This window comes from Ambystoma mexicanum, chromosome 3p (genome assembly GCF_040938575.1).
Source record: "Ambystoma mexicanum isolate Mex_15411 chromosome 3p, UKY_AmexF1_1, whole genome shotgun sequence".
In the NCBI taxonomy this organism is placed as follows: domain Eukaryota; kingdom Metazoa; phylum Chordata; class Amphibia; order Caudata; family Ambystomatidae; genus Ambystoma; species Ambystoma mexicanum.
Genome location: NC_090925.1, coordinates 344,583,777 through 344,655,865, shown reverse-complemented (window position 1 = coordinate 344,655,865; position 72,089 = coordinate 344,583,777). Strand labels below are relative to the sequence as shown.

General features: G+C 49.1%; 1 protein-coding gene across 4 annotated transcripts; it reads left to right on the top strand.

Moving 5' to 3' along the window:
* Nucleotides 1–19,482: 19,482 nt before the first annotated feature.
* On the top strand, nucleotides 19,483–49,975 carry TRIB3 (tribbles pseudokinase 3). Of its 4 annotated transcripts, none has more exons than XM_069650955.1 (4): nucleotides 19,483–20,307; nucleotides 37,534–37,809; nucleotides 44,613–44,905; nucleotides 46,706–49,975. In XM_069650955.1, the coding sequence occupies exons 2-4, from the start codon at nucleotides 37,534–37,536 to the stop codon at nucleotides 47,196–47,198; spliced, it is 1,062 nt and encodes a 353-aa protein (XP_069507056.1). In that variant the 5' UTR covers nucleotides 19,483–20,307; the 3' UTR covers nucleotides 47,199–49,975. The 4 variants fall into 4 exon arrangements, with proteins under 4 accessions (XP_069507056.1, XP_069507054.1, XP_069507057.1 ...); XM_069650953.1 differs by having other exon boundaries at nucleotides 19,485–20,750; XM_069650956.1 differs by lacking the exon at nucleotides 19,483–20,307 and adding an exon at nucleotides 28,380–28,446.
* Nucleotides 49,976–72,089: the final 22,114 nt, after the last annotated feature.

The following is a 72,089-nucleotide window of genomic DNA, read 5'->3' as shown; positions in this document are numbered from 1 at the left end:
TTATTGTGGCAAAACAGTGGCCAGGGCAGAACCAGTAGATGGAGACATCTTCCAATATGGAACAGCCATGGCAATAGCATGGCTACCAGGAATTGAAGGAAAAATTTGGAGGAGGCCAACAGCTTACCTTTTCAGACCCGAAACACCAGCCAGTGAAAAGGAAGGGGCCATGATGCCAGTGAGCATTGACAGTATTGTGGCAACAGCAGACTACATTGCAGTGCACACCCAGGACAGGGAAGGGAAAGCATGGAGAGCAGTAATAGCACTAGCTGAGGGATGCCGACTAACACAGGTATCAGATGAGGAGCAGTTCTCTGATGATAATGGAGAGGGGGAGATGGTGTTTGAGATGAGCAATAACATTTGGTTGAGAGTGACATACAAAGAAGTAGCACAAAAGATGGCAATGGCACTAGAGGCACCTGCCACTACAGCACTGCCATTTTACGAGGATGACCTAGCAGCAGTACCAGCATCTCTATGCACCACCAGTCCATACGAAGTAGGATCCATAAAAAGCATTGGAGGAGTAAAAATAAAATTGAAAAAAGGAGCAATGCTGCCAAGAGTAAAGCAATACCCACTATAAAAGGAAACAGATGAGGGCATATATGAAACAATAACAGCACTAATAGATAGAGGTATACTAGTACCATCAGAATCCCCCCTCAAAAGAACTATGGGTCAAAAGAGGATGCACCATGTCTCCCACAGACGCATTATGGCGACAGAATAATACAGGCAAAATAGTGATGCCCCTAGCCTTATTGAAAACCGCTTTGGCACAACTACACCACGCCGGACACACAGGAAAAGAGGTGATTGCAGCACGAATAAAAGAGGCGTGGTTCTGTCCCGAGCTAAATTCACACGTTGCAAACTTTATTAGCAATTGTCTCATTTGTCAAGAATTTACGGCCGGTCACACGCTGCAAGTGATCAAAGGTACTATACCCCAGCCAGAAGGGCCCTTTCTGCACCTACATATTGACTACGTTGACATGTCTCGACGCTACAGCTAGACGCTTCTGCTCCGGTAACCAATCGCTGTCACCATTGATTGACACTACCGCCATCTGTAGACCCCAGTTCCAGATACGGTTCTTTGGACTAATTCCATCAACAACAGTGGCCACTGGGCCACCGCCTTCACCTGACTTCCCTCATGGTCAAAGAACCTCAGAAGCTCTTACCGACGCACCACTTGTCGGTTAACGATACCCCCCGGACAATGTTTCATCCCTTCACCTCCATCCTGAAGAAGGCCATCCCAGTCACCTACGTCCAGTCTTCGTACCCTGTGGCCGAAACACTACAGTGTCGATCTATGACACAGCTTCACCCCTTGCATACTTGTACACACCTGTTGTTGTGTTTTTTCCCTATGACAATACCCATGGACCAACTGAGGTCCTGGGCTGCATTCACTCTTGTGTTGTAAACCCTTGTTAACTGTGTAAACAAGAGATCTTGCACCATCAGAAGGCTTGCACCCTCCACACTCTTGAGGGTGGTACCTAGTGGTACACCTACATATCAAAAGTACAACTGTCCGTCTGTATAATGTGAACAATTGATATATTATATGTATCATCACCAAAATTCAAAGATTAAACAAAAATGATCCTGAATCTCAAAAGTGTGGGTCTCCCATCCTGATTTTTTGTTTGAATCTACGTTGACATGATCAATGTATGTCAAGGATACAGATACATGATTGTAGTAGTATGCCCATTTTCAAGGTGGATCAAGGCCGGTCCATGCTCCCATGCAGACACCTTCAGAGCAGTGACGTTCCTGGTAAGGGAGGTGTTCCCGAGGTGGGGGGTATGCGAAGTGTTGCGATCTGACAACGGCCCACACTTTGCCAATGAAATGTTCCAACATGTAACTGCCCTCCTTGGTATAAAGCATAAGTTTGCATGCGAGTACCACCCACAAGCAAACGGCGTCTGTGAACGCCTCAACGGCCTCCTAAAAGAAGAGATAGCAAAGATTCAGCAAACAACCAAAAAGAGTTGGCTTTACTGCCTCCCCTTGGCTCTGTTTGAATTAAGGAATAGACCAGGGTCAGACCACCAGCTCACACCCCACGAGGTGGTGACCGGATGCCAAATGCACCTTCCACTCACACCACCATCAAAAGCTATAACAGATTGCCATGCCTCGCAAAATGTTTTTGGTGAAGAAATGTACGACTACGTCTCTTCCTTGGTTACTAGTGCCGCCTACTAGTGCCGCCTTTATCTCTCAACAGATTGAACGGATGCGGGGAGGGTCGAAGAACACCCAACAAGAAGGAAAAGCAAACAAAGAACAGGAACAAGCCGCACAGTGGACAGTAAAAGAGGGGGAAACGTTCTTTTGAGGAACTTTAACCATCGGTGGTACAGCCCCCGGTTCACTGGGCCCCACCAAGTGGAAAAAACAGCTCCTAGAAATGTAAAGCTGAGGGACAAGAACGTCTGGTCCCCTTGCATGACATCAAGCCCTACAAAGCACAGACCCCCCCTTGCATCAACGGAAGGGCCAGCGCACCAGCAACGACAACCAACGACAACAGCGGCACAGCCCAGACACCAAACCCCCCTAAAGACATAAGTGAAAAATCACCCATACCCCACCCCATGGTCACAAGATCCCAGACTAAGGCAAACACCACCCCAGCAAATCCCTAATAAAGAAATTGTCCAATAATACGCAAATTTACACCACACTGTGTAGATACGTGCATGTTCTTTTCTCACTTTTGTCTCGCACATGCAGGTACCGCACAGTACGGTTATATATAGAAAGAAGTGAATTAAAGTTACTAACGCATATGTCAGTGCCCAGAGGTAAATGCTGCCCACGGATGACAACACCCCAGAAGCATTGTCACACCAATTTGTGTACATTATAAAAAGACCAACATACTTAAAGAAAAGAAGATTACGTGTGTATTACAACACATTCATTTTGATAATAGAGCAATCCTTCCCACATCTCCACAAGCATTTCCCAGCCTTCAAGGATAGGACTCTAAGGAAAGCGTGGGAACAGCTTTCCGCCTGGGCTTTGAACGATTATATGATAGGGAGAGCTTAAAAAAAACACTAACAAAATAACGCATATTTTGAGAAATTTTCAGGCGGGTATCTATATCATCAAAAGTAAAGCAGCTGCAGGACCGCAGCAAAGGTAAGAGAACTATGCCAGTGATATTAGCAATTGTAATAAAGATGACAGCAACATTTTTCATCACTGGTCTACTCGCTGCCACTGTCTGGCAGGCACACTATGCTTCCTATGTGATGGCATCACCTTCTACTAACAGACCCCCCCACCACGGCTGCAACAGGTACGGTGTCAGGTGGTATAAATATCCCAAGAGGAAACAGGAAGAGGGATAAACGTAGTGCTTCTATTGATAACAACGGGGTAGACACAAACCTTACAGAGTCCGCACATGTCTCAAATAACATGTAGTACCAGCACATGTCCAAAATTGGTAAGGGGACAACTAAGGACAACTGCTATGTGTGCTCATTGATCCCATACGCCATGAGCGCATCCAGAACATTTGTGGCGACTGAGGTACCTGCAACATCAGTGGAGTGCCTGCTATACCTGGCCCTGTTCCAAACAAGAGGACGATTCCAAGGGAGACTAGCAACGCTGAAATGGAAATCAAGGGACACGTACCCGTATGAAAAAAACTTATTCAAAACACTACCCATGTATGACAACTACTGGCAGCATACACAATGGCTCCAATATGTGACGGATGGACCTGATAAAGGAGAAAAAATGAAGGTAACATTGAACTACCTACCATGTGAATGGCGTGCAAGAGAGGTGCTTGGGATACCAGGGTGCTGGGAAAGACCACTGATATTAATATATGGAAAGGTATACACGAAAGAAGGATGGGTAGATGGGGTTGTGGGAAGCAATATGGTAACATTGACAAAGGCAACAGTAGTAACAGTAACTGAAGAGAACAATAAATGTTACAACGGATGGACAAGGAGCACAGCACTAGTAACATGGCTAGAGAAGGACGAGGAACCAATAACAATACTTCCACTAACTGCACCTACACTATGTTGTCAACACGTTGGGAATGTCGATGTTGGAAGAAACAGCAACTGCAAAAGAACAATAATGATAGCTGAGGGGGGTGCCGGTACAGCAGTTCTGATGGACCAGTATTGGGCCTGCAGAGAAAAAGCATACCACAGCTTGCCGCCATGACGGAATGGAATATGCACTATGGTACACATCAACGTACCATCCCTGGTAGTAAAGCAGAAACATGTCAACCTGGGGAACTTCCCTAAGATGGACGAGAAGAACAAAAGGAAGAAAAGGTCAGTGAAGATAGGAGGAGGAAGGGAAAGGAACAACACGGCAAGCCTGTCGAGAGTAAAGAGGCAAGGAGAACCACTGATGGGCAACTACCTTTGGGGAAGATCAGAAACGGCTCTTAGTGACATCCCACCAGAACACAGACTATTCAGCAGAGCATCAATGTTCTTCTCCTCCATAATACATCCAGGGATGCAGGTATATGCAAATGCGAAGTGGGTCCAGATTACCAGATGGGAACTAATGATGACAATCAGCTCCACCGTCAATGGATTCAAAACAATAAAGGAAGAACTGAGGGCAGTACGAATGGTGGCACTCCAGAACAGATATGTGCTGGATCTCCTAACAGCAATGGAAGGAGGAGTTTGTGTGAAAATTGGTAGCTCGTGTTGCACATTCACCCCGGCCAACGACGCAGACAATGGCACGCTTTCTGAGGCAGTATCACAACTTGCCAAGATGCACGCCAAGATGGAAGAAGAAACAAAGGGAGTGAAGAAAGATGGTAGCTAGTTTTCATACTTGTGGTCATGGATGCCATCGTGGCTGTCAGATGACCTTAAAATTATAGCAGGATGCATAATATTGGGAATGGCTGCCCTGTTAGGAATGAGGTTATGGAAAGCAAGGTCAACGCGCATTACTGATGAAATGATGGAACTGATCGGTATGCACGCCCTAATGCCGGCTGAAGACGACAAACACACAGACATCATCATAAAGGAACGAGAACGGTTACGCCAGCAGATAATGGAAGCAGACTTATATCCACCATCAGTGAAGGTAGAGAACCCAAGGAACCCGAAGAATTATGTTGGAAAGTGGGTCTATTGCAAGCCTGGCGGTGGATGCGTATACATGTACTGGTCATTTGAAGATCACGTGAACCAGTACGGACACCTGGCGGAAATAACGAAAGTATGGAGAGTACACGGAGACAAGAGAGGGGGGACTGAAGTGGGAAAATGGGAAAACACCCTCCCCCCATTCTCATCCAAACCATGGCCCAGGGCATCAAGACCCTAGCACCCCCCACAAGAGGAGTTCGACCCCTTCACTTCATCACCAGACGGACAGGTCCCCTGTGTCCATGGCCCACACGCCCGGGGAGCCTGCCCACTACCACGTCCAGAAACTGCCGACATCAGCCTCATGGACCAACTCGATTAGATAACAGCCACAAACGCCATCATCGTTAGAGATGCCATGATGACATAGCCAACAGACAAGAACACACGTGCCACCATGCACACTGGTCACTCACATACCAACCCACACGAAGAACCTACCCAGTGCTATGACACAGAGGACCGATACACCCACAGACACGCATCATTGTTATTTTTCACATAGGCCTCCCACAGCACCGCAGAAATGCAAGACGCCTGAAGAGCTTGTGTATATATGCTTGCAGATGCTTTCTCGCTACCTATCCCTGTGAAGACATCACCCTATATATCTACTGCTGCTTGTGACGCTCTGTCGCCCCTCACGACCCCCATATTATGGATTATGTACAGCCACCCAGAAACTAGGCCAAGATAGGCTGCAAAGCAAGAGTCTCCAGGCAGTAGCCGCTTAGATGAGACGAAAATCCTCTCAGACGAAAATGCAAAGCACTGATCACGCAGAACGAGCCCCAACGAGAGCTCACAGCCAAGGCCGCAATGTTGCCATTCACATGCCGCGCTCCCCCCACCAAGGTTACACCTGCCAACGTTGAATGCCCCTCAGAGCCGAAATACAAATCAAATGCTCATAATTCTGCTCCAGTCACAGTCTCTCCACACGTGACCAAGCTGAGCTGACAAGATGCCAAACTTACGAGACAGAAAGTGGCTGGGGTCCCACGTCTTGGGACACAATCTGTAACAACGAAGTAACAAGTTGGACACCTACAGCGATGGGAAAGACACGCACACCAGTCACTAGTCAGACCTGTCCATTGTCCGCCACTAACACATAGTTGCACATTGTTGCCAGCACCAGGTACACCGCGAGCTGGGAACAGCGTTGGTCCCAGACTTGGGGGCTCGCGGGTGAACCAATCAGAATACGAGGGGTTCATCACTGATGCCATTTTAGCTAGCCAATCACCAAGTGTCTCCTTGTAACCAATTTGGTGTAGCAACTGTTAGGGACAACCCAAGTGTACCACCTGACCTGTCCTTATCCAATAATCCTTTCTTCTACAGGTAACTATACTGACCCTACCACTCGGGGAGCCAACCCAAAGTAGCGTTAGGTTTTGGGACAGTTTTCCCAGGTGACCCAAGCAGCGTGTCATACTACAGTAAAAAGGGCCTGCGAGCCCCACGAATGCTGAGAGTCTCTCCGGATGCATACGGGCTGAGAATAATCCCTGCCGTTACTATAATAAACAGCAGTAACTACCTTGCTCTTGTGTGTGCCTCATACTCCTTTTGGGACGCGGGAGGAGTTGGGGCCTCCCCAGCCCCGGAGGCCCGCGGCCGGCTCTGCCGGCCCCCGGGAGATCACCCTGACAGGCGACTTTTCAGTCTCACAATCCTTTGCATTTTGGGACAAGTAGTTTTCCATTCAGGGTGTAGAAAATAAAGTGTCCATGATACTTGGTTTACTGTGTTTCTAAAAGGATTTATATCTTGTCTGGTTGGCTTAGTGTGTGATTTATTTACGTTGCAAGGAAACTCCTATATTATGGCATTATTGTAGCTCTTAAAAGCCAAAACGTATATATTTGTAACAACTAATGCTCAGAAAGTATGCTGGCAAGTGCCTAAATTACAGAGTGGATTAACAAACCAGCTTTACTGATTAGTCAAAATGTGTGATCCTGGGCCCATATTTTATTCTCGCTATCCAAAAGTCCTTTGAAGTAATACACTTCACACTGTGAAAAAAAGCCCCCCTTACAATGAGGCCTGTCTAATGTTTGTGGCCCCAAAATGGTGCCTCCTCATGCTTCTCTGCTGATCGCCCACAAGGCTGTCGCCTAGAATTGTGTCATTACAGCACCCACCCAGCCTCACTCCCATGTCACTTGATTTGATAGGACGATTTATATTCTCACCAGCTATTCAGGGCACCAGAGAGTCGTGTCAAGAACACTCAACGTAGCAGAACCAACGTCCAGCCCCTCCCCTGCAGCTCCCGTCGCAGGAATGAGCAAAACTTGTGCGCTGCCTTGTTGAGTTGCTTCGTTACTTGGTTTGCACATCACACTCTTTGCCCTGTGCATAGTCTCTTGGGGCTCCAGGCTTTGTGGGAGTTTGGCTGTGCAACATACATGAGAGTAAAGGGAGCAGGGCACAGTTCTTTGTTGAAATAGTGGTGCGTCTGTGTGGTGTGTAGGTTGTAGATATGTTTCGAGTTGTGTGGAGCAGTGGTTAAAGTGCGTGTCACGTTAGAAATTTATATTGTCTGTGTGCTTGTCGGTTGGGTCTGTGTTTGATGAGGGTGTGGAGAGAGTTGTTTTGGCGTATCTGTGGTGGTGCGGCATGGCGGCTAGGGAAATGCCTTGGAGTAGTGTGTGTTCCACTGTGTTAACCTCGGGATGTGTTATCTGTTAGGGTGGGGGGCAGAACGATTAAGAGGCGGATACTGTTGCCATAGTGTGGACAACCTTTTCTACTTGAAGCTTTCCCGGGAGGTCACGTTTCTTTATAGACAGTATTTCTCCCGCGTGTAGGCCTCGTCATGCTATGCTCGTGTGATGCGAGGCTAAGCCATGCTCTGCCGAGTCACGTTATACCAGGGCACACATGCAGGGCCACTATTTGCAGTCAGTTGCCCAGGACCCCCCTCGGACTGGCCACTGACACATCAAAGACACTCTAGGCCAGTGCTATGCAAACCTTCTCATGCCTAGCCCCCCTCCCTCCTTTAGTACAGGTAAAGTTGCTGACCCCCTCTAAATGTCACATGTTCCTATATGTTCTATTAAAAGCAGTCACCATGCTCACTTTTTGAAGGGACTCGCTCTCCTGCCCTTCCTATAGCCCCCCCAAGGGGGGCCAGACTCATAGTTTTAAGACCACTGCGAGTCTAAATGAAGTGTCACTCAGGCTTACACCGGATTATTGTACAGTGCAGGTGAACTGGCAACTGGGAAAGCCAACCACACACCACAATGCAGGTGAACTCACACACCACAATGCAGGTGAACTGCAACTGAGAAAGTCAACCACACACCCCAATGCAGGTGAACTGGCAACTGAGAAAGCCAACAACACACCACAATGCAGGTGAACTCACACACCACAGTGCAGGTGAACTGGCAACTGAGAACTGGCAACTGAGAAAGTCAACCACACACCCCAGTGCAGGTGAACTGGTAACTGGGAAAGTCAACCACACACCTCAATGCAGGTGAACTGGCAACTGAGAACTGGCAACTGAGAAAGTCAACCACACACCCCAGTGCAGGTGAACTGGCAACTGAGAAAGTCAACCACACACCCCAATGCAGGTGAACTGGTAACTGGGAAAGTCAATCACACACCACAATGCAGGTGAACTGCAACTGAGAAAGTCAACCACACACCTCAATGCAGGTGAACTGGCAACTGAGAAAGCCAACCACACACCACAATGCAGGTGAACTCACACACCACAGTGCAGGTGAACTGGCAACTGAGAAAGTCAACCACACACCTCAATGCAGGTGAACTGGCAACTGAGAACTGGCAACTGAGAAAGTCAACCACACACCCCAGTGCAGGTGAACTGGCAACTGAGAAAGTCAACCACACACCCCAATGCAGGTGAACTGGCAACTGAGAAAGCCAACCACACACCACAATGCAGGTGAACTCACACATCACAATGTAGGTGAACTGGCAACTGAGAAAGTCAACCACACACCTCAATGCAGGTGAACTGGCAACTGAGAACTGGCAACTGAGAAAGTCAACCACACATCAGAATGCAGGTGAACTGGCAACTGAGAAAGCCAACCACACACCACAGTGCAGGTGAACTGGCAACTAAGAAAGCCAACCACAATGCAGGTGAACTGGCAACTGAGAAAGCCAACCACACACAATGCAGGTAAACTGGCAACTGAGAAAGCCAACCACACACCACAATGCAGGTGAACTGGCAACTGAGAAAGCCAACCACACACCACAATGCAGGCGAATTGGCAACTGAGAAAGCCAAACACACACCACAATGCAGGTGAACTGGCAACCGAGAATGCCAACCACACACCACAATGCAGGTGAACTGGCAAATGAGAAAGCCACACACCACAATGCAGGGAACTGGCAACTGCGAGAGCCACACACCACAATGCAGGTAAACTGGCAAGTGAGAAAGCCACACACCACAATGCAGGTGAACTGGCAACTGAGAGAGCCACACACCACAATGCAGGTAAACTGGCAAGTGAGAAAGCCAACCACACACCACAATGCAGGTGAACTGGCAACTGAGAAAGCCACACACCACAATGCAGGTGAACTGGCAACTGAGAGAGCCAACTACACACCCCATCACAACCTCAGAATTGCCATTCTGGCAGGTACCAATGAAAATGTTAATTTTCTCTTTAAATCCTATCATGTTTTTAGTTTGGATTGTTGGGCGGTCTTTGGGCCACCTATAAGCCAAAACGATTGCATTACAGTTCAATGGGGAGAAAATGCATACGAGTGTTACACAGCTTGTAGGCAATATTTGGTTATCTGCCCACCCATTGACTGCTCATGGCTATACTAATCTGGCCATTCCTACCCAGTTCCTGCTCCACGAGTCGCCGCCCAAAACACCTCCACATGGAAACTCCTTAAACTAGATTTAATCAAGCATTTCCATCAAACTGGACTGAAATGCCTGCCAGTGTTTTTTCAAAGGAGTCTTCTGAGAGTTAACTACTTAATTCGGGCTGTAAACGCGTGAATGGTGTAATAAAATGCCTTAACCAGGTCTGCCACCAGGTCTGCCTTCAGCCACTCGATTTATAAGCACTATGTGTGCCCTTCACTGAGTCCTTTTAAAACAAGCATTGGCAAAGCCAACAGTTTTAGGTTGTGCTTAAGTATTAGGCATTTGCCAGGCCCTGCTATTACAAGCCCAGGTACTCCCACCATTTTTCACCTTCTACCATCAGTTTCCAGTTAACACCATTAGGGCAGTGCCTGGCAAGTGGCTCTCCGATGCCTACACAAAAGCCCAAACGGTTGGCATTGCCAATGCTTTTTTGTGAATGCCACTGGCCTAATATATTTTACATTGCACCATTTGCTGTTTATTTGACACTAACCTCCACCAACGTTCCTTAAAGGGGCCCCGCGTGTTTCCCATGCCCACACAAAGTTTCAAAGTCCCACCATTCGCAGCATTAGCCACCTCCGGCTTTTCGGTCTGGCTGTGCCACTGGCGTGCCAGGATACTGTGCCACCAGCAGTGTGCTTGTTTGTTGTATTGGTCTGGCCGTGCTGCTCCAACAGCACTGTGCTTGAGTGCTGCGCCAAAAGCAGAATGCTCAAATGCTGGTCAAGTATTATTCTGAGGCGACCGCCCTCCCTACCCACAGATGTCTGTAAAGTACTTGGATGCATTTGGGTCGGTAGTGCTATGCAACTACACCTGTCTTAACTTTACATATGCGTGCACAGGATGGGACCAGGACAGGGACCGGAAAAGGGGCCAATGCACGACTTATCTCTACAAACTGAGTGATAACAAGAGGCACAATTTTGAAAACGTTTGTGGCAAAAAGAGCAGTTTAAAGCACTTTAGTACCAGGCGAGGGACAATCCAATTGTTACAGTCCGTCTGGTTGGCACTTGCTAGGTCATTACCCGTCCGGCTAAGACTTATCTTTGTGAGGGATGCATGATACATCCCTCGCTGTTACTTTCCTTTCTCTGTCTGGCCATCATGGAAAGGGAGAAGGGACTGTGTGTAGTCCCTTCATCCCAATCCATGGCGGCCATTTTCTTTATTTTACATTTTTTTCCAATGTTTGTAACGGCTGCCATGGAAAGGGAGAAGGGACAACGTGTAGTCCCCTCTCCCCGATCAGTGGCACACATCATTTTTTGTTTGTTTTGCTCCAATTGAGAAACGGTTGCAATGCTGTGTCTCAAATCAAGAAAAATTGCTATTAGTACCCCGGTACAATGTGCTGGGGTACTAATAGCAATAGAACCCTCGGAGGAGGGGCATTACTGGGCGGGTAATGCCCCCTACTGGTAATGCCCACAGTCCTCGGGTTCTAGTGCTTCATTGGATTACTAACATTAGACACAGCACCCATCCATGAGCCAGCTCTTCATGGGTTGCTAGCAAGACATAGCCACCCCTTCCTATCTTCGTATGGGTTAAAATGTACACACGCATTCTAAATTCCTCTGACCAATCTCTCATACCGAAGACCAAGGGCGTTCAACCAACAGTGCTTTGAGGCCATACCAATGGGAATAGGCGCTATACAAATGCCATATTACATTACATTAATCCTACCCGCTCAATAATGCAAATAACCTGTTTGGCCGGCTCTTCAGGCTTTACCAGAGTCAGAGTGATGCACCTGTGCCATGGCGCTGCCCAATTGTCATAGTGATGAGCCAGAGCCAGAGCGCTGCATCAGTGTCACTGTGCTGGACCAATGCCAGAGTGAAGTATTAGGAGCAGGACAATGCATAGTGCTAGGGTCCTGGGCAGTGTCAGGGTGATGCATCAGTCTCAGAGTGTAGTAATAGCGCTGGAATGCTATATTAGTGCCAGAGTCCTGCATCAATGCCACATTGATGACCAGTGTTAAGGTGATACACCTGTGCCAGCACACTGCATCAGTGTCAGAATGCATTATCAGTACTGGAATGCTATATAAGTGCCAGGGTCCTGCATCAGTTTCAGAATGCATTATCAGTATGGAATGCTTTATAAGTGCCAGGGTCCTGCATCAGTGTCATAATGCATTATCGGTACTGGAATGCTCTATAAGTGCCAGGGTCCTGCATCAATGCCACAGTGAGGACCAGTGCTAGGGTGATGCACCTGTGCCAGCACACTGCATCAGTGTCAGAATGCATTATAAGTACTGGAATGTTATATAAGTGCCAGGGTCCTGCATCAGTGTCATAATGCCTTATCAGTACTGGAATGCTATAGAAGTGCCAGGGCCCTGCATCAGTGTCAGAATGCATTATCAGTATGGAATGCTCTATAAGTGCCAGGGTCCTGTATCAATGCCACAGTGAGAACTAGTGATAGAGGGATGCACCTGTGCCAGGGTCCTGCATCAGTGACATAATGCATTATCGGTACTGGAATGCTCTATATGTGCCAGTGTCCTGCATCAATGCCACAGTGATGACCAGTGGTAGAGAGATGCACCTATACCAGCGCACTGCATCAGTGTCAGAATGCATTATCAGTACGGGAATGCTATATAAGTGCCAGGGTACTGCATCAGTGACATAATGCATTATCGGTACTGGAATGCTATATAAGTGCCAGGGTCCTGCATCAGTCTCAGAGTGCAGTAATAGTGCTGGAATGCTATATTAGTGCCAGAGTCCTGCATCAATGCCACAGTAATGACCAGTGCTAAGGTGATATGCCAGCACACTGCATCAGTGTCAGAATGCATTATCAGTACTGGAATGCTATATAAGTGCCAGGGTCCTGCATCAGTTTCAGAATGCATTATCAGTATGGAATGCTTTATAAGTGCCAGGGTCCTGCATCAGTGTCATAATGCATTATCGGTACTGGAATGCTCTATAAGTGCCAGGGTCCTGCATCAATGCCACAGTGAGGACCAGTGCTAGGGTGATGCACCTGTGCCAGCACACTGCATCAGTGTCAGAATGCATTATCAGTACTAGAATGTTATATAAGTGCCAGGGTCCTGCATCAGTGTCAGAATGCATTATCAGTACTAGAATGTTATATAAGTGCCAGGGTCCTGCATCAGTGTCATAATGCATTATCAGTATGGAATGCTCTATAAGTGCCAGGGTCCTGTATCAATGCCACAGTGAGAACTAGTGATAGAGGGATGCACCTGTGCCAGGGTCCTGCATCAGTGACATAATGCATTATCGGTACTGGAATGCTCTATATGTGCCAGTGTCCTGCATCAATGCCACAGTGATGACCAGTGGTAGAGAGATGCACCTATACCAGCGCACTGCATCAGTGTCAGAATGCATTATCAGTACGGGAATGCTATATAAGTGCCGGGGTACTGCATCAGTGACATAATGCATTATCGGTACTGGAATGCTATATAAGTGCCAGGGTCCTGCATCAGTCTCAGAGTGCAGTAATAGTGCTGGAATGCTATATTAGTGCCAGAGTCCTGCATCAATGCCACAGTAATGACCAGTGCTAAGGTGATACACCTATGCCAGCACACTGCATCAGTGTCAGAATGCATTATCAGTAATGGAATGCTATATAAGTGCCAGGGTCCTAAGGCAGTACTAGAGCCAGTGTGATGCATCAGTGTCAGAGTGCAGTATCAGTGCAGGATTAGTACTATATTCCCTTCTCTGTCTCCTACTCTTTCTATTCAGAAAACCTACTCCAACCCTCACTTCCATTACACTTCTTCTTAATCTACCCCCAGCGCCTCTCTATTACTAAGACTCAACATCGCTATGGTGCTACATCTCACTCTTTCCGTTGCTCTGCAATAAAACCTCCCTCGACCCGACTTATCCCTTTCTCAATATCCTTCTCTTGACCCCATTATCCCTACTAAAGCCTTTATCTCTCCCTCTTCTCTTATTCTGCAACCCTTGCTGCCCTTCATGGCATTGCCTATATCTTCACCCACTCTCCACGCACCACTGGCGGGGGTGCTGGTGTAGGACTGTTTTCATCCTCCAAACGTTCCATATCTCCTACTCCCCTATCTCCCGCTAATTCGCCCTCAATGGAAAACACTATCTCCACAATCACTGTCCCCTATGGCATGCATATTTCTCTACGGGCCACCTGGTCCAGTGGGCCAATCCTTTGACCACTTCATCGGCCACATCTCCCAACTCATTGATTCTCTCGTTCCCGATCACCACCTACCTCATTGCTATTGCTGACTTTAACCTACCCTTTCTCTGCTGCTCTACCCACGGTATTTAACTCTCTTCTACTCTTCTACTTAACCACTCACTCTCTTCTGTCCACTCTCTCCTTACCCATTCAAATGGAAACTCCCTTGACCTTATTCTCATCTCCTCTCAACCTCTAATATCTCCACGGCAGCTTCTCCCTCTGATCACTCTATCGTGTTTGCCTCAATCTGCACTCCTGCGTCTTCCTCACTCTCTCCATCTACTACAACTATTACTAAGCGCAAGTTTCCCTCCTCCAAACTCCCTGACTACCTCTCTGACCAACGCCACTCTCTCTCCTCCTCACCTTTCCACCCACTGAAGAAGCCGTCCCTGACTTTAACACTGTTCTTTATGCTCCCTTTTCCCATCACTACCGTCTTAATACACCCACTTCTAAATCCTCCCCACCACAGCCCTGGGTTACACCTCTCATCCGTGCCCTGAGAACAATAATATGCCAAATACTTTGCACTAGGCAAAGGGCAAGACACTCCTTTGATCTCCATCTCTATCTCACGGCGCTTCAAAACTATTCCTCTACTCTTGACTATACCAAACGTGACTTCCATCTTTTCCATTTCGTCTTAATCCTCCCAACCCAGGCGCCTCCTAAAATCTCTCATCTCAATCCTCCCAACCCAGGCACCTCCTAAAATCTCTCATCTCAATCCTCCCAAGGCTTCTCCTACCAACTCTTCACTGACGACACCCAGATCATCTTCTCCTTTCACTCCTTATCCAACGAGCTGTTATCAAAAATGTCAAACTATCTCTCTGCCATGAAATAATGGAAGGCGTCGTACTCGATCATACTCAACTCCACTAAGACGGAAGTTCTCCACTTCAGAGCCAAACAAGCTATCTCTTCCTCCCTCCTCTTCACTCCTGACTACCTTCCCTACTCTGCTAGGCAAAGGGCAAGACACTCCTTTGATCTCCATCTCTATCTCACGGCGCTTCAAAACTATTCCTCTACTCTTGACTATACCAAACGTGACTTCCATCTTTTCCATTTCGTCTTAATCCTCCCAACCCAGGCGCCTCCTAAAATCTCTCATCTCAATTCTCCCAACCCAGGCACCTCCTAAAATCTCTCATCTCAATCCTCCCAAGCCAGGCACCTCCAACAATCTCTCATCTCAATCCTCCCAACCCAGGCACCTCCAAAAATCTCTCAACTAATTTCTCTCACCTTCAAAACCAACCTCCATCTCCTCTACTCTTTCTGCAAATTATCTTGCTCACTACTTTGCTTCTAAAACATCTACCATTCACTGTACCCTCGCTAATTACCTTCTATGCCCTCCTCCTGCTCACTTTTCTCCACCACTCCTAGCCTCTTCTCCTGCTACTAAATCTTCCTTTGCCCCCACCAAGCCTGATGAGATTATTGCCATCCTCCTGAAGGCTAACCCTTCCTGCGCCCCCACTGTCCCCGCACATTGTGAAGCGCATAGCTACCAGTGTGGCTCCACGTTTTACTTTCCACTTCAACTCTTCTCTTGACAATGCCACTTTTCCCACATCATAAAGTCGGCCTCTTCTTAAGAATCCTGGTCTAGATCCTAGCTGTCTTGCCAACACTCGCCCTGTCTCTCCTCTACCACACTGTTCCGCAATCCTAAAGCAAGTAGTATTCAACCGACTGAGTTCCTTCAACCTCCGGAAACCTCTTCAATCTGGCTTCCGACCTCTGCATTCTATCGAGACAGCGCTCCTCAATGTCAGCAACTTCATCTCTCTCGCTTGACATGCAAACCTTTCATCTATTCATATTCTTCTCGACCTCTCTGCTGACTTCGATACTGTCGATCATTCGGACCTTCTCTCTTCATTATCTCTCCTTGGCATCAGAGCTAAGGCCCTCGCTTTGTTTGCTTCATACCTTGCCCCCAGACACTTTCAGGTGTCCTGGAACAGCCTTACCTCCCCACTCATCCTCCCCCTTAATGTTAGAGTCCCCCAAGGGTCTGTCCTTGGTCCACTTCTCTTCACTCTCTATACTTCAGCTCTTGGTGTCCTGATCTCCTCTTACGGCTTCTCCTACCAACTCTTCACTGACGACACCCAGATCATCTTCTCCTTTCACTCCTTATCCAACGAGCTGTTATCAAAAATGTCAAACTGTCTCTCTGCCATGAAATAATGGAAGGCGTCGTACTCGATCATACTCAACTCCACTAAGACGGAAATTCTCCACTTCAGAGCCAAACAGGCTATCTCTTCCTCCCTCCTCTTCACTCCTGACTACCTTCCCTACTCTGCTTCCGCTCGGAACCTTGGTGTCATCTTCCACCCATCACACAACTTCTCGCTCTTCATCTCCAAATCTGTCACTGCAGAGAGACTCAACCTCCTGAAAATCAGAAAAATCCCTCATATTCTTCCTTTCAATACTACTAAATATCTAATCTCCTCCTTAGTCCTTTCTAGCTCTGACTACTCTGCCAGTCCCCTCTACGATGTTCCCAACTATGCTTTTTCACCTCTGGACAAAGTCCTCAACTTTGCGGTCCGCACACGTTTCAACCTTTCTTGCTTTACCTCTACCTCCTCTGCAGGGGTACACCTAGGCTAAAATTTCAAGGGAGGGGGCAAACCCTTCAAATGTTGGGAGAGCCACTAACTTCAGAGACTGCGGGGAGGGACAAGCGTACTTTTGTAGGGCATCTAACTTCTTTACACATTCGAATAGGACTATTCTGGTGAAGCTTCAATGTTACAAGCAGTTGACTCGCTCCTTCATTTCTGAAACATCACAATTAAGGACTGCTCTGAGAATCAACTCTCTTGTTCCCACAACCCTTCTAAAGTCCCCTGACATGCAAGTGCTAACCGCACATCACAATGTCAATTGCCTAAAAATGCATGCATATGAATGCAGGTGCGAACCGTCAAATGCTTTATGTTAGTAATTGCAGGGCCTTTGTTAACAGCGAAGCCCAGGTGCTGTTTAACGTCTGTGTCCTGTTCTTTTCTGTTCAGCCACGGCTCTGTTGGTGAGCCAGGTCAATTCAACATAGCCCAAAATGTCAGGGGTGGTGCTAGAGCCAGATCTGCGCAATGGCTCACCTAACCCTACCTATCTGCTCATCTCTCGCCCTACTCGCTCATTAAGATCTTCCTCAGCGCCCTCCTTGCCACCACTCGAGCTCCAGGTGCTCCCTCTCGTTTCTGCTCTCTCCTCGCTCCCCCTACTCTGAATGCTCTTCCTCTCCTCCTCTGTACTCCAACTCTACCACTATTTACATCCAATCTCAAAGATCTCCTTCTTTCTGAAGAATCTGTTTCCTAGCACCCTACACTACTGAATCACCCTGTGTTCCTCTCGCCCTACCTTCCATGGACAACCCTACAGCACTTTTCCGGCACCATTCCTTCCATCCTTAATTCAGCTCTTCCTCCATCATCCCGTTCCCGTGGCATTCTGTCCTGTCCTTGTCCCTAGTTTATGTTTCCATCTTGCTCTGCAACATCTGGTTTTCCGAAAAGTACATGACCCGCTCTTCCGGGTTGGGCAGGCGGGGGGCTGCCTGGAAGGGGCTGGTGGTCAGCTAAGGCCAGGAGGCACCAGGTGGAACTGGTTCCACAGTACAGGGGGCCTGTCGGGATTTGCAGGCTCGGGCCTGGCGGGGGAGCGCAGTGATGTGAAATGCCCCATAAAAGGGTAGGCAAGAGTGCAAAGGAGCACAGTTTTCTGCCTTACCCTGGGGGATGTTGTGTTGCTGTGTTCCTGCCGTTCGGGCCCACGCTGCCTTACCGGCTGGCACCATAGTGCTTTTCCAACCCACCACTCCTGAGTTCGGGGGCGGGGGGGCAGGACGGGAGAGAGGGACGCAAGTGGGGGAGGACCAGGTAGACATTAAAATCCCCTTCCGGGGGACTCTGGAATGGAATTGTGGGAAGGGGAGGGCTCAGTACGCCCCCCTGCGGAATTGATGGACAGCTGCCAGGGGGTCCCGGCAGGGGAGTGGGTGTATTAGTGAGGTCGGGGGGAAAGTTGGGTAACGAAAGGTCTGCCTCCTGGAATCGCACCCCCCGCCGCCCCACACACAAAAATGGGCATGGTGGGGAGGGAGGGGGTAGGGCGTCACCACCATGCACTGCCCTGACGGGTGGAGGTTGTGGTCCACCTGCCCGTGTTAGGAGGCGTATTGTGGGGTGTGTGTTTAAGTCACATTTTTTGGTTATGATGTGTGATGTAACAATAAAAATGTGGGCGGCTTGGCATCAAAAAGAGAAGGTGCCAAGTGTATTGCTCATGCCCCGGCACACACACCCCCCCCCCGCCCCCCCTGCAGAGCCCAAGGTCCCATTCTCTCCCGCCATTGCAAAGGACCCAGGTCCTCGGCTCTGTTATCAATGGTAGAGACATGCATTGCTCCCCCAGTGATCTTTATAAATAAATAAATCAGTTACAGGGCCCTGTGGCAGTACCGGAACCAAGGTGACGCATCAGTGTCGGGGTGCAGTGGCAGGGTCCAGCAATACTGCCAGAGTACTCTATCAGCGGCACACAATGCTGTTATCAGTGCCAGGGGGCACCAAATGTGTGCCCCAGTGTTGCATCCGTGCCAAGCTGCTGGACGGTAGTAGGGTACATAACCTCACATTAGTAATGCCAGGTTTATACACGGTGCTGCACGGATCCGTGCCAGGATGCTGGGCCAGTACAGTGGTGCCGCCTAGAACCAGTCCCAGGGCGTATGTATCAGGGTCAGGTTACTGCACAGTACCAGGGTGCTGAAAAATACTAGCGCCAGGCTACTGGGGCACCGAAAGGGTGCAGCACGGCGCAGTGTCAGAGGGCGCCCACTCCTGCCACATGCTGCAATCGTCCGTCAGAGTCTGTGTAATTCATGCCACATCGGGTGCAATCGCTGCTGGGCGGCGCTGGGCACAGCGCTGCTTGTGATTGCAGGCAGCATGCCCACATGTCATCATGCAGGCGGGGTGCAGCCGTGCAGGGAGGAGGAGGAGGCGGGCAGGATCTCAGCGTGTCATCAAGGATGGGGAGGAGCAGCGCCCAGAGAGCGATGTTGCAACCCCAGGCAGGTGCCGCATCAGCGCGGCTCTCTGAGTCAGAGTGAGAAGAGACAGCACCGGGCCACTAATATTAGCCCGCGTTTACATCATACCCAGGGGCGGGGAGGAGGCTGGGTGACGGTGGGAGAGGGAGGGCTGAGTGCCGGAGTGCCGCGCTGCTACGCTCACTCCCTGCTCCCTCCTCGCCCGGGCTGGCAGCGCAGTGGGTTTGCACATTCAGCGACTCCTGGGCGACCCCCCCCTTCCCCTCCCACCCAGGACCCGCAGGCTGGCACTCGCCAACACGACCAACCTGCTGAACGCGAGGGCAGAGGAAAACAACCCCCCAAGCTTTAAGGGGACCCGAAAACCCCTTATTCCGAAATATTTGCACATTCCAAGAAAAGTCCACCGGGAAGCAGCGCGCAGAGCGGTTTCTGGGCCATCTCTGGCTGTTCAAAGAGTGTAAAAGGCCTGGGCACCATAGCGCCTCGTCGCTGGACTGGACACCATAGCGCCTTATCGCTGGACTGGCAACTGCAACTACTCGTCCCAACTGTCTGCATCGCAACTCTTCATCATCGGACACAGTGCTGACCTGGGCACTGCCACTACTCGTCGCATCCCTGGGCACCAAAGCTACACGTTGCTGGACTGGTCACCCCAACTGCCTGGGCATCAGAAGAACGCGTCGCTGAACGGAGACCAAAGTTACTCCCCGCTGACCTGGGCACACTAACTGCTCGCCACTGGCCCGGGGGCCATATCTACTCCTTTCTGGGCTGCCATCTGCAAGAACTCCTCGTAGCTCCGGCCCCCTGCCTTCTCACTGCACTGATCAGTGTGCTGGGCACCCACCATAAGCCTGGTAATCCTTTTTGCTCATCGCTGTTTTGGGCACCGATTGATGTCTTGGGTACCATATCAGCTCAGAGCTTGCCTGTGCACCGTAACTACTCAGCGCCGCCCTGTGCCCCTCAACTACCCAATACTGGTGTGGGCACACGTACTACTTACTCCCTTATCTAGGCACCGTAACTACTCATCCCTGGCCTGAACATCACAACTATTAAATACTGGCCTGGGCAACGTAACTACTCATCGCTGGCCTGAACATCACAACTATTAAATACTGGCCTGGGCACCGTAACTACTCATCCCTGGCCTGAACATCACAACTATTAAATACTGGCCTGGGCACCGTAACTACTCATCGCTGGCCTGAACATCACAACTATTGAATACTAGCCTGGGCACCGTAACTACTCACCGCTGCCCTGGGCACACTCTGTTGGTCTGGGATACGACCAGGTGAGGACTCCTGCGCTCCCCCACATGGGTCTGTAACATGACGCACTGTCAAGGCATTTCTGAGGGGAACCTCACCTGTTCAGGGCAGAGGAGTGTACGCTGGCACTCTGAAAGTGGCATGACCCTTATATCTAGGGACAGCGGGTCTCTATTCCCCTCCCCATCACTAACCCTGGGCAGATGATGTAGCGTACGGGTTGAGATATGCGCCTGTGTTGATGTTGAGGTGTGGTCTTGGCTTGTTAAATTGAGACATGGTCTAGTAGGTACGTTAACATGCAGTCTACTGGGTGAGACATAATCTAGAGCTGAAACTGAGGCTTGGTTGCAGTGAAATGTGGTCTAGTGGCTGTACTGAGATGTTGCACAGTGGCTGCATTGCATTGGGTCCTAGTGGCTCCGTTGGGCTGTGGTCTAGGAGTTATACTGAGATGTGGTTGAGTTGTGGTCTAGTGGTTGTATAGAGGTGTAGTCTAGTGGTTATGTTGAGGTGTGGTAGTGGTTGTATAGAGGTGTAGGTTAGTGGTTATGTTGAGGTGTGGTAGTGGTTGTATAGAGGTGTAGTCTAGGGGTTATGTTGAGGTGTGGTAGTGGTTGAATAGAGGTGTAGTCTCCTAGTTATATTGAGATGTTGGCCAGTGGTTGTATTGATGTGTGATATTGTGGCTAAGTTGGCGTGTGGACTACTGGTTTTGAGATGTGATCTTGTGGCTCAGTTAGGGGTGTGGTCTAGGGCCTGTGTTGAGATGTGATGTTGTGGCCAAGTGGGGCTGTGGTGTAGTGGTCATATAGAGATGTGGCTAGGTTGAGGTGTGGTTTAGTTTTATTAAGATGTGCTCTTGCAGCTAAGTTGGGGTGTGGGCCAGTGGTTATATTGAGATGGGGCCTAGTGATTGTGTTGAGGTGTGATACTGTGGCAAAGTATGTTCTGTGGTCTGGTGGTTATAATGAGATGTGGTAAAGTTGAGATGGGGTCTAATAGTTCTATTGAGATGTAACTCGGGGGTTAAATTGAGGTGTAGTTGGTTGGTTTCATTAAGATGTGATCTTGTGGCTCTGTTGGGATGTGGACTCGTGGTTTTAATGCAATGTGATCTTGTGGCTCAGGTGGGATGTGGACTAGTAGTTGCATTGAAATGTGATCATGTGGCTCAGTTGGGATGTGGAATAGTGGTTTTATTGAGATAAGACCTTATGGCCCAGTTGGGATGTGGACTAGTGGTTTTATTCAGATGTAATCCTGTGGCTCAGTTGGGCTGTGGACTAGTGGTTTGATTGAGATGTGATCTTGAGGCTCAGTTGGGTTGTGGACTAGTGATTTAATTGAGATGTGTTCTTGAGGCTCAGTTGGGATGAGGACTAGTGGTTTTGAGATGTGATCTTGAGGCTTAGTTGGGATGTGGACTAGTAGTTGTATTGAAATGTGATCTTGAGGCTCAGTTGGGATGTGGACTAGTGGTTTTGAGATGTGATCTTGTGGCTCAGTTGGGATGTGGACTAGTGGTTTTATTGAGATGTGATCTTGAGGCTCAGTTGGGTTGTGGACTAGTGATTTTATTGAGATGTGATCTTGAGGCTCAGTTGGGATGAGGACCAGTGGTTTTGAGATGTGATCTTGTGGCTCAGTTCGGATGTGGACTAGTGGTTTTATTGAGATGTGATCTTGAGGCTCAGTTGGGTTGTGGACTAGTCATTTTATTGAGATGTGATCTTGAGGCTCAGTTGGGATGAGGACTAGTGGTTTTGAGATGTGATCTTGAGGCTGAGTTGGGATGTGGACTAGTAGTTGTATTGAGATGTGATCTTGTGGCTCAGATGGGCATTGGACTAGTGGTTTTCAGATGCGATCTTGTGGCTCAATTGGGATGTGGACTAGTGGTTGCATTGAGATGTGATCTTGTGGCTCGGTTGGGATGTGGACTAGTAGTTTTATTTAGATGTGATCTTATTTTTTTTTTATTTATTTGAATTTGTAAAGAGCACTACAGCCCAAAGGCATCGAGGTGCTGTTGCAAAATTATGTCTTAGTTTCAGAATTTAGGCTTACCTCATGGTTTTGGTGAGCGGAGGCCTAGCTTGGTACAGAATCAGGCATGTAAATACAGGAAGATACAGAATCAGGCATGTAAATACGATTCTAAGTGATCAGACAGCAGCTGATTTTGCTACGGCCGGAAAGTTTGCATGAGAAAGGTGCGCAGTACCAAAAGTTCGCACATTTCTCATGTGAACACACTTACATACTACGGGGGCTGCAGGGGTTTCCCCCTCAATCCCCCGCTCACTATACTGTAAAGTATAGTGAGCGGGGTGTTGCGGGGGACACCCCTACAGCCCCTGTTTTTTTTTTTTGCGGGTTTGCTGCAAGGGTTTCCCCCGCAACACCCTGCTAACTATACCACACAGTATAGTGAGCGGGGTGTTGCGGGGGACACCCCCAGAGCCCCCGCAGTCTTTTTTTTTACTTACCTGCAATGCTACCACCAAAGGTTGAAACCTTTGGTGTTGGAACCTTTGGTGGTAGCATTTTTCGGTCATATTGCATGGTCGGACCTTTTTTTTGGTCCGATCGTACAATACCGTAAATACAGGAAGATACAGAATCAGGCATGTTAATACAGGAGGATACAGGACGTTTGTACATAAACCTTCAAAGATGCAGTTAAACAAACAGCAGTGTTTTGACAGCTTTTCTAAGTGCTGTATATGAGTCAATGTTTCTTATGTGTGGAGGGAGCAAGTTCAGTTGGGTGCCGCAATGACGGGAAAGCTGGCTCCTCCTGCTCTAGCTCTGAGGGTTTTGGGGATGGTGATCCTATTTAGGTAGGCCGTTCTGGTAGGTCTTTCTGAGGAAGGTTTGGCGATCCTATGTGAGAGGTAAAGGGGAGCGGTGTCATGCAGACATTTGTGGGTGAGTGCTAGGGTTTTGAACAAGATGCGTTCCCTGGTGGGGAGCCAGTGGACACGTTTTCTGGTTGCTGATATATGGTCACATTTGGCAATGCCAGTGGCTGCTCTAAGAGCATTGTTTTGTACCGTCTTAAGTTTTCTGATATTTTTGGAAGAAGTGCCAGCCAGAAGAGCATTGTTTTAGACTAGCCTAGACCCAATTATTGCTCTGGCAACGCAGTTCTGTTTTGTTAGGAACGGTCTAGCTGCCGTGATCAGTTTAGAGTGGTAGGCCGAGGCAGATGAGATGTCGTTCACTTGTCTGTTCATTGAGAGGTTTGGGTCAAAAAAGACCCCCAAGGTTTTCACAGCATGTTAGACTTTGATGGGAGTGTTGTCAACTGAAAATGAGTTGTCTTTTAGGTCAAGTTTCTTGAGAGTTCCTGGTGCGCCTAAGAGTAAAATCTCAGTTTTTTTACCATTGAGGCACAACCAATTTTCCGCCATCCAGGTTTGGATCTCTGCATAGATGGAATTAAGAGTTTTGCTGTCAGCTTCGTAGTCACCGGTAAGGGAGATGAGGATCTGCGTGTCATCAGCATAGTTAGTATATGTGATGCCATGCACATCCAGGAAGCTAAAGAGAGGCCTTGTGAGTAGGTTGTACAGGGTGGGAGAGATGCAGGATCCTTAGGGGCCCCACACCTAATGAAAATGGGGTTAGAACATGCTTGATCAGAAAAAACGTTCATCACTCTTTCTTGGAGAAATGAAGTGATCCAGGCTGTGGCTGTAGGTGAGAAGTTAGCAGCGGATGAAAGGTTGTGGCAGAGTATCATGGTTCACCAGGTCAAATGCTGTGGACAGGTCTAGGTAGGAGCAGGAGGATGGCTCGTTTTCCTGCATCCCTGAGGTCATCAATCTGTTTTTTTAAGTCCAGAAGAGCGGTTTCGGTCCCATGACGTGCCTGAAGCCAGACTGCCTGAGACCCAGCAAATTGTTGGACCCTAGGAATCTGTAAACCTGCAGGTAAGCTGCTTTAAAAAGGGGACTGTCGTGATGGGCCTGTAGTTTGCTGGGATGTTTGGGTCAAGTGCCCTCTCAGTTGGGGTGTGGACTAGTGGTTTTGCGATGTGATCTTGTGGCTCAGTTGGGATGTGGACTAGTGCTTTTAATGAGATGTGATCTTGTGGCTTAGGTGGGATGTGGACTAGTGGTTGCATTGAGATGTGATCTTGTGGCTCAGTTGGGATGTAGACTCATGGTTTTATTGAGATGTGATCTTGTGGCTCAGTTGGGATGTGGACTAGTGGTTGCATTGAGACGTGGTCTTGTGGCTAGGGTGGGCTGTGGACTAGTGCTTTTAATGAGATGTGATTGTGTGGCTCAGTTGGGATGTGGACTTGTGGTTTTGAGATGTGATCTTGTGGCTCAGTTGGGATGTGGACTAGTGGTTTTGAGATGTGATCTTGTGGCTCAGTTGTGATGTGGACTAGTGGTTGCATTGAGATGTGATCTTGAGGCTCAGTTGTGATGTGGACTAGTGGTTGCATTGAGATGTGATCTTGTGGCTCAGTTGCGATGTGGACTAGTAGTTGTATTGAGATGTGATCTTGTGGCTCAGTTGGGCATTGGACTAGTGGTTTTCAGATGCGATCTTGTGGCTCAATTGGGATGTGGACTAGTGGTTGCATTGAGATGTGATCTTGTGGCTTGGTTGGGATGTGGACTAGTAGTTTTATTTAGATGTGATCTTGAGGCTCAGTTGGGATGAGGACTAGTGGTTTTGAGATGTGATCTTGAGGCTTAGTTGGGATGTGGACTAGTAGTTGTATTGAAATGTGATCTTGAGGCTCAGTTGGGATGTGGACTAGTGGTTTTGAGATGTGATCTTGTGGCTCAGTTGGGGTGTGGACTAGTGGTTTTATTGAGATGTGATCTTGAGGCTCAGTTGGGTTGTGGACTAGTGATTTTATTGAGATGTGATCTTGAGGCTCAGTTGGGATGAGGACTAGTGGTTTTGAGATGTGATCTTGTGGCTCAGTTGGGATGTGGACTAGTGGTTTTATTGAGATGTGATCTTGAGGCTCAGTTGGGTTGTGGACTAGTCATTTTATTGAGATGTGATCTTGAGGCTCAGTTGGGATGAGGACTAGTGGTTTTGAGATGTGATCTTGCGGCTGAGTTGGGATGTGGACTAGTAGTTGTATTGGGATGTGATCTTGTGGCTCAGTTGGGCATTGGACTAGTGGTTTTCAGATGCGATCTTGTGGCTCAATTGGGATGTGGACTAGTGGTTGCATTGAGATGTGATCTTGTGGCTTGGTTGGGATGTGGACTAGTAGTTTTATTTAGATGTGATCTTGAGGCTCAGTTGGGATGAGCACTAGTGGTTTTGAGATGTGATCTTGAGGCTTAGTTGGGATGTGGACTAGTAGTTGTATTGAAATGTGATCTTGAGGCTCAGTTGGGATGTGGACTAGTGGTTTTGAGATGTGATCTTGTGGCTCAGTTGGGATGTGGACTAGTGGTTTTATTGAGATGTGATCTTGAGGCTCAGTTGGGTTGTGGACTAGTGATTTTATTGAGATGTGATCTTGAGGCTCAGTTGGGATGAGGACTAGTGGTTTTGAGATGTGATCTTGTGGCTCAGTTGGGATGTGGACTAGTGGTTTTATTGAGATGTGATCTTGAGGCTCAGTTGGGTTGTGGACTAGTCATTTTATTGAGATGTGATCTTGAGGCTCAGTTGGGATGAGGACTAGTGGTTGCATTGAGATGTGATCTTGTGGCTTGGTTGGGATGTGGACTAGTAGTTTTATTTAGATGTGATCTTATTTTTTTTTTATTTATTTGAATTTGTAAAGAGCACTACAGCCCAAAGGCATCGAGGTGCTGTTGCAAGAGTATGTCTTAGTTTCTGAATTTAGGCTTACCTCATGGTTTTGGTGAGCGGAGGCCTAGCTTGGTACAGAATCAGGCATGTAAATACAGGAAGATACAGAATCAGGCATGTAAATACGATTCTAAGTGATCAGACAGCAGCTGATTTTGCCACGGCCGGAAAGTTTGCATGAGAAAGGTGCGAAGTACCAAAAGTTCGCACATTTCTCATGTGAACACACTTACATACTACAGGGGCTGCAGGGGTTTCCCCCTCAAACCCCCGCTCACTATACTGTAAAGTATAGTGAGCGGGGTGTTGCGGGGGACACCCCTACAGCCCCTGGTTTTGTTTTTTTGCGGGTGTGCTGCAAGGGTTTCCCCCGCAACACCCTGCTAACTATACCACACAGTATAGTGAGCGGGGTGTTGCGGGGGACACCCCCAGAGCCCCCGCAGTCTTCTTTTTACTTACCTGCAATGCTACCACCAAAGGTTGAAACCTTTGGTGTTCGAACCTTTGGTGGTAGCATTTTTCGGTCATATTGCATGGTCAGACCTTTTTTTTGGTCCGATCGTACAATACCATAAATACAGGAAGACACAGAATCAGGCATGTAAATACAGGAGGATACAGGAAGTTTGTATATAAACCTTCAAAGATGCAGTTAAACAAACAGCAGTGTTTTGAAAGCTTTTCTAAGTGCTGTATATGAGTCAATGTTTCTTGTGTGTGGAGGGAGCAAGTTCAGTTGGGTGCCGCAATGACGGGAAAGCTGGCTCCTCCTGCTCTAGCTCTGAGGGTTTTGGGGATGGTGATCCTATTTAGGTAGGCCGTTCTGGTAGGTCTTTCTGAGGAAGGTTTGGCGATCCTATGTGAGAGGTAAAGGGGAGCGGTATCATGCAGACATTTGTGGGTGAGTGCTAGGGTTTTGAACAAGATGCGTTCCCTGGTGGGGAGCCAGTGGACACGTTTTCTGGTTGCTGATATATGGTCACATTTGGCAATGCCAGTGGCTGCTCTAAGAGCATTGTTTTGTACCGTCTTAAGTTTTCTGATATTTTTGGAAGAAGTGCCAGCCAGAACAGCATTGTATTAGACTAGCCTAGACCCAATTATTGCTCTGGCAACGCAGTTCTGTTTTGTTAGGAACGGTCTAGCTGCCGTAATCAGTTTAGAGTGGTAGGCCGAGGCAGATGAGATGTCGTTCACTTGTCTGTTCATTGAGAGGTTTGGGTCAAGAAAGACCCCCAAGGTTTTCACAGCATGTGAGACTTTGATGGGAGTGTTGTCAACTGAAAATGAGTTGTCTTTTAGGTCAAGTTTCTTGAGAGTTCCTGGTGCGCCTAAGAGTAAAATTTCAGTTTTTTTACCATTGAGGCACAACCAATTTTCCGCCATCCAGGTTTGGATCTCTGTATAGATGGAATTAAGAGTTTTGCTGTCAGCTTCGTAGTCACCGGTAAGGGAGATGAGGATCTGCGTGTCATCAGCATAGTTAGTATATGTGATGCCATGCACATCCAGGAAGCTAAAGAGAGGCCTTGTGAGTAGGTTGTACAGGGTGGGAGAGATGCAGGATCCTTGAGGGACCCACACTTAATGAAAATGGGGTTAGAACATGCTTGATCAGAAAAAACGTTCATCACTCTTTCTTGGAGAAATGAAGTGATCCAGGCTGTGGCTGTAGGTGAGAAGTTAGCAGCGGATGAAAGGTTGTGGCAGAGTATCATGGTTCACCAGGTCAAATGCTGTGGACAGGTCTAGGTAGGAGCAGGAGGATGGCTCGTTTTCCTGCATCCCTGAGGTCATCAATCTGGTTTTTTAAGTCCAGAAGAGCGGTTTCGGTCCCATGACGTGCCTGAAGCCAGACTGCCTGAGACCCAGCAAATTGTTGGACCCTAGGAATCTGTAAACCTGCAGGTAAGCTGCTTTAAAAAGGGGACTGTCGTGATGGGCCTGTAGTTTGCTTGGATGTTTGGGTCAAGTGCCCTCTCAGTTGGGGTGTGGACTAGTGGTTTTGCGATGTGATCTTGTGGCTCAGTTGGGATGTGGACTAGTGCTTTTAATGAGATGTGATCTTGTGGCTTAGGTGGGATGTGGACTAGTGGTTGCATTGAGATGTGATCTTGTGGCTCAGTTGGGATGTAGACTCATGGTTTTATTGAGATGTGATCTTGTGGCTCAGTTGGGATGTGGACTAGTGGTTGCATTGAGACGTGGTCTTGTGGCTAGGGTGGGCTGTGGACTAGTGCTTTTAATGAGATGTGATTGTGTGGCTCAGTTGGGATGTGGACTAGTGGTTTTGAGATGTGATCTTGTGGCTCAGTTGGGATGTGGACTAATGGTTTTGAGATGTGATCTTGTGGCTCTGTTGTAATGTGGACTAGTGGTTGCATTGAGATGTGATCTTGAGGCTCAGTTGTGATGTGGACTAGTGGTTGCATTGAGATGTAATCTTGTGGCTCAGTTGCGATGTGGACTAGTGGTTGCATTGCGATGTGATCTTGAGGCTCAGTTGCAATGTGGACTAGTGGTTGCATTGAGATGTGATCTTGAGGCTCATTTGCGATGTGGACTAGTGGTTGCATTGAGATGTCATCTTGAGGCTCAGTTGCAATGTGGACTAGTGGTGGCATTGAGATGTGATCTTCAGGCTCAGTTGCGATGAGGACTAGTGGTTGCATTGAGATGTGATCTTGAGGCTCAGTTGCGATGTGGACCAGTCGTTTTATTGAGATGTGATCTTGAGGCTCAGTTGGGATGTGGACTAGTGGTTGCATTGAGATGTGGTCCTGTGGTTAGGTTACGGGTAGTCTAGTAGTACATTTGAGATGTGGTGTAATGGTTTCGGTGTGCTCCAGTGGTGAGGGGCTGTAGTCTAGTGTTTGTATTGCAGGCTAGTCTCGTGGTTAAGCCCAGGTGTGCAGCTCTAGCTCCAGTGGGCAGCTGGAGGCTGCAGTGGTTGACCTGGCTCCCCTTTCATGCCATTGCGTGACCCTGGTCACACCCCTTTATCAGCATGTTCCCATCTCCCAACCGTGTATGCCCTTAGAAAGGGGGCACATTTCTGGTACATGACACTTATATTGCAACTATGCAGGGGAGCCGACTTATGAATTTCCCGGGGCGGGGGAGCAAATACAGGAAGTGACATCACTGGCAGTTATAGGACCGCAAATGTCCATGTAGTCACCAACTTGGTGCAATGGCGCGCGGGGGGGGTGGAGGCACGCGCAGCGCAGAACAGTGGAAACATTGGCTAGCATGTACTGCATATACTAAAGTCAAGTAAGGAGGAGATTTAAGCCTTCAAGTTGCATTCCAGTAGGCCATCACTGCCCCTACTCCCCCCTCTATAATCATCCAGGTTGTAGTAGCTCTCAAAAGACAGAGCAACACAACTAGGATGGGAGAACAAAATGCCGTCCCATCCTGTGAGTGTGTCAAACGTCAGAGCAAAGACTGTGCGTGTGCCTCCAACCTTGGAGCACAATCTCACTAATTTGGTGCAAATCTTGCAAGTGGGAGCATGGGAATCCCCTGCGTGTGTGTGGGCTTCAGACCCCGGATCACATGCTCACTTCTTCAGTTTTTAAACTCTGGTCAAGGCTCTTTGGGCAAGCATTCAGGATGGGTCTCACACCTATAAACAGCGTGATAAATTGAGTGGGCACAGTGTGATATATTGAGTGTGATATATTGAGTGAGGTGCCCACTCAATATATGCTCCTTGGAGCATAGTATCAACCGTTGCTGGTAATCTCACAACTGAATGTACAGTTTCATTCTTGGTCATCTCAGTGACCCCATGTATATTAATGGAGTCAGTCTCCCATCTGGGAAGGCAATTATATTTCTGTTAAAACACTCTGAATTGTCACTCCAGTTTTCTAGATCTATAGATCCATACCATATTCATTCAATGTGTGTGCAGGGGTGATAACTTGTGTCTGAGAGAGCTCATTCTTTCATTCAGGAGAGATAAAGGGGTAACAACACCCTGTATGTGGGATCAGGCTCATTTTGCCCCATGGCCCCACCAGGAGTCAGCAGGTTTTAAGACCCTGCTGATTCTGCTATCCGACAGGCTCGAGCCTTCTATCCCTTGCCCCATCACGGCTCCCAACATCCTGAGCGGCAGTTTATGGACAGCAGGCAGCTCCGGACATGCCTGTTGCCAATTGAATGTAGACAGATCTACTATTTAGACACTGGGAGAGAGCCATGAATCCACATTGGTGGTGAAGCAGCACTCAACATACAGAACACAATGGTATAGTGTTGCAGTCCTGCTGAGAAATGACAATTCTGAGCATGTGAGCAGTAGGCTGGATCAGTGCTGCCCAATCAAAGGTGTAGAAGCCTCTGGGAGAAGTGCCAGTACTGTCCCAACGGTGAGAAGTGTAGTATTTTCACATTAACTATGCTTAAGAACTTTGGGTTATTGAATAGTGCTGCTACTTTCTGAGTAGTTCCATCCCTTTAAATATATGAGCTCTTGTATAATCACGACAGTGATGAGTTATTCTGATGATGACAGACTTGCTCAATAGTTCTGGTTCTGTATCATTAAATGTACTTCAGATCTTTAGAGTATTGGAAGGATAGCTCAGGGGCAACGTGCTTGCCTTGGAAGCAAGACGACACAGAGCAACACAGGTTCGATCCCTCGGTCCGCGCAACGCAGATTCGCTCCCTCGGTCCGCGCAACACAGGTTCGCTCCCTCGGTCCGCGCTTAGAAACCTCTGGGTAGTACACGCATTATAAATAACCAATTAAAATAAAAAGAAATACATCTGCCCCGATAAGATGAACTAGCATTGCCTCAACAAAAGCACAGTATTATTGCTGAGAAGATTCAACAATTATAGAAGCCCTATTACAGCAGTACTATCCCATCAAGAGTATAGCCAGCTAACTGAGGAGTACCAGCATTGCCCCATTTCAAATATGGCAGCTCTACTAGAAAGTGCTGGCTCATACGCCCCGCTCCCTGCCCATAGCATTCACCCTCACTACGTGCACACTCAGAGCCATTCAAACAGTCTCATTTGCCCTCTCCCTTCCCCTGCCCCCTCCCTCGCTTTGCATCTGTACCTCCATTTCTAAAAATCCTTCTGGGTTGGGTGTACCTGTACATCTGTGCACCCCTCTTGGCAACAGGGGTGCACGGATGTACAAATACACCCAAGCCAAAACCATTTTTAGAAATTGAGGGACAGACTTGCTTTGCATCTGTGCCTCCATTTCTAAAAATCCTTCTGGGTTGGGTGTACTTCTACATCTGTTCAACCCTCTTGCCAAGAGGGGTGCACAGATGTACAAACACACCAAACCCAAATCTATTTTTAGAAATTGAGGGACAGACTTCAACCCATAACGATTTTTAGAAATTGAGGGACAGACTTGTTTTGCATCTGTGCCTCCATTTCTAAAAATCGTTTTGGGTTGGGTGTACCTCTACATCTGTGCACCCCTCTTGTCAAGAGGGGTGCACAGATGTGCAAATACACCCAACCCAAAACGATTTTTAGAAATTGAGAGACAGACTTGTTTCGCATCTGTGCCTCCATTTCAAAAAATCGTTTTGGGTTGGGTGTACCTCTACATCTGTGCACCCGTACTCGGCGCCCCTGCAACTATGTGTACAGGTTATATCTCCCATAATCATGGTACTACTATACATTCCAGAGACACTGAAAGTGACCCAGGAAATGCAAGAACAGGCGAAAGTCCACTCCCACCCCTCCACGCTCCACCACCGTCGCTAAAAGTTACCTCGCCCCCACGGCCCTCACTGCCAGGACCAGGAGTCCTAGGATCTCTGTGAGGTCAGAGTGGGGGTCGCCCCCCTGTACTGGCGAGAATCGTGCTCTTCGCTTGCTCCCCTCCCCCACAGCTGTGTCTAACCTTGATCTGTGAGAGCCCCGAGGAGCATTAAGTGGATTATTCCCACTCAGGGGACCCCCTCCCTGGCTCCCTCCCTCCGGGAACACGGGCAGGGGAATTGCGACATCCGCCGATAGTCCCAAGGAACAGACGCCTTTCCGCTTCCTCTTCCCACGGCAGGAAAGCTTGATTTCCTCCAAAGGCCCGCCCCCTCCTGCCCTCCCGCGGGGCCGCTAATGTGTCGGCCCCTGAAGGGATGAGCCAGACGCGGGCACTGATTGAATCAGCCCCGCGCAGCGCTGGCGCTCTCGCTTCCTGCCCCGGCTGCCACACCTGGGGGCTTTAAATGCCCTCCCAGGGCCTGCTGCCCCCAGCCTCGCCCACCCGAGTCACTCACAGCAACGAGAGCCTCCTGCGAGGACGGGCAGCCCCGGGCCCGCTCTCCCGTTCCCGCAGCCGCCCCTCAAGGTAAGAGCGCCCCCTAGGGACGGTGTCTTTGTCTCGCCTGGTTGAAACTTCGGTGTAGCGCGGATCGGCAGCGGCTGGTCGCTGTAGACGAGAGGCAAGCCCGAGGAACAGCACAGTTCACTTCCCGGTTACATGTGTGCTCGGACAAGGACGAGTGATGTGCGGGGGGCTTTGCATAAGGAGGAGATGGATATGCGGGGAGGTGGGGGCATGAGGAGACCAGGTGTATTCTGAGGGACTGGGTAGTGGTCGTTTTATGAGCGCAATATACCTGCCCAGCAAGTTAAGTCTGGTGCTCACTCTCGCTGGCCATTCAATCCTTGGCCTCTCTGCGGTGACGTTTCTGCACGCTGGTGGATGTATGGTTTCAGAACAGTACGAGGATGGCCAGTGCTGCTGAGGGATCATGAGGGGGTGCCGGACTCCGTTTATGTAGTGAGTATTGTGGGGTGGTCGCTCTCATACGGCACGGAGGGGGATGCCACATCCGGAGTTTTCTGTTTCTGCTTGATGTAATGGAGCTGAGACGTGTGCTTCTCTGTGTGCGTTTGCATGCAACTCGTCAGCCTGGGCATTGTGTTGGTGCAAGCACTCGGTGGCGGCCTCCCGGGTGTGTATTGTGCACCCCATTTTTGCGGCGCGCTCGTTTCCTTCCCGAGCCTTGCCCGAGATTTCACTCGCGCCCCCACTACCACGTTTGAAGCCCACTTAGTCAAAGGAGCCCTTAAAGGCTTTCCAGGAGTTCGGTTGTGGTGTGTGATAACGAGAACCCTCATGTGCTTGACAATGGCCTGCGTGCGACACACGCCTAGGCGCTTTGAGGCCGCCATGAGGGGCAAGGAATGGGCGCATTGTAAAAAGCCTCCCTGTTCTAACGCTGCCTCTGCCCATCTCACCCGGCACCTCCTGGGTTGTGTACATTCCCCGAGGTCAAATATGCATCTACACAACGCTGACACACAGTGACACATTCTCCAGACTCCCCTCGCTGCTAAATGTGGTACCAGTGTGGAGACGCTGACACAGAAGCCACGCCGCTTAGCACGGCACCAGTCACGCATTAATCAGGGGCAGTGACACAGGAGCACCCCTCTCCCACACACAACCTTCTCCCGTGCTGCCGAGCAGGGCAGGCGCGCATGCCCCCCTCACCTCAGCGCGTGCACTGTACATTGCCTGGCACTGACACAGAAGCCACGCCGCTTAGCACAGCACCAGTCACGCATTAATCAGGGGCAGTGACACAGGAGCACCCCTCGCCCACACACAGCCTTCCCCCATAATCAGGGGAAGTGACACAGGAGCACCCCTCGCCCACACACAGTCTTCTCCCATTATCAGGGGCAGTGACACAGGAGCACCCCTCGCCCACGCACAGCCTTCTCCCATTATCAGGGGCAGTGACACAGGAGCACCCCTCGCCCACACACAGCCTTCCCCCATAATCAGGGGAAGTGACACAGGGGCACCCCTCGCCCACACACAGCCTTCTCCCATTATCAGGGGCAGTGACACAGGAGCACCCCTCGCCCACGCACAGCCTTCCCCCATAATCAGGGGAAGTGACACAGGAGCACCCCTCGCCCACACATAGCCTTCTCCTAAAGTGCCAGGCAGGGCAGGCGCGCTACCCCCCTCACCTCAGCGCGGGGAGATGGTGGAGGGGCTGCTGTGTCCCCTAAAAATGCAAGCTAGAGGCATGCGGGTTGCGAGGGTGTGTGCACACGTTGGTATTGGGGCACTACTGCATTGAGCGGACACGTTTGGCGATGCTGAGTAGTCCTCCTACTGCACCGATCACCGCCCCAGTGGCCTCCCAGAGATGGCTTGCCTGGATACGGGGGTATTGTGTGTGTGTGGGGGGGGGGGGGGGGAGGAGAAAAGATAATAGAAGCAAGACCGACACTCACATGTGAAGGTATTGGGGGGGGGGTCAGATGTCTGTCCTTCTGTGCATGGTGGCACCTGAACCCTTTTGTGTGAAATGCTCCAATGGTGCAAGCGGGGCTTTTGCTCGTGCTTTCCAGTCTTTCGTGGTGCTTGGCTATCACCGCGAGCCTAAACCAGGCACGAGGGAACAGGCCAGCCAGTGCCTGCCTTCTACTTACTCCCCTAGGCCAGGAACGACCACCAACAGCCAGGTTCTGTAGTGTGAAAGCCTGGGAGGAAGGACAGGCGCTCTTAGGATGAGTTTCGAGCTGGGCTTCCACTTGGACCAACTCCCTGACTGGGCTTTCGTTGAACTACGTTAGGCCAGCTGTGAACTTATGGAGATCAGTGGCCGAAAGTGTAAAACAAACAAAAAAGTAGCGGAACGATGTTCCTCTGCCCCACCCCTTTTCTGCTCCCTTCAATCCCCCATATGTATTCCCAACCCTCCATTCAAACCCCCTAGCAGAGACCTCAAAAAAGCTTTGATTTACAATAGTTCTCACAACTAAAGAAACACGCTGAAAGAATAGACATGTACATGACGCCATTAGTGCGCCATTGCCCCCTCAGCGTCCAGCTTTATCTAGCCTCCCCTTTGCCCACTATTCACACCTCTGAGGGGATATGCCCATGACTGTAGCCGCTGATGAGCCCCTCCCATTACATGCAAACACCTCTGTGCCTACACAGGCACCCGCGTGTCTACAGCAATTCCCAGAGTGCCGCCTGACTGCCTGGGAATAGGCTTCGTTCGCAAGCAGTTTATTGAAGTAACAGGGTTTGGCCAAGACTTGCGAGATAGTACAACCCAACAGAGCATAGGTTCAAGTCTCCAGCCGGGGAGCTGTTCGTGGCCTTTGCTGCCGCTATGGAACGATGCTCCAGGTGACATAAAATAAGGGACCTGTGACTGATTTTCCTGAGAAGCAAGGGAACATCGTACCCTTTAGTTCCCTCCCACTTTAACCTCTGATGGAGATGGGTTTAGTTTTGGTTGGATAAAGCTGGGCTCTTGTGGGAGTTAATCTTTAATCTGTACAATCTCGTCTAACCTTCTCACCCTAGGCTGCATTTGACTTCTTCTCTTAAAAGGACAGCATGGAAAGTTTAGCTCCAACTAGGTCTAGAAGTCTACATACCAGTTTTACTTCACTATGTCTCTTTGCATAAAGTGAGGTCCTATTTATTTGATGTTTAGTGAAGCGCTAACAGCCACTTTCTGGTGGCCCCAAAGCACTAGGTGGTCTAGTACAGGGCAACATTTCTCTAATGTTAAACAATATTAGAAAACAGGACCTAATCTGACGTAGGACAACATAACCAGCTAGTATAGCAAACCCAGAATCCTGCCCCAAAACTCAAAATAAGCTGCGGAAATACATAAACAAAGAATGATCCAAACTCCATTAAAAACACAATAGGCAATTCAGTTACAAGATCGCAATTGGGAAGGGAGACTTTGAAAGGAAAACTCAGGGCTGGATCAAGGTTAGGTACAGATGCATTGAGGGGGGAATTGGAAGTCTAAACAAGCATGCGGGTGGGCCGATCTAAAAGCAAAAGGGATGTGCTTATCAAACATTGTGAAAGACTTCCATTCATCTAAGTGAGAAGTCTTTTTACTATGTCTATGCTTGATGTAGAGTGCAAACCTAGCCTGCACAGGTTTACTAGGTACATGGCCTTTATTTAGGAACTCTTTGGCAATGTGCAATGCATTTTAAGATGGTGAAATCTGCAGGCAATGCCGCCCCCTTCCACTAGGCCTCTACTTGGTGTGACGTGCGCTTATATGGGGAAAATACTGTGCTGTGACTATTTGGGCATAGCCATCATGAGCGTGTACTTACAGTGGCAATACTGGCATTCTCTTTTTGTCTGTTTCTACTGTATATCCACTATATATATATATATATATATATATATATATATCTCTCTCTCTCTCTCTCTCTCTCTCTCTCTCTCTCTCTCTCTCTCTCTCTCTCTCTCTCTCTCTCTCTCTCTGAATAGCTGATCCCAGGTGTGATTTTTTTTTTTTAATATGCTAAGATACCATGTTTGTCAAAGTGAAAAGGAAAAGAGACATTGTAAATAGTTCTGGAATCAGTGTTGTGAACCCACACGGGACCCATGACGCACACAAACACGGCGGTCATTGCTGAGCACATGCAGGCCAAGTGACGCCAAGGGCCGCTTCTCAACACATGGAACACGGCACCCCAGGCTTAGAGCAGGAAAAGCCCATTCAGAAATCTGCTGGTGGGCCGAAACTTGTGAGTAATACAGACGGCCCCTGGACTCTGTCATAGTTGCCAACAGGATCCATTCCAATCTGTAGGTGCTTATCCAGTCTTGTTTGTTTTGGCATTCTGGGAGTTGTAGTTCTGCTTTTCCCATTATAAAACTCCGAATGCAAAGGGAAAAAGCAGGACTGGATAAGCACCTACGGATTGAAATTGATCCTGTTGCCAACTATGCAATATGTACCGGCAGGGCACGTTAGGCCCTGTCGCAGGGTTTTTGCAGTGAGTCCCTGGACCGGGCCCACAATGCGTCTCCCTGGTGTTGCAGGTAGTCCCTCCTTGCCTAGCCTCCATCTCCAACATTGGGGATATTTGGTTTGCCCGCTACCTCTCTGGGTGTGTTGACTTGCATCGTCATGTGTTAGTTACCCAAGGCTAATCACGCCTGTGTTTTTCTCTCTCTCTCTCCTCCAGATGAGCTATAATGTGCAGGATCTCACTGGAGGGTCCCAGCTCAGCCGGAAGCGCCTTGAGGCCGAGGACTCGGACACCCCCAGACCCAAGCGTCCACGGACCTGCTCCCCGCCCAGACTGAGCCCATGCCTGGGCCACCTGCCTCAGCCCCGCGGCGCGGTGCCTCGGGACAGTGCCATCTCCCAGATAGGACCGTACACCCTACTGGACCTGCAGGAGGGACACCGTGTACACCTGGCCATTCACCAGCACAAGGACGAGCCGTACCTCTGCAAGGTGGGTACCTCGGGTCACTAACATAAAAGTAGGACTTCCATTTGACAGCGGCTGGCAGGACTCCACTTCAGTAGTGGGGAAAATGGGGTGGGGGCTTCTAGATGTTCCCCCTGGATATAAACTGTGCGGCTTTGCCTGCGACTCTAAGCACGCGAAACACATTCAAGCTTTTGCTCCGAGTGCTATTCGAGGCCTGGCTATGAAAGAAAACTACCTCTAAGTGGTCAGCCGACCCTCTCCGAAAAGTCAGTGTATACATGGGGAGGTGGGAGAAACCACTGGGGACGGGGTAGGCCCGGTAGACCGGGTAGTCTGGTCATACTTGATTACACTTGAGGCTTGTGATCTTCCTGAAGCATAGCATAAAACCAGAGGGACAGCTCTGCTGTCAAGGTAACATGAGAGTAACCCGAGGAACCGCTCATCCACGTGGGATTCCATTAGCAGGTGCAGTTCATCGGGTCTGCTATCAGCACCACACACTCTAGGCCCTAGGGTGACCAGACGCAGAGCCGGCCTTAGGGGGGGCGAGCCAGGCGGCAGCCCGGGGTGCCACGCCCCCCAGGGTGCCTTTTGCCCCCACCACATCAGCTCGGAGGAGTCTTTCAAGGGCTCCCCCGAGCTGGCGATGTGGGAGAAGGCGCAGCAGGTGGCCTTTTACTGTAAATTGTGCCCGCGGCAGGGTGGTGCATTTAAATGCGCCCCTCTGCTGCGGGCACTTTTCACAAGAAAAGGCACCATTAGCCCCACACCACGCCAGCTCCGGGGAGTCTTTCAAGGGCTCCCCCAAGCTAGCATGGTGGCAGAAGGCGTGGCAGGCGCCCCATTGCCATTAAATTAACCCGCAGTGGCGGGCTCATTCAATGGCAATGGGGTGCTAACGCGCCCTATTTAACCTCCTCGCCAAAGTGAGGAGGTTAAAAAAAAAAATAAGTGGCTCCTCCTGGCCCCGCCCTGTTCCGCCCCGCACCCTGTTAACCAGGTGGGCGAGCAGGGGCACCAATTCGCCCAGGGTGCTGCTGCCCTTGAAGCCGGCCCTGACCCGACATCCCGGTTTTGCCGGGACTGTCCCGGTTTTTGGTGCTTTGTCTGCTTTTCTCAAGACTATGTTCCCATTGGCAACCGCAGTGGTCCCGGTTTTTTGTAGTAGGTCTTCCTAGCTGGCAGGCAGGAATGCACAATCTCGCACAGAAGAAATTCAGCATTTTACATCTTAAGCTAGTGTTTGTTTATGATAAATTAATTATGTGTTTCGTTGAACAGTAACACTTAAACTCCCTTCTCCTCCAAATGCTAGCGTGTATTGCCTGGACAGCCACTTTCAAGAGTTAGTCCTATTTTTATGTTAGATGCCCTGTCCCGCTTTATTTACTTTTTAAATCTGGTCACCCTAACACACACCGAGAGCCACCACTGCTGTCAAGCAAATCTATCTAACAACCGAGTAGCCCGCCATAGCTCTGCTCTCTCTCGCTCTCTCGCTCTCTCGCTCTCGCTCTCTCTCTCTCTCGCTATACTAAAACATCCGAGTTCTCCTCCAACATCTGAGCGCTACATCTGGACAGCATGGGCGCTAGCCCTGCTGCTCCTGGATGGAACTGTAAAAGAGCAAAAAAAGTACTACAGTCGAGTTTATGAAGGACATGAACCTGTTCACATAGAAGCCCAGCTCCAGTGCGCGCAAATGCAGATCACAAAATGTGAGCATTATTAAATAGAAATAAAACGTGAACACACGGTACAAGAGTAGCACAGAACCGTATGCAGCTAACGGGCGTGTGGATATCCACAAGCCCATCGCACCCACGAAAGAAAACGGCATTCTGCCTTTAAGGAAAACATTGACATCTTTTTTCTTTGGCAAATATGTTGATATACTCGCGGTTGAATACTCTGCATTCTCAACCTTTATTTGGAAGCGGGTTGAAATATAAAACGTTTTGTTTGCTTGTTTGGGCATTTTGTACAGTATGCTGGTGCCCCATTTGAGGACTAGTGTGCGTCTTTTAGAATCGTCTTTATTTAAAATGCCATGCTAAATTAAATGAGCCTTAATGGGTCTGCTGACCACTGCTGGGAATGCAGCAGTACTCGCTGAGAAATCTGTATAGCAGGAACCACAGCTGCCAAAAGTGGTTAACTGCTGCCCTCGGGTGGTCAAAGTTGGAGATGCGGGTCTTCGGTAGCAAGTGAACATGTTTGTATAAAACAAATTCTCCCACGAGCAGTTTACAGAGCTCACGCGTTTTTCGTGTCCTTCCGTCAGGCAGCTACGCAGTTTTTCCACTTGGATGACGTGTATTATTTTTTTCCCCATTTGAAATGTAATATTTGGCAGTGTAAAGGTGTAATTTCGTACAACTACATTAATTTTCATGTTGCTGTCCAGCTTATCTTTCCCTCCCACCATACTAACTGTGCCCTCCTGATGTGTGAAACCCTAGTATGCGCTGGTGTGCCGCTGTTCTAGTGCGAGGGGACAGAAGGAAGAGGCTTGCCCTGTATACTTCAGGCAATCGGCGAGTTTCTCACTAACCAGATCAAAATATCAAGAACACACTACTGTGGTAGCTAGATAGGGCACCTCAAAGTGTGATGGAGGCCATACAGGATGGTTCTTTCTTTTTAATTTTCCTGTTTAGCGACCCCACAACAGGATTAAAATCGCAGTAAAAAAAAGGTTACATTCAGAGATACAGTTCCAAAAATGCGAGCTGTCTCGTTTGCTGGTGATACTTTACACCAGTGTTCCTGCAAATGATATTCAATTGCCACAGGAACCAAGAATGGGCCTACCGGTTTCAGTGGCTTATCAGGTTGCGCTACATTCTTCAGGGCCTCAGTGTCATATGAGGCACCGACAAAAGATTGAGCTACCCTTCGCCGCGCATCCTTGGCGATTTCACACTGGAAACTAGGGCTGTACCGAATAGCATATTTAGTATTCGGCCGGATACCGAATAGTTTGTCAACTATTCGGCCGGAGCCGAATAGTGAGCCGAATAGTTTTTTTTTTTTTTAGGCCCCCCTATGCAATACAATCTCGGGCCACCGGCTTTGGCCCGGTGGCCCGACAAACACAACATTATTGCGGTGAGGCCGCGGGGGTTCCCTGTGGCCCCGCGGCCTCACCGTGCTCAAGGGGTGAGGCACATTTCACAGCGAGGCCGCCGGGGTCGGCAAAGTGCCCCGGCGGCCTCATGAGTCTGGGGGGGGCGCTCTTGTAGGAGCGGCCCCCCCAATGCAAAATAAACGTCGGGCCACCGGCTTTGCACCGGTGGCCCGACAAACAGAACATTATTGCGGTGAGGCCGCGGGGGTTCCCTGAGGCCCCGCGGCCTCACCGTGGTGAGGGGGATGGGGGGCACCGAGGCCGCCGGGGTCGGCAAAGTGCCCCGGGCGGCCTCATGAGTCTGGGGGGGCCGCTCCTGTAGGAGCGGCCCCCCAATGCAAAATAAACATCGGGCCACCGGCTTTGCACCGGTGGCCCGACAAACAAAACATTATTGCGGTGAGGCCGCGGGGGTTCCCTGAGGCCCCGCGGCCTCACCGTGGTGAGGGGGATGGGGGGCACCGAGGCCGCCGGGGTCGGCAAAGTGCCCCGGCGGCCTCATGAGTCTGGGGGGGCCGCTCTTGTAGGAGCGGCCCCCCAATGCAAAATAAACGTCGGGCCACCGGCTTTGCACCGGTGGCCCGACAAACAGAACATTATTGCGGTGAGGCCGCGGGGGTTCCCTGAGGCCCCGCGGCCTCACCGTGGTGAGGGGGATGGGGGGCACCGAGGCCGCCGGGGTCGGCAAAGTGCCCCGGCGGCCTCATGAGTCTGGGGGGGCCGCTCCTGTAGGAGCGGCCCCCCAATGCAAAATAAACGTCGGGCCACCGGCTTTGCACCGGTGGCCCGACAAACAAAACATTATTGCGGTGAGGCCGCGGGGGTTCCCTGAAGCCCCGCGGCCTCACCGTGGTGAGGGGGATGGGGGGCATCGAGGCCGCCGGGGTCGGCAAAGTGCCCCGGCGGCCTCATGAGTCTGGGGGGGCCGCTCCTGTAGGAGCGGCCCCTCAATGCAAAATAAACGTCGGGCCACCGGCTTTGCACCGGTGGCCCGACAAACAAAACATTATTGCGGTGAGGCCGCGGGGGTTCCCTGAGGCCCCGCGGCCTCACCGTGGTGAGGGGGATGGGGGGGACCGAGGCCGCCGGGGTCGGCAAAGTGCCCCGGCGGCCTCATGAGTCTGGGGGGGCCGCTCCTGTAGGAGCGGCCCCCCAATGCAAAATAAACGTCGGGCCACCGGCTTTGCACCGGTGGCCCGACAAACAGAACATTATTGCGGTGAGGCCGCGGGGGTTCCCTGAGGCCCCGCGGCCTCACCGTGATGAGGGGGTATGGGGGGGGGCGTCACTTACCTGGTGATTGGGTCCGGGTGCTGGCATAGGAAGTGAGGGACGGGAAGAACTGTTCCCTTCCCTCGCTTCCTATTTCAACACGTTAGGCTGGTTCCTCTGTGGTCAGACTGCAGAAGCCAATAGGCAAACAGCTTGTTTGGCTTCTGCAGCCTGAACACTGTCAAACATTCTATGATTGGCTGTCATCTCCCAAACAGGGAGAGGGCAGCTAATCATAGAAAGTGGACTTCGGCTTCGAGTCCCTAAACAGAAACTATTCTGCCGAAGCCGGATAGCTGTATTTCAGCCGAACTTCGGCAGAATAGGGACTCGAAGCCGAAGTTCGGTACAGCCCTACTGGAAACCTAAGGTAATTGGGCCTATTCACAAAACCCACGCCCAGAAGAGGCACAATAATGTCCCACGTAACTGTGGCTTGGCATAACTACTGCAGCCTGGATGCAGTGTTTTTTTTTTTTTGATTTTTTTATTGATTATTTATTTTTAATCGACCGCGCCCGCCTTTTACACCAGGAACACTGGTGTGAAGTAACACCAGAAAAAGAGACAGCTCGCATTTTTGGAACTGTATCTCTGTAATTTATTATTATTATATATATATTTTTTTTTACTGCACTTTTAATCCTGTTGTGGGGTCGCTAAACAGGAAAATTAAAAAGAAAGAACCATCCTGTATGGCCTCCATCACACTTTGGGGTACCCTATCTAGCTACCACAGTAGTGTGTTCTTAATATTTTGATCTGGTTAGTGAGAAACTCGCACATTGCCTGAAGTATACAGGGCAAGCCTCTTCCGTCTGTCCCCTAACCCTAGATAAGCGGCATGCCAGCGCATCACAGGAGGGCACAGTTAGTGTGGCACGCCAGCGCATCACAGGAGGGCACAGTTAGTGTGGCACGCCAGCGCATCACAGGAGGGCACAGTTAGTGTGGCACGCCAGCGCATCACAGGAGGGCACAGTTAGTGTGGCATGCCAGCGCATCACAGGAGGGCACAGTTAGTGTGGCACGCCAGCGCATCACAGGAGGGCACAGTTAGTGTGGTGGGAGGAAAAGAGAGGCTGTACACATTGACGACAGCAACATGAAAATGAATGTAGTTGTGTGTTTTTATGCGTGATAAAGTGAGGGTACAGTTGCAGGTCACTGACCCACCCTTGGTGCCCTTTTATGTTTTTTGCATTTTCGTACGAGCCTGTTGTGTAGGTTTGGAGCTAATGGCGAAGCTTGATCTGAGCAGCCGACACAGGCCTCCAGGTCACGGTGACGCCAGTTTTTTAGTTCTAATCTCACGCTACACCAGCGCAGAGCTGGAATAACCTGTGGGGGGCGGAGGGGTCCGGCAGGGTTGAGGCAGAATGAGTCCTGTGTAAATAGTTATGTATACTCCGTGGCATATCTATCTTTTTCAGCGTATAGCGTAGCATTATTTAATATAATAGTAACTAAACTAGTAAAAAACGCCATTGCTGGTGGCCTTACTTTGCCCTCGATCAAAATGAAGCATTTAGGGGGGAATGCCTTCAGCTAAATGTTTTTTTTTGTGCGGGGTCCGGGGTGGATTGGAAACATTTGCTTTGCGGGCACCAACCTACAGATCTGGACAATAATTTATCTTTCAGACTAAAACGCGTGGCCGATGGCTAAACACTGCATTTTAGACCGTTTACACAAGCCACCCCTCAACTAAACCACTAGACCGTCTCTCAAACCAACCACTGAACCACGTATCCTACAACCACTAGACTACATCTCAAATTAACCAAAAGACCACATCCCTATACAACCGTGAATCCACACAACGATATCGCCAGTAGATCACGCCTCACCTAGACCACTTGCAACCTCATCACTAGTCCACCTAGATTACAACCTGACCTCTAGTTCACTTCTTAACACCACCAATGGATCACACAAGTTAAGCACTAGACCACACCTTAGCGATGACGTGCTCTAGGGTCTAAACCACGAGAATTTATCTCCTAGTCCACATCACAACCAAACCCTGGGAGCACACGTTATCAGCTAGTCCTCAGCACAACAGAAACCGCTAGACCACATACTAGCTAAACCACTACTCGACATCCCAACTAGACCACTACACTGCATCTAGATCGGGGGTCTGCAATCTGTGGGTGACCTGATGTTTTGGACTAGGATGCCCATGATCTCTTATCATGGACTAAGCTGCCTAGGGTAGTTGTAGGTTACAACATCTGCAGAGCCAAAGGTTGCAGACCCATGTTAGAGTAGTCGCATGGCCACATCTCAACTACGTAGCACTTCCATTATATCTCAACTTTAGTACGTACCAAGCTCCTCCTTCCCACTGTAGCTAAATGTTGGTTTCTAGCCCTGTGCCCATTGGCCGTCTCTGACCACGCCTTCTCTTTTTCAGGTCTACACGATGAAGGAATACCATAAGGTGGTAATGCCCTACTCCCAGCTGCCGCCTCACCCCAACATTGCCCCAATTGCTGACATAATCCTTGGGGACCAGAGTGCCTATGTCTTCCGTGAATCGGGCCATGGTGACATGCACTCTCATGTACGCCGGTGTAAGCGCCTGCCGGAAAGGGAGGCGGCCGCTATCTTCAAACAGATGACCGGAGCTGTGGCGCACTGCCATGCACACGGTGTCCTCCTGCGAGACCTCAAGCTGCGCAAGTTTGTCTTCGGGGACAAGGACCGGTGAGTAGGCCACTACTTACAGTTACATCTGCACCCAGGAGTGGAGTGGCACAGGAATCGCTTTCAGGTTTAGTGGAGTTTGTCGGGTGAGCTGACATTAGCTGTGGTGCCTAGTGGCAAGCACTGCTTCCCACCCTTGTGCCTATCTGGGACATGGGTCCTTTGCTCTTGGTGGTCTTGCTTCATTTAGCTGTAGTGTGGTGGTGTGGGATAGGGGCTTTGACCTGATACGCCTGGTGGGATCTCTATGCGTTATTGTTCTCCTCTTTGCGGTTTCGGCCGCGTTGCAGGACATGATGTGGTAAGAAAGCAGAAATGTGCTCAGTCCTGTCCACACAGAGTGCTTAGAGAACATATGTTTCTGGTGCTAGGTAGGGCAGTGAAAAGAGAAGGATGGCTTCCTCTAATCTTAGTCCCAACACCTAACCAGCCCTGTGATCTTGGGTAGCTACTGTGGCTGTGCAGCTTTGTGGCCAATGGGCATACCGCGTGTGGCAGTTAATACCAGTGGCTAGTGAAAATCTGAAAAGCATGCGACACATGGGTAGATAGTCTGAGAATCTTAAGGTCCATGGACAGTCCGTGTGGTGAGCTAGTTGGCCAAGGACAGACATGGTGGGAAGCTTGGGGCCCAAAGACAGATCGCATGAGAGAGTTGATAGCTGTGGACAGACAGCCTTACAAGTTTCGGGGAGGGATGGGCAGACTGTGTTAGGAGCGCTGTGCAGAGGGACAATGGTGGTAGGACATTGGGCCACAGGCACAATCTTGGAGCAAATGGGGAGTGAGAGTAGGCACCCTGATACCATTCATGTCCATTTTACTGAATTCATGACTTCGCCCAGGCACTTATCCCACTGCCTAGGAGCAAAGAGTCAGCAATATCAACATGCATGATCTTGTATGTGCACCGCTCCTGCGGTTCGGCACGGTAACGCCCTTCCCAGGTTACATCGCTATGTATTGTATTGTATTTGGTTATTTATAAAGCGCTCTTTTCCCACTTGTGTGGCCTCAATGCTCTTTTTCCTCGGTTGGAACGCCCTTGGTGACCGTAGTCGATGTGGTGGGAAATTCTAGGGAGTTTAGCTTGGGAGATGCATGTGTGCATGTTGCCATTCTAAGACTTGGTTGGCTGGCAAGGCTCGACTAAGCAGCCCCAAGAGAGGTCAGACACGTGGGTGGGTGGGTGCTGTTGAGGATTTGAGATAGATTGCTATTGTTGAGAGAGTCTATGTGAGGCCAGGTATACTGGGTTCCTTTCGGGTGGTAGTCGCTGTATGCTAGTGGCAGAGGTGTTGAGGTACGTCAGGAGTTTGTCTGGACGGCTATGTGTGCAGCTAGTCCGCATGTGCATAGCCATAGACGTATTTTATCATGCAAGGCCGTGCCTGCGGCCTGTGTCCACACTAGTGGTGTGAGATATACGTACCATAAGCTGCAGGATTGTTCGGCTGGGGCAGTATTTGTTGAGGTCTAGAATTGAGAGTCCTATACCAATGGGCCTAGGTTTCACAATGTAGCAGGGGTCGGCATATATTAAACAAAGATGGAGGGAACACCTACGTTTGAGAATCCATGCTGGCAGCATAAACAGGGCCCCTGGCCAATTCAGGGACTTCAATAAAAACTCATTCATTCTTTGTTTTAGTGTGACCTGCCCTTTGTTTGCAGTGTCATGGTTACTTCTTAAAAAGGTCCACAAAGGTTAAAAAGAAATGCAAAAGTAAAATGGAGATTGGGAACTTTCAGGCTTGGCTTTGACTCATCCATTGATCTCTCTTCCTCCCCCTTCCCCAGGACGAAGGTGGTTCTGGAGAACCTGGAGGACTGCCACCTGCTGGAGGGTCCAGGGGACTCCTTATCTGACAAGCATGGCTGTCCAGCCTACGTAGGGCCAGAGATCCTCAGCACAGAAAACTACTCGGGGAAGGCGGCCGACGTCTGGAGCCTGGGCATCGTCTTGTACACCATGCTGGTGGGGCACTACCCCTTCGAGGACACAAAGCCAGCCTCTCTCTTCAGCAAGATTCGGCGAGGGGTCTTCTCAATCCCCGAAGGCCTGAGCCCAAAGGCCTGCTGTTTGATCCGCAGCATCCTCCGGAAGGAGCCCTCCGAGAGACTCACGGCTCATGGGATCCTGCTTCACCCTTGGCTCTCGCCCACCGGTGCCATGTCTGAAGACTCCGGGGTGCACCCCTCCTCTGACATGGGGTGTGACCAAGTAGTGCCTGCATTTGAATTCCGAGAAGAATGCAAAGAGGAAGAGTTGGAGCAGGCTCTTTATAGCTAAAGGCACTTTGCGACTGAATGGCGTGAGCATCAATGCTAGGCCGCGGCATAGAGAAGGCCGTCGTACAATTTGCCCTACATAGGTGGGGCTGAGGGGGGGGCTCCATCGCCCTCCCCAGTTCAAAGTGTGCCGATGTGCCTTAAGTGGAAACCAAAATGAGACCTTCCAACTCCTGGATGGGGGACTTGGCTAACTACCGGTCCAATCTCCTGGCCAACATGCCTCCATGCAGCTGGTGCTGATGCGGGGTGCCGGAACTGGGCTTGAAGCACTCGCTCCCAGCTTCAGATTTGTACTTGTGAAATGAGTGGGTTTGTCTGAGCTGTGAAAGCATTGATGGGCCGCAAAGGTCAGTGGGGCCTTTGCTCCAGGATAGCATGGGACATGAGCGGAGAGAATTGCTGGGCTTTTCCCAGTGTGCGGTGGTGTCTCTTGTGGAGGGAACACAGTAGCAGGGTAATTTAATATAGGTATTGTTTGTATGCCGAAAGCAGAACTGACACTGAGCTCCTCCCTGCACGCGTCTTGTTGGATATCCCAACGGGTACGGAGTTAAATGTGGTGAAAGCTCTTCGTTCTTGTGACCCTTACCCCTGTGGCTTTGGCTAGAAAGCCACACTTGTTAGCTCTCAGCAGGTTTGTCACCAATTAAAATGTTTCTGATTTCTCTCTGATCACAATTATATAATTGAGGCTTGAACTTTTGCTTGATGTTGCATTGGTTCGTAGACTTGCATTAATGCAAATAACCAATCCATCTAATGAGAAGGTGCAGCAATAAAGCCAGGCGGGCTGAAGACCAGTCAGGAACATATCGGGGAATGTGCACTATGTGTCTGACCTGGCCCTAGCCCTGAAACACTTTAGAAGGCTTTAGAAAAGGATTTCATTCCCTCCATGGGCTCTCTGCATGTCACCCTGCTTTGCTCAATCACCATCTCTCGGATCTCCCTGTCACCCTTGTCTAGGATCTCCCTGTCACCCTTTTCTGAGCTCTCCATGTCACCCTCGGCAGGCTCTTCTCTGGGCTCTAATCACCTTGCCCTCCCAGTCATCCTTCCCTGGGATCTCCAAGGTCACCCTTCTCTGGGATCTCTGAGCGCTCCATGTCACCATCTCTGGGCTCTTCACATCATCATTGGGGTCTATCTGCCTCACCCTTCCTGAGCTTACCACAGGACCTTCTCCTGGGCTCTCCAGGGGGCCTTCTCCTGGGCTCTCCAGGGGGCCTTCTCCTGGGCTCTCCAGGGGGCCTTCTCCTGGGCTCTCCAGGGGGCCTTCTCCTGGGCTCTCCACGGGGCCTTGCCTGGGCTCTATCTGCATCGACTTCCTTGAGCTAGCCATGTCATCTTCTCTGGGCTAGTGACGTCACCATCAAGCTCTCTGTGTCAACCTCTTTGGGTTCTCAGAGTCACCCGCCTCCAGGATCTTCTTCTAGCAATCCACGAGTTCCTAGGGCATGATGGGCCAATAGAAAGAGAGGTCACGATGAACCCGGAGAGAAGTGAAGGCTGAAGCCTAGAGGAAGGTCCACAAGTGACACTTCAACCTCCCTGGGATCCATGTCCCCTCCCTTAGCAGTCCCCATCACCTCCTCTGGGCAGTTCACCCCCTCCAGCTTGCCGCTTTACCCTCCCCGGGCTCTTCTCTTCCACTTCAGGAGCTTCTAGAAAGCAATGGGTCAACCTAGAACAAGGCCTTGACCCAGAGAGAGGTGGGTGGGTGACGACCTATTGCAAATGAGAATTCATGGGTGAACAAAGGGAGTGGTCGTGGGGTAACCTGAATGGTGGTTATGGGTAAACCCAGGGAGAGATTATGGGTGAAAGCTGGGAGAACATCCGATTCAAAGCAGGGAAAGCTCATGGGTTAACACAGTGAGATCATGGGTCAATGCGTGTGGATAAAGTACAGGTTTCCCACAGCTCCTGTTGGGTGCTTGGGGTGGCGCAGGCGTTTTGGGTTTGAGAGGTCGCTGGGTGATCCTACTTGGCCTTGTGTGCTTGCTGTACAGATACCTGGGTTCTAAGGGTGGCGAAGAGTCCATGTCGTCTCAAGGATGCATTAAAGACATTTTTTATATGTGGCTCTCTGTGCAGCAGCGTGCCTTGGACAGTGGACGCTCGCCAATATCTATTTAATCTGAAACATTGCGTTCAAAGTGCGTGAAAACTGATATCGAGTCGCTCCTACGGGAGAGGGACAGAACTAAGTCCGCCCCTTCGTTCTCGGAGAAGTGAACATCAGTAATGTAAGCTGACGGAAGTAATATTGAAGGGTGCAACGGGACTTCCGGGTCAACTGTGCTTGTGCTACGGGCGCGCCACTCTGACTTGAACACTAATGTGCTCCGTGCCTGTCGCTTGTGTTATTTCCCCCCCCCCTACCCCGCTGGTGCTTTTGGGGTTCTCTGAAGTTGTCATACGGAGGCCAGTATTCCCACCCCCTCGGACGATCAAAGTTTCTCGCCTGAGTTTGGGGGTCTTTGTGTGGAGGGGGGGGGGGGCGGAGGAGAAACGTCCGCTTCTCAGCGCGAGGGACCTCCTATGTATTCTTTACCAGTGCCTTATCCCTGGTGCCAGCATCATCACTCCTGAGAGGAACATTCCCAACCCAGGGGTTGCCAACCCCCTCGCCCCCGCCCCCTTTGATCTCTGATGTGCATGTGGAGTATTGGGAACTGGTCTTGCATTCTCAATATATGTGCTGCTTAGGTTTTCTAATACGTTTCTGTCTTTTTGATAAATAAAAGTTTTGATTTGTATTTTTGCCTTTGAGCAGAGCCTGGAACTTGCGTTTGGTTATTCTGTGGCCACCGGGGCGTGGGGGTGGGTGGCGGGGGCACACCGGGCAACAAATGTGCTAAATGTATGTCTGTATTGGGTTTTATGTGGCAGAATCCTAGCTGGAAGGCATTCGAGTGAGTGCAGTAACGGGCTGCAATACTCTGGACACTTAGGGTGCCGCCAGAAGGGTGCAGAGAGCTGGGGTCTACGGGGGAGGGGAGTCACAGATTGGGAAGGGAACTGTGGCTCCAGTCCGCGTCAGGAAGTTTGTTTTTGGTCCATGAGATCTTCTCGGAAGAGACGCAACTTCAGCCTTTTTAGTTTTCGCTATTAGGTGCCACTTTAGCACCACCTAGAACCCAAAACGAATGCGATGGAGTACATACAGGAGGGAGATGGGATGTGAGGAGGAAGACGGGACGCAGTCTGCAGGATTTCTTTACCCACCTGTACTGGACTATCCCTATGGCCATTGGCCTGTCCATACACACACAAAACACTTCCTCTTGGTATCTCTTCAAGCTAGCTCGATCACACAGCAATATCAAATGTAATGTTATAGAGGGTCTGCCAGTGTTGCTTCTATGAGGGTGAATGGCTTAATGGTGCAATAAAAGCCCTTTAACCAAGCGTGCCTCCAGCCACTTCGTGTATAAGCTGTATGCGTCTCATCTCCTCACATCTGCTACTTGCACTGACATCCTATCAAAAAAACAAGCATTGACAAAGCAAACTGTTCTAGCTCATGCATAAGTATTGGATACACATTTGCCAAGCGCTGACGTCATATGCACACATGCTCGCATCAGTTGCTTGCCATCTTCCATCCTCGTAGGGCCATTATGCCAGTGCCTGGCAGATGACTAGTCATGCCTACACTAGAGCTGTTGGCATTGCAAACGCTTGTTCTGGAGTGCTGGGGAGAAGCCGAGGAAGTCATTATACGCAGGGCGGGGGCGGGCCCAACCCCTTGGACAATGTAAGACCCCCCAAAGGGGCAGCGGGGGAACACTCACAGCATTTCTCTTATTTGGCTGTCACTGCAAAGGATGGCACCGCGAGTAGAGAGAGAGAAGTTACTGCACTAAAGCACTCAACTATAGGGTGTGATTAGGAGACCCAACAATCAAACCCTTTACCCTCCAGAAGTGTTCAGTTTTCTTCTAGAACAACATCGCCAGCCTTACCTCTGCCTCTACTTTCAAGCTTTGAGACCTTTCCTGGCCCTGCAAAAATATGAGCACCCCCTAGTCCCTCAGGACTGGGGGCAAACACTCTGCCTTCAAGAAGGAAGGCAACCTGTCTCTTAGACTGGAGGCACTCCCTTTCCCCTCAGCACTGAAGGCATAGAGATTGGAGTCCCTCCTGGCCCCCCTCAAACTGAAGGCCTAGAGATGGAGGCACTCCTGGTTCCCTCAACACTGAAGGCATAGAGATTGGAGCCACTCCTGGTTCCCTCAACACTGAAGGCATAGAGGTTGGAGGCACTCCTGGTCCCCCTCAACACCGATGTCATAGAGATGGAGGCACTCCTGGTCCCCTCAACACTGATGGCATAGAGATGGAGGCACTCCTGGTCCCCTCAACACTGAAGGCCTAGAGATGGAGGCACTCCTGGTCCCCTCAACACTGATGGCATAAAAATGGAGGCACACCTGGTCCCCTCAACACTGATGGCATAGAGATGGAGGCACTCCTGGCCCCCCTCAAAATGAAGGCCTAGAGATGGAGGCACTCCTGGCCCCCCTCAAACGGAAGGCCTAGAGATGGAGGCACTCCTGGTTCCCTCAACACTGAAGGCATAGAGATTGGAGGCACTCCTGGTCCCCCTCAACACTGAAGGCCTAGAGATGGAGGCACTCCTGGTGCCCCTCAACACTGATGGCCTAGAGATGGAGGCACTCCTGGCACCCCTCAAACGGAAGGCCTAGAGATTGGAGGCACTCGTGGTCCCCCTCAACACTGATGCATAGAGATGGAGGCACTCCTGGTCCCCTCAACACTGAAGGCATAGAGATTGGAGGCACTCCTGGTCCCCCTCAACACTGAAGGCCTAGAGATGGAGGCACTCCTGGTGCCCCTCAACACTGAAGGCCTAGAGATTGGAGGCACTCCTGGTCCCCCCCCAACACTGAAGGCCTAGAGATGGAGGCACTCCTGGCCCCCCTCAAACTGAAAGCCTAGAGATGGAGGCACTCCTGGTTCCCTCAACACTGATGCATAGAGATGGAGGCACTCCTGGTCCCCTCAACACTGAATGCCTAGAGATGGAGGCACTCCTGGTCCCCTCAACACTGAATGCCTAGAGATGGAGGCACTCCTGGTCCCCCTCAACACTGAAGGCCTAGAGATGGAGGCACTCCTGGTGCCCCTCAACACTGAAGGCCTAGAGATTGGAGGCACTCCTGGTCCCCCCAACACTGAAAGCCTAGAGATGGAGGCACTCCTGGTCCCCCTCAACACTGAAGGCCTAGAGATTGGAGGCACTCCTGGTCCCCCTCAACACTGAAGGCCTAGAGATGGAGGCACTCCTGGTCCCTTCAACACTGAAGGCATAGAGATTGGAGGCACTCCTGGTCCCCTCATTACGGAAGGCATAGAGATGGAGACACTGCTGGTCCCCTCAACACTGAAGGCCTAGAGATGGAGGCACTCTTGGTCCCCTCAACACTGAAGGCATAGAGATTGGAGGCACTCCTGGCCCCCCTCAACACTGATGCATAGAGATGGAGGCACTCCTGGTCCCCTCATTACGGAAGGCATAGAGATGGAGACACTGCTGGTCCCCCTCAACACTGAAGGCCTAGAGATGGAGGCACTGCTGGTCCCCTCAACACTGATGGCATAGAGATGGAGGCACTCCTGGTTCCCTCATGACGTAAGGCATAGAGATGGAGGCACTCCTGGTCCCCACAACACTGAAGGCATAGAGATGGAGGCACTCCTGGTCGCCTCAACACTGAAGGCATAGAGATGGAGGCACTCATGGTCGCCTGAGCACATGCAAACTCTATAATCTTAATGATGGAGGCAGTCCATGGCTCTGCTAATATTGGTTGCGCCCTTGGATCTGTAAATCCCTCAAGGCTGGAAGCCTTGGCTGCTCTCTCATTTATTTATATTATTTGTAATGCGCTAAAGATGGTTCCATGTCATTTCATCGCTGGATGAAACAATGATTGTTTTTTCTCAATTGATATTTCGACCCCCATCCCCTTTAATTATTTAACTATCCCCGAACACCCACACCCCATCTATATATTTTTTTAACCCCCCCTACAAACACCGATGAGTTTTCGCAATGAAATATAAACGGAGAAAAACCCATTGTTTCATCCCACGATGAAAGGACGGTGTACCGCTAAAGATGAGCCTGATGGCATGGTAGCGCCAACAGGACACAACACACAAACGGACAGTATCCGTGGGTAGCAGAAGATGGACGGGATAGGTCATGTGAACGTGCAGAGTCAGATTATTGAGCAGAATTTATTCCAAAAAATGGGTTTTCAATCTGCTCTTGAAAAGCTGCAGGTTGGTACATGAACTCGATTCTAGCGGCAGCAGGTTCCACAGCCGTGGAGCAGCATGTGGAAAGGATCTATGCTCCACATAAGAAAAATTCGCTCTCTGCATGTCTAGAAAACCAGTATTGTTTGACCTCAGTACTCTACGTGCCAATAGACACGAAATGCGACTGGCCAGACGCTTGGGGGACTTGCCCTGAGATACAATTATGCGTAATACACATCACGCGATAATTGATATGGCTATGAATAGGGAGCCAATGTAATGTTCTTCTAACGTTGTAATGTGGTCCCTCCTTTTCAGCCCGGTCACAATGCACACAGCATTATTCTGGATCACCTGCATCCGGGTAAAATCCTGTTTGGAGATACCAAGCAGGAACAATTTACTGATGACAAAAATGGCCGCAGCTGAGCTAAAAGCTTCAGATAACGCGTGCTGAAGACAAGATAGTTAAGCTGCTTTTTCATGGTCAACTCCTGGCACAAGATCACACCCAGTGTCCTGACATTATTCTGGGTGTTTAATATTGCAGTCTACAATTTTAAAAGATGAGTATTCCGCATTAAGCTTCTTCAACTGTGTTGCAGTGCCCAGAATCATAAACTCAGGCTTAGAACTATTAAGGGACAGCTGGGGTGGTGCTACATGGCCACGGACTAAGAGGCGAGTTTTGAGTACGCCTGCTGATCCGTCACTGATTCTTCTAAAACGTGGCATTCAGAGTCTACTGTGTGATGTGGAGCTGTGATGATATGAATATCGAGGGAATGCAGCGGCTGAAAGTGCGAGGAGAAATGCACATGCAGAAGTGAATTCTTGGTCGGAGAAGATTGTGGGACTCTGTCTACAAAGAATACAAAATGGCGCCTGCTGGAAAGAAAGAGAAGAGTTCAGCATTGTAGCGCAACAAGTCCCGAGCTTTGTGCCATCCGGTATTGCATGCAGACCCAGTGTATTGTAAGAGGGGTCGGAGTGACATTACTAATGGCAGTGGTGTACAGTAAAGCTGATGCGCAGATGGCAAACCGCAGGAGCGCGAGGTATGGCTAAACAAGAGGTAAATTGTTGCACCACGCGAGGGCTGGTACAGTTGCAGATAGACAAGTGTTTGAAGTACTCCGCAGGCAGCAACAATGCACCGTGTTAATGCAAACGCCTCAAAATGCTAAACAAAATGCTGGGTTGCGAGTTCAGAAGCCCTACACGATCATACGGTGTAAAGCGAACACTCAGACGGCATAGCAGAGTTTGTACATGCAGGCCGGCGGACACAAAGGAATACAGTTGGAACGGGGTACACCGTGGCAACAGTGCTAAGATGGGACGCATAGCTGATTCTGCGCCCCATTGACAGAGAGGTTAATAGGAGCAAGAGAACTCTCGTGTGACTCCTGCAGGGTGAATATGGCGCTCGCAAATGGATTGAGAGCGCAGGACATCAGGAGAGCAACGTGGATAGCAGAGGTTCACATGGGTCCCTGCCTACCCTAGGGACAGTACCCAGCCATTAAGTGAGGCGGACAAGGCCCTGGATGGGAAACTCTACCTCAGCCGGCAGTGATAATTGACCAGGCATTCGGACGAGCGGACCTGAACTGTAGGGATAGTCGGCAAAAACACGACACCGGTCAGCACACGAAAAAGACATCAGAAGTCATGCAATGAGAGACACTGGGCAGTAAGGTTGCAGACGGACGCTCCCAGACTCAACAACACATACATACAGGGGGGGGTAGGTGGGAGGTGCCTGTGGACACCCAGAATCACAACTGAATGTTGGGTGGGGCATAATAATGGTGGAGCATAATAAAGGAGTATAAGGCCACCCAGCACAAGACAACACGCGTGATAACCCCACAACCCCATAGGAGGGGTCTTGGGACGAGGGTACATCACTGAGTGGTGGGTGCAACAATAGGGCACTGAGGGGTAGACCAGAGACATTAAGGAAGCGAGTGCCGTAACAAGGCCGGACAAATAAGTGACGCACCAGTGGGCAAGGGGCACAAACACCTCAGTTATTATAGCAGAGACACAGGATTGGTGCCATATTGAAGGACTTGGCTCAGCTCCTTTTGGGACACAAGGGGCCCACATAGGAGAGAAGACATACGCAACTGATCAGCAATTTCTCATCAGCCAGAGACAAAAAGGAAATTGCTTGATGTCATTGCCCATCAAGGCCGCATAGCATTCAGATTTGCCCAATCCTCTGCGCTAGAACCTGTGGGCCCCCTGCCATTGGGTTTACATAAGGGACACCCCCACACAGCTGAACAATCAATACATTGCGAGACCCAGCAGACACCCGAAGGGACGGCCGGCTGGGGTATCATACGCGGATGACCGAACACTTCAGCCGAGACAAGGGAACTATAATCGGGACACAATCAGCAGACGAGGTGGCCTCTAATACCAGCAAGGCTAAGGTGAAACAACCTTCGATCAACATCTTTACTAGACCGGCCCAGACGCCCGAATCTCCCATGCAGAAGGGTGGAGAGGTGCGAGAAGCAGAGAACCTAGTGCGCAGTGATCATCAGATCCTGGAGGCCATTGCGGAATTTAAAACTTCATCGGAGACCAAAATCGGCGCAGCCATGGCAGAACTTAAAACCTCACTAGAATTTAAGATTGATGCTGTTAGTGTTGATGTTAACTTTCTACGGCAAGACGTGAAGGCGCTGGCAGAGCGCACTAGTGGGATAGAAAGCAAAGTGAAAACCAACACGGACGCCCGCAAAGCCAACACCATGGAGGTTACGAGATTGCAACAACAGGTGCGCAACATGGAATACCGGGCGGAGGAGGCAGAGGGACGTGCCCGGCGAAACCACATAAGCGTGGTGGGGCTGCCGGAAGGAGAAGAAGGCAAGGACCCGACAAGCTACATGGAAGATATGTTGATCCACGAGATAGGTGCAGGCACACTTACCCAGCGGTTCACAGTGGAGAGAGCGCACAGAGCCCCGGCTAGGAGGCCTCCACCGGGAGCCCCTACCCGGCCGATCATCGCTAAAATATTAAACTATGGGGACAGGGAAAAGATTCTGGAACACTTTCATAAAGGTGGGACGATAACCTGGGTGTCGATGACCATCACAGCGTACCCGGACTATACTTTTCAGGTACAGAAACTGGTGTACTACGTGGCAGTCAAGAGGTGGTTGCGTGAAACTGGATACAAATACATGTTGCTATACCCAGCGAAGTTGAAGGTCATACACAAGAGCAAGGCGTTCTTCTTCGAGACCCCGGAGGATGTAACGAGCTGGCTGGACACGGTAGGATGCCCAGCAGAGATGGAAGGACAGTCACAGAGCGGACAGGATAAGTGACCCTGTGTTCCACTTGAAACATATGATAGACTGAAATAACAGTTGATGGTCAGTGGCTGTAATGTTGACATGGACATGGATAATGAACATAATACCGATCTGACATATGGATTTAATATGAGTCGTCTAAGTGATACATACAAAGAAGGGCTTGAGAACAAGTGTTTAGGAAACTGTGGCACTAACGTGGGAGACAGGGAGGGAATGCGTTCTTAGCCCTAGTAGTTAGTGTAGTCCGGAAACCGATAGAGCAGTATCCCTTTGCTGGGTCCCTAGTACCGGCAGAACCAGAAAAAGGACTAGATGCAGGGTAGCCTGAGATCCAGGGATGGAGCTGGGTAACAGTTGGGAAGGGGTAGGGTCGGGGGGAGAAAGGGAAGTTGGGGAGTTTATTGGGGTGTTAAGAATAGTTTGGAAACGAGCCTACGCCGGTGCACCACTGTGCTTAGAGCGGAAGACAAGGGAGGACAGGGGTGGAACGGGGTATGGATGAGATGGGAGACCTCAAGATAGTGACCTGGAATGTTAGGGGGCTCAATAATTATTTGAAGAGGAATAAGGTCATGATGTATCTGAAGAGACAGAGAATTGACATTGCTTTACTACAGGAAACTCACCTGACAAAAGAAAAACAAGAGATGGTGGGGAAGAAAAGGAGAGGGACCACCATAGGAGCAACGTATTCAGCGTATGCCAGAGGGGTAATTACGTGGATAGCACCACATGTCCCCTTTAACCTATTACAGTCTACCATAGAGCCAGATGGAAGGATGGTGCTAATAAGAGGACTAGTGGAGAATAGAGAATTGAGCATTATCAATACATATGCCCTAAACCAAGACACTACCTGCTATTTTAGGACCCTATATGGCAAGATAAACCCATATGTCGGGGAGGTAGTCATATGGGGAGGGGAGGGGACTTCAATTGTACGTTGGATCCCAAGCTTGACAGATCAGATGAGAATATAGAGAGGCCTACCCCAGTAGCTAAAGTCTTGAAGACCCTATTGGGTGAGTTTCGACTAGTGGACATATGGAGGCTGCCCCACCCACAAGATAGGAAATACTCTCATTACACAGCCCCACAAAATCTACACACGCAGCTATACTATATATTTGCCACAACGGAGGTGATGGCGGAACTAGTGCCGTCGGAATACAAAGCCAGAGTCCACTTTCAGACCACTCGCCGCTGATTGTCACATGGTAGTATTCACCGCCTAGAGCACGGATCCCGACATGGAGACTTAGGGCCGAAGCTTTGAAGGATGCCGTGTTCAGAGAGGACCTCAGGAAAGAAATAGAGGAATATTTTGAACACAACACCGGGAGTGTAGAATCAGCTGGCACATTATGGGAGACATTTAAGGTGGTGGTGAGGGGGGTGGCGATATCTAAATCCAAAGGCCTGCAAGGTGAAGTAATACACGAGTTGCAAGAGGCAGAAAGGAAATTGGAGATAATAATGGGCAAGGGTGGACATTCTATGGAAGAGACTAGGACCATACGTCAGTTGCAACAGGATTGTAGAGGGTACTGGGAGCGATTGTGCAACCAGAACTATAAAAAATACGTTGAAAGGCAGCACGCGGAGGGGGATAAGCCAGGCAGATTGATAGCCTGGTTGTATAAGCGTGAGACACTCGGACAAACAATTAGGGTGGTGCAGAGGATGGATGGACAGATGCTAGGTACCCAGGAGGGAGTGAACAAAGGCTTTGTAGAGTTCTACAAGCGATTATGTATGGATGTTGGGGGGGGAGATTGATATGGTGGAAAAAGTGAAGGACATTGGCCTTCCCAAACTGGAGGCGGTGGAGAGGGAGAACTTAGAGATCCCCATCACGCTATAGGAATTGGAAGCAGTGATCAAACTCTTACCCACTAGTAAAGCACCTGGGGCAGATGGACTCCCTAGCGAGTTCTACAAAACGTACAAAGCAGTGTTACTCCCCCACTATTAGTGATGCTGAATGAAGCATTAGATAAGGGGTCGCTACCAGAGTCTCTGAGGGAAGCTATTATTATCGCGGTCCTTAAGCCTAACAAACCATGCATGGACTGCGGGTCATACAGACCGCTATCCATGCTTAATCAAGATAGCAAGATACTTAGGGCAGTGTTGGCAAATAGACTGGTTATTCATAAACTCATACATCCGGACCAGACCGGGTATGTTCCGCACAGAAAGATATCCGATAATCTCAGAAGGCTCCATCATGTTATAGTACAGTCGGAAAAGGACCCCCAGGAGACTGCAATCATTTCATTAGATGCAGTGAAGGCCTTTGACTCTGTCAAATGGTCTTGGGTGATGGCGGCCTTGAAGGAATATGGGGTTCGGCCCAAATGTTTAAGGTGGGTCCATTTGCTGTACAGTAAACCACTGGCTCGGGTCAAAACGGGAGCGACCATCTCAGATCGGTGGCAACTTGGTAGGGGCACCAGACAGGGATGCCCATGGTCCCCGATGTTGTTCATTTTACCGCTGGAACCCCAGGCAATATATTTGAGGCAACAATATGGGGAGGTGGGGATTAACACGAAAGGAGGGCATCATTTTATATCAATGTATGCAGATGATATGCTACTGTATTTGAAACATCCTGAAGAGAACCTACAATATATCCTGGAAGTAATGGAGTGGTATGTGATGCTGTCTGGCGTAACAGTGAACCCCAGGAAATCATGTCTATTTCCCCTAGGCAGATATAAAGGGATACCGCAAGAGAAACTGCTGGTGTTACCAATACAATGGGAGACCTGGACTTTTAGATACCTGGGGATCGACGTATATCACAGCGTCGAGGTCGAACACAAACAGAACACAGAGAAGGCGGTGACCAGTATTGAAAACAGCATGAGGTACTGGGCAAAGCTCCCTTTGACTATGATGGGTAGAGTGGCACTGCTGAAGATGGTGGTACTGCCTAGGCTGTTACACTGTATTGTAAATATACCATACTGGGTACCCAGGCGATTCTTTGTTAAAATCCAGGGAATATGCAGGGGGTTCATATGGCACAATTCTAGGAACAGGGTAGCACTATGGAAATTGCAAAACACATATGACCGAGGGAGCATTAAATAAACTTAGAGATTAACTATCTGGCCAGCCAATTGCAATACGTGCCGAGGTGGTTATCGGAAGACCCCACATGAGTCAAGATTGTTGAGGGCTGAGTGGAGTCCATTTTTTCCTGAAAGAATGGATATGGGTGCCAAAATCACAGGAAGAGGAGGGGTCAAGAATGTTAGACTTAGAACGGAAGATATGGCAAAGAGCCTGCCAGGCCATGGAGAATCCACTCCCATGTTCCCCACACATACCGCTAGTGGCACTGAATGGGGTGGATGAGTAATTACGTAAGACAGTCCAGAAATATTGGGAACCGATGGGCATTGCAACGTTGGGGGATGTGTGGCAGGAGGGGAAGATGGTGGAGTTCCACACACTGGTAAATGACATTGGGTTACACCGGAGACAATATATCACTTATACTAGACTGTTGCAGAAGATAAGACACCTGGTCAATGACAGTGTTGGAAAGACAGCTTGACACAGTCATGGAAACGTTTTCTGATGTGTTAGATAGAGGCCATGCAATCTCCTGAATTTATAAACTACTGATTTCAAGAGTGGGAAAGGAGGTGAGCCAGTTGCGACGAGATTGGGAGGAGGAAGCCGGGGAACCTATGAGCAATGTGTTGTGGGTGAAGGTACAGAGATGCCACAAAAAAGTGTCCAGGAATGCGAGGTTGCAATAAATCCAGTTATATATTACCCACAGAGCGTATATGACCCCTCAGAAAATTGCAAGATTTAAGAATGCAGGAACACAATCATGTCCTAAATGTGGGGAGGAGAAAGTGGGATAGGTACATATGTTCTGGGCATGTCCTGAAATAAGGAGATTCTAGGGGGAGATACTCCACCTCATGGCGGAGAAAGAGATAAGGCTAGACGTGGAATCTCTGTGGGCATGCATGGTGGGGGGGTTTCCCAGATTGTGTAAGTTAAATCATGTGAGTAAACTTAAAAACCTGGCTTATATACTGGCTAAGCGCAGAATAGCCATGAGCTGGAAAGCAAGTAGTAGACCAAAAGTTGAAATGTGGTGGCACGACCTATGTAAATGGGCAGATGCATAAACGGTGGTGTGGAGCAAAGCAGCTAATAGGAGGGGAGGAGGAAGCTGAAACATTGATGGCCAGGAGATACTTAGTAGCTACGCTATTGGGATCTGCCCAGATTGACCCAGAGGATGACGATTCCTCGGTGGGAGAAAGGGAAGAGGTGTCCCCAGTTGAAGTGGTAGAAGATGGTGGTGTGGGGTAGGCCTGGGATAGGGGAGGGGGCTAAGGGTGAGGTGGTGGACACAGCATAGGAACAGCACAGAAGACTTGGAAATATATAAGCGTTGTTCACCGTCTGTTTTTAATTTTTATTATTTTTTTGATTTTGGTTTGTTGTTAAAATTAATAAAAATTGTTTAATAAAAAAAAACTTAAGGGACAGCTTATTTACTCACATCCATGATTGGAAAATTTCGTAAGATGAAGCTAAGCGAGACAAGATCACGTGTGTAATCACCAGACATAGGCACAAGACACTGTGGATCATCTGCATAGTTTGCGTACACCACACCAAGTTTATCTAGTTTTTCAAATAATGATGTTAAAAAGGATGGGTGCCACGCATGAGCCCTGTGGGACCCCGCATAGGACAGTAAACTCCTCAGCCATGACATTATCAGAAAAAACCCTAGCTCTGCGATCCGCTAGGAAAGATTTCACCCACTCCATCGCTGGTTCGTAGAAATGCTCTGGTGGCCGAAATCTCTCTGCCAGTATAGCGTGATCCACAAGATCAAATGCAACAGATGCAGCAGATGGATCCAAAAGCATGAGCATCGTAAATTTGCCATGGTTTGCATTATGTTAAACTTGAGCTCTAAAAGAGTAGATTTCTTACTGTGGGCTTTTCTGAAGCCAGATTGTTTGGACCCTAAGATGTCATGGGCAGCCAGGAAAGCTTTGATCTGAAGATGAGCCACCTTGTCTAAGTTCTTCAGCAGGTAGGGTACGTTTGTGAATGGGCGATAGTTACCCGCTATACTGGGATCAAGAGAAGGCTTTTTTTATAAGCAATGTTGAAGGCAACCCTGGCCCCCGAAGAGCAGATCAATTTTTGATGTGCACCCTACCAACGTCCAGACTGGAGGTTCTCCAAGGCCAATTACATCAGGACGCCCCCCTGGCTCACTTGGTCCTGCAAACTACACACACTCCATGATTCCTTAACATTTAATCTGGTGTTTAGTCATGGACCGGTATCAGAAATTGCTTAATGCAGCCAATATAGTTTGTAACTATCTGCAATAATGCCACAGCAGGGCACAAAGACCTTGCCCCAACCTTTGCAGCTTGGAAGCTCTGGGCCTCACCGAGCAATATGGCTCTATAATGAGGTTCAGAATTGCACCCACACTACACACCTACTTGTTTCACCAATGGGCAAGAGTGATCATGGGCATGGTATTCGTATAGCCAACTCTATTTTTTATTAAAATGATATAGTTTAATAAACTTCATTACATTTTTATACGTGAGTTTCTTTACAGTGTTCTCAACGGAGATTCATTCACATATCTTAGGTTTTTAAAAGGGAGCCATTTCGTTCTTTGTTCATCATCTTCTTTCATTAAATTATGGTAAATATGAGTTTTATGTCTTTTCCTAAGAGTATCTTGTTCCATTGTTCCATTTCTCCTGGGCATCCATTTATTTTTTTAGCAATCTTGAAATAGTCTCCAAAGAGTGAACGTTTGGTAGCTAGTGCTGTGCATTCCATGATTATATGATATAGGGTTTCTGTGCATTCAGTCTTCTTACAGAACCTGCAATACTGTAAAGATGGATGAATTGGTTTCATTTTTTGCTAAACTTGCTCTTGTCGGGAGGATATTAAATCGTAGTCTTAGGTACATATATCGGATCTTGAGTCAGTGTCAGATCCCTTAGACGAACTGCTCCTTGTTGACACGTCGTGGAGTAATTAATTCTTCCTATCAATGTGATTCTCAGGGGTACAAGAGGACAGACTGAGAAACTAATTGATCGAAAGATGTTGTAAATTCGTTGGAACCGCAACTGCTTCACGATTTTGAGGACATCCGGGTTACTCCAGGTCACTGCAGAGAAACGTGGCATTAAGCAAAGAAGTTCCATACAAATTGATCCTCAAGACTGATGAGTTCAGTGTTCTCAGGATGTGTGAGATCCCAGGCGAGTACTTGTCCTTGTCTCTCAGGAATCCACTCAGTTCAAGGTTTGTGTCCAAATCACCAATCACCTGTCCCGACGGCACGAGGACGCCTATGGTGCCAAGGCAGTCTCTAGTCCAGCACCTCAACCTATTCCCGCCGGCACGAGGACGCCTATAGTGCTAAGGAAGTCTCTAGTCCAGCACCTAACCTGTGCCCGCCGGCACGAGGACGCCTAAGGACAACACGGAAATGAAAGGACAGTGGTACTAGAAAGACAGGAGAGAAAGAAAACAAGCAAGCAAGCACAAGTCCCAGGGAGAGGAGAAACCAGAAGAAAGTATCAGAGAGGAAGCGGTCACCAGCCTCCAAGGTCCAAAACCTACCAACACAAAATCACTGGGCAAGAATATCCTAGAATGATCCAAGGTCAAAAATTCCTAGAAACTATATGAAAGGGCAATCCGGGCGAGAAATCCAAAAGACGTAATCCGAGGTCAAAAGGTACCAGAAAATCCAAGCATAAACAAAAGCTGCTGTCAAACACGATCAGAAGCAGCGACTGGAGGGCGAGGGAGAGTTAAATACCGGACTACCGGCAGTAAGTCGATCACGTGACCCACTGCGTAAAGAATCACGTGGGAAACTACGCGCCCACTGCCGTAATCTCCATGGTAACTTCCACGCAAAGCGTCGGAAACACGGTTTCCGACGAACGCGTCTGCAAAAGGCAGTTCGTGGACAAGACACCACCGCCCTCCGTCTTTCATCCGGTAAAAGCACCCGCTGCTGCCTGCGAGCGGACAAGGTAACTGGAGGGATGTTGCGAACCCGGGACCGTTTTCTGACAGTATCCTCCCCCAAAGGACCCCCATGCTCCCGAGAGGCCAAAAACTGGGAAACCAACAAAGGGGCATGTACATTACGCTCCGGTTCCCATGTACGATCTTCCGGACCGTACCCCTTCCAATCCACCAAATAATACCTGACCCCACGAGAAATCTTAGAATCAAGTATAGCGTTAACCTCATATTCCTCCACACCTTGAGCAATCACCGGCGACGGTGGCGTAACTATCCTAGTATGGTCGACACAAGGTTTAATCATGGATACATGGAATACTGGATGTATCCTCCAAGAGCATGGTAAGTCCAATCTGACCACCAACGGACTCAAGACATCCTTGACAACATAAGGACCAACAAAGCGTGGTAGCAGACACCGACGCCCCGGGATGCGTAGATTTCTTGTGGAAAGCCAGACCCGCATGCCTGGAACGTAATCGGGTGAAATTCGGCGGTTACGATCTGCGTATATTTTGGCCTGCTTCTGAGCTTGTACTAGGTGTTCCAAAACACTAGCATGGACCACAGACAGATCCTTGATACAAGACTGCACAGCCGGACAATCTGCAGGAAGTTCCCAGTCCAGAGGTAGAGTGCGAGGGTGTTGCCCATATAAGGCAAAAAAAGGTGACGTTCCTGTGGATGAATGACTCGAATTGTTATATGCGAATTCCGCCATGGGAAGGACCGTTAACCAAGATTCTTGATGCTGGAGGATGAGACACCTGAGATACTGTTCCATAGTAGCGTTAACACGCTCAGTTTGGCCATCCGTTTGTGGATAGAAGGCTGTGGAACATCGATCATCGACCCCCAATGAGGACATGAGATGCCTCCAAAAACGAGACGTAAACTGGGACCCCCTGTCAGAAACCACGATTTCAGGAAGCCCAAAAAATCGAAATACGTGTCGCAAAAACAATTCTGCAAGCTTAGAAGCAGAAGGCAGACCTTGGCAAGGAACAAACAAGGACATTTTCGAAAAACTGTCCACCACCACCCACACGGTATCATAACCATCGATCAAGGGTAACTCTACTACAAAATCCATAGTGATCATCGCCCATGGTTTCACCGGTACTGGCAATGGCTGTAGTAGCCCCATAGGTTTCGCCGAGTGAGATTTACATTGGGCACAAATAGCGCAGGTCGATATATATTGCGAGACATCTCGCCGCATTGAAGGCCACCAGCACCAACGTTTGAGGAGTTCAAGTGTTTTCTGTGAACCAGGATGAGCTGCAATAGCAGCGTCATGACATAATGCAATAGCCGCATAGCGAGAGTCATGATCGGGCATATAAACGCGACCCTGGACGTAAGGCAGACCATGCACAACGTCCATGTTGTATTCTGCTAATTCCGCTGGCTCCTTAGCTACCCAGGTTTGGAGCGTCGTCTTCAAAGTGGGCTGTAATACACATCCACACACCACTTGTGTTGGTAACATCAAAGACCCATCCTGTAGAGTGAAACAGAACCCCCAAGGCTTCTGGATAGAGCGTCGGCCTTGGAATGCAGAACCCCTGGACGATAAGTCAAGGTGAAGTTATACATAGAAAAAAATTCATGCCAGCAGGCGTGCCTGGCAGTAGTACAAGTCAGAGATTGCAAGGCCAACAGGTTTCTGTGGTCGGTATATACTTGGACCGGTATTTCAGTACCAAGAAGGTGATGCCGCCAGACCGTAAATGCGTCTCTAATAGCCAATAATTCACGTTCAGTGATGGTATAGTTTTGCTCATAAGGTGTTAACTTCCGTGAATGATAGGCAACTGGATGCAGATCGCCCGTATCAGAGCAAGGCTGGGATAGAACTACTCCTACAGCTACATCAGAAGCATCTGCTTTGACGTAGAAAGGTTGTTTGACGTTAGGATGCAACAAAACAGGTGCAGAGGTAAAAGCTGCTTTCAAAGACTCAAATGCTCGTTGAGCGTTATCGTTCCATAGAAAAGGTTTCTTGTTACTGGTCAGTTCGGTGAGTGGCGCGGATATATAAGAGAACTGTCTAATGAAACGACGGTAAAAGTTGGAGAAGCCCAAAAACGACTGTAACTCCTTCCTGGTAGAAGGTTTAGGCCAATCTAGTACAGCTTTAATCTTATTTCTGCTCATCTGCACTCCTTTATTGGTGATATCATATCCAAGGAACTCAACATGGGTCACATGAAAAACGCACTTCTCTAACTTCACAAAAAGATGATGATCACGCAGGCGTTGTAAAACTTCCGAAACATGGTGCACATGCAATTCCATGGATGGGGAGTAAATGAGTATATCGTCGAGGTAAACGATAACAAACCTGTCGATCATGTCACGAAGGACGTCGTTAATAAAATTCTGAAAGGTGGCCGGGGCATTACAAAGCCCGAATGGCATTACCAAGTACTCAAACAAGCCATATCTGGTCTTAAACGCCGTTTTCCATTCATCTCCACGACGAATCCTCACTAAGTTGTAAGCCCCCCTAAGATCCAATTTAGTAAAGAACTCTGAAGAACCCAACTGATCTAGTAAGACAGATATCAAAGGAATAGGATACTGGTTTCGTATAGTACTTGCATTAAGCTTGCGGTAATCTATACAAGGTCTTAATTCACCCTCCTTCTTAGGCACAAAAAACAACGGGGAAGCAAATGGAGAATGAGAAGGACGAATAAAACCTAACTCAAGAGCCTTATCCAAGTATTCTTTGAGGACGGCATCCTCCTTTTGGGTAAGAGAATAAATGCGTCCCGATGGTACCTTAGCATCTGGTTTGAGATCAATCGGACAATCGTATGGCCGATGAGGAGGCAATTTCTCAGCTTTACCCTTATCAAATACATCCATGTATTGTGTATATTCGACAGGCAGGACAGTGTTAACAACTGCTCCAACAGTGACTGCGGAATCCAATAGGGCCCGACTAGGAGCTGCAAGTATAGAACCTGCCGAGTTACAAACCTGAAGACCCCGCTGGGAGCTAAAGGCAATAGCCCCAGTCTCCCAGTTAATTACCGGATTGTGGAGCTTGAGCCAAGGTAACCCCAAAATCAATTTGTATTGGGGTGCCATAATAACGTCAAAGATGATAGTTTCCGAATGCTCAACACCAATGGTTAACTGCAAAGGTATGGTATGTTCAGTAACTAGTCCAGATAGAAGAGTAGAACCATCAACAGCATTCACCACCTCTGGAACTTTCTTCGGTAGAAGAGGTATACCCCATGTTTGGACATATTGAGCATCAATATAATTTCCAGTAGCCCCGGAGTCTAAGACAGCTTCAGAACTCCATGGCACGGCCTGTTGATAGCTCAGAGTAATGTTAACATAAAAGGGCATAGATATACAGGAACCCTGCATAGAACAGCTCGGAGTAGGGGTTCCTTCTACTGCCGGGCTTTGGCGTTTCCCGACTTGCGGGGCTTCTTAGGGCATGCACGAAGTAAATGGTTAGCAGAACCGCAGTAAAAGCACAGATTGTTTTGTCTCCGGTTTTCTCTTTCTTCCACTGTTAACGGGCCTCTAACTGCACCGATTTGCATGGGTTCTTCAGCGCCAGTTACGGGAACTGGCAGACCAGCAGGGTTAGACAGGGTTACTCTCTTTTCCCCTTTTCTTTCGGCCCGTCGGGCGTCAATCTGGAGTACTAAATCTAGGAAGTCAGGGAAAGATGTAGGAACCACCGGAACCGTGGCTATAGTGTCCTTCAATGAGTCTGATAACCCCTTATAGAACAAGGCTGCCTTCTTTTCTTCTGGCCACCCGGTTTCAGCAGACAACTGATTAAATTTAGCTAGGTAAGATAATAAAGGAGCGTCTCCCTGGCGGAGATTTAATAACTCCAAATCGGTGGCCTGAGTCTTATACCGAGTATCGAAAACCCGAGTCATAGCATTAATTAAAGCATCACAATCAAACAATAGCGGGCTGCCCTGTTCCAATAATGGGTTCGCCCAAACTGCGGCCATACCTCCGAGATTCGATAAAACAAAGGCTGCTTTAGTAGTTGCATCAGGAAACGAGGTAGGCCGGCACAAAAAATGTAACCTACATTGATTAATGAAGGTCCGAAAGGTTTTAGGATCTCCGGTAAATCTTTCGGGAGGAGCAAGCGGAAACTGGGCGGCCATATAAACAGGCGCAGAATCTGGTCTAGCTGAAGACCCTGCCTGACCTGCGGTACCCACGGAAGCCAAAGACGGTGAACCTACGGCCACTTCCCTGATCCCAACCTGCATTTCATCAATGCGTCGGTGGGTGTCAGCATGGGCAGCTGTCATATCAGCACGTAGTTCGGCCACTAATTGCACTAAGGCGGCCAACGGGTCACTAATTGTATCCATAAGGAAGGCTTCTGATTCTGTCAGATCCCTTAGACGAACTGCTCCTTGTTGACACGTGGTGGAGTAATTAATTCTTCCTATCAATGTGATTCTCAGGGGTACAAGAGGACAGACTGAGAAACTAATTGATCGAAAGATGTTGTAAATTCGTTGGAACCGCAACTGCTTCACGATTTTGAGGACATCCAGGTTACTCCAGGTCACTGCAGAGAAACGTGGCATTAAGCAAAGAAGTTCCATACAAATTGATCCTCAAGACTGATGAGTTCAGTGTTCTCAGGATGTGTGAGATCCCAGGCGAGTACTTGTCCTTGTCTCTCAGGAATCCACTCAGTTCAAGGTTTGTGTCCAAATCACCAATCACCTGTCCCGACGGCACGAGGACGCCTATGGTGCCAAGGCAGTCTCTAGTCCAGCACCTCAACCTATTCCCGCCGGCACGAGGACGCCTATAGTGCTAAGGAAGTCTCTAGTCCAGCACCTAACCTGTGCCCGCCGGCACGAGGACGCCTAAGGACAACACGGAAATGAAAGGTCAGTGGTACTAGAAAGATAGGAGAGAAAGAAAACAAGCAAGCAAGTACAAGTCCCAGGGAGAGGAGAAACCAGAAGAAAGTATCAGAGAGGAAGCGGTCACCAGCCTCCAAGGTCCAAAATCTACCAACACAAAATCACTGGGCAAGAATATCCTAGAATGATCCAAGGTCAAAAATTCCTAGAAACTATATGAAAGGGCAATCCGGGCGAGAAATCCAAAAGACGTAATCCGAGGTCAAAAGGTACCAGAAAATCCAAGCATAAACAAAAGCTGCTGTCAAACACGATCAGAAGCAGCGACTGGAGGGCGAGGGAGAGTTAAATACCGGACTACCGGCAGTAAGTCGATCACGTGACCCACTGCGTAAAGAATCATGTGGGAAACTACGCGCCCACTGCCGTAATCTCCATGGTAACTTCCACGCAAAGCGTCGGAAACACGGTTTCCGACGAACGCGTCTGCAAAAGGCAGTTCGTGGACAAGACACCACCGCCCCCCGTCTTTCATCCGGTAAAAGCACCCGCTGCTGCCTGCGAGCGGACAAGGTAACTGGAGGGATGTTGCGAACCCGGGACCGTTTTCTGACAGTCAGGGAAAAGAATGAGATATGGTGGATGTTGGTTTAGATGTCGTCTCCTGATCACATTGCAAATTCCAGTAATACATTGATTTTTCTGTCGACGTCTTGATCCAATCATTGAGTTGTGTCTTACGTTTAGCATGCTGAGGTCTAGTGAGCAGCATTTCATGTGATATTTCTTCATTTTTTTATTTTTTTTCCATTTCGGATTTCCATACCTCTAATGTTGTAGTAAACATTGCATTATCTTTTTTCCTTAGCATTTCAATTGCTGGAATTGCCTCGTCATTCAGCACTTTTCGATATAAGTCTATTTGTTTCCACACCACCATCGAGGACATGGATTGAGTCGCTACTTCAAACCTAGTTCTTGGCATAGGGAAAGATGCCGACAGGTTTAATATTTTCCTCCAGAACAGGGCTTCCAGTTTTTGCCAAGTGTTCATGGGGAAATGTATCATGATCTTGCTCCATATGTCAGGCTCGGTGTTACTTTCTGTCTGTAGAAGGAGACGATAGGTTTGTAAGAATATTTACCAAATTTGGAATGTAGATATTTACCTTGTTGTGCCAATGATTAAGCTTTTGTTACAAGTGTTCCATCCACTCTGTTTCTGATTTCGATTGATTTACCAGAACTCCTAGATATTTGAACGTGGTAACAGTTGTCAGGAGGTTCCCTTCTAGGGTTAGATTAAATCGAGTTGCTTTCTTAGTTCATACTTTCATGAGTGACATTATTTTGGTTTTCGCTGTATTAACTTTTAGTTAGTTTTTCCTCATATAAAGTTCCAGTATTGTCAAACTTTGTTGCAGCCCACCAGGCTTTTTACCTAACAGAACAATATCGTCTGCGTACATCATCATGGAGAGGGCTACAGAATTGAGTCTAGGTGGATTTAGGCTTTGTAAATTCCTTTCTTCTTCCATATCAGAAGTAAACAGATTAAATAGAGTTGCTGCTAAGGGGCAGCCTTGTGTAAGACTGTTCCACATTTCGATGGACGCTGTAAGGATACCCTCTTTCGTCATCCTGATGTTTTCTTCATGTTGGAATAAAGCAGTTTTATTGGTTCCATAATCTCTCTTGGACATTTCCATCTCTCCAGTTTATTCCATAAGAGTTGCCCGTTTACTTCGTCGAAAGCAAGATGCAAATCAACAAACGCTGTGAGGACTGGTGTTTTTGTCTTTCTGGCTTACTGTTTAACCAAGTTTAGCAGAAGCAGATTCACATTAGTTCCCACTTTCCGAATAAACCCTATTTGTCTCCCCGCAAATCTTCTGTTGTTTTCTGCCCAAGCAGTCAGTTTGTTTAGCAAGTTCATAGCGAACATTTTTCCCAGCGGATCGAGGAGAGCAATAGGTCTATAATTTAGCTGATCTTTCCGATCTCCCTGCTTGTATATCGGTATGAGAATGGCTGTTCTCCACAAGTTCGGTATCTGATTCAGTTCTGGTATTAGAGTGAATAATTGTGTTGCAATCTTTGGCCATAATTCAGGCGCTTGCCTGATGATAGCGTTGGACAGTCAATCTGGGCCAGGCATTCGCGACATGTTTACTTTGTTTATTGTTTTTAAAATTTCCAATTGTTCCCAAATTATAGTCCATTTCTTATTTGGCACCTTCTGTGTCGTGTCAGCAGTGATCAGGTTCCTCTTTTTATATAGGGAAGTGAAATGTTCTATCCATTTTGATTCAACCACGTTTGCGATTAGGGATTCTTGTGCCTTTTCTGTAGGATTTAAAAGACTCCATAGCTGTATTGTATTTTTATTCTTTAAAATTTCCAGTAACACTGCCGCATCAGCTTGTAGGATCGTATATTTGATCATTTTGCACCAGTTCTTATGGCCAACTCTATATTTTGTCCAGTATTGTGCAACACTGAGTGGGAGTCTCAGCCTGTCAGTGTGTGCGTCATGGACATTGAAGCCTGTGCTAGGCGAAGCCGGAGGGTCTCCATTTACCTGCAGCACCTGGGGACGAAGTGACCCCAAGCCTTGCCAGAGGATTGTCCCTGGGTTCAGCATCGGCGGAGCTCTCTGCTGAGCAGGCTCTGGATATCAAGGTGAGGTGATGTTGTCAACTGTGCACCCCTATATGCAGCGGTGTGATTACAAGGAGCAGTGGGGAGCAGGCCGCCCACGCCTTGACACACAGTGCCAAGAACGGTGAGCATTTTGCCGGAGGTGCCGAATGGGCGACCTTCCTACTTCTGGCCAACAGCCCTAGCAGACTAACACTGAGTGTATTTTAAATGGCAATAGGCACGTCATGGTGATTTACCCTCTGATCACCAAACTCTAACCACCAATCCAGAGCCCAGCGGCATGGTGTGTGATAATGGGCACCGACGGTGAGGTGTGGTGGAAACTGACATAAACACGTTGGCATCCTCACCAAGGTGAGCTCGGTCAAGTCTGGCAGCTGTGTAGCTTTGGGTATTGTCATTGCGTACTGTGGGCAAAAAGCCGCCCAATCGCGACCCTTGCCCTCCAGAGCGCGGCTTTGTGGGATTGCTTGGGGGTTGCTGGAAGCTGAGCTTGCATCTGCTCTGCTGCACTCGCCCCGTTTAGTGGTCAAACTTCAACAGAGCACTAGATTGAAGCCGTATTTTACAACTCCGGCTCGGACTGGCCAGTGGGACAATGTCCGAAGTGCGGCC

Bases quoted from the DNA above. Each gene is read 5' to 3' on its own strand.
- TRIB3 (XM_069650955.1), top strand. From the start codon at position 37,534: ATGAGCTATAATGTGCAGGATCTCACTGGAGGGTCCCAGCTCAGCCGG. The intron at 37,810-44,612 runs GTGGGTACCTCG...TCTCTTTTTCAG, and splicing joins ACGAGCCGTACCTCTGCAAG to GTCTACACGATGAAGGAATA. The intron at 44,906-46,705 runs GTGAGTAGGCCA...CCCCTTCCCCAG, and splicing joins GTCTTCGGGGACAAGGACCG to GACGAAGGTGGTTCTGGAGA.